This window comes from Eulemur rufifrons, chromosome 19 (assembly GCF_041146395.1).
Source record: "Eulemur rufifrons isolate Redbay chromosome 19, OSU_ERuf_1, whole genome shotgun sequence".
Classification (NCBI taxonomy): Eukaryota; Metazoa; Chordata; class Mammalia; order Primates; family Lemuridae; genus Eulemur; species Eulemur rufifrons.
The window spans coordinates 111,983,543-112,055,631 of record NC_091001.1 but is presented as its reverse complement, the minus strand read 5'-3'; positions in this window follow the sequence as shown (position 1 = coordinate 112,055,631).

The window sequence follows — 72,089 nt, the reverse complement described above, 5'->3', positions numbered from 1 at the left end:
GATGTCTTCCAGTATTTCCTATTGTCATATCATATGTGACACTTATAGAGAAGAGTGATTGTTTTCAGTCTCATTCATATGAAAAGAAAGCTAACCAAATGAGTAAAAATCAAAGGTAATTAGTTTTTACCTAAATTGTGGGTTTTCAGAGCAATTAATAAAACTGAAAGTTAAAAGCTACTTGCTAAGCAAATAAAAGATCAAAGAATGTATTTTCTTTATTGAATGCCACTCCTATGTAAACCAACCCACACAAATCATTTTCTGGTTTGAAATATAGCAAGTGTTTAAGAGGAACATTCAACAGCAGCATTAACATAGGCAATTCAGGAATTGCCTTGATTTCTAACCCAAACATACAATGTCCACTCCTAATTCCAGCCCTAATTCCCACAGAGCAGGAGGCACAGCAGCCCCACACAGGGATGCTGGGTTCAGGATAGAAAGGATTTGAGGCCACACTCTGCTCCTCACTGGGCCTGTGAGCTTGCACACTCATGTCACCTGGCACACTCACGTCAGCTTGCACACTCACATCCCACTGTAGCCAGTTGGCCATCCCCACACCTGGTACCAATGTGCTCCCAGTCCCTGCTGAGGGCAGGAAGCATTCCCATGACATTGTATGCAAAGTAGCCAGCAAACTGCCTTTCACCTAGCCTAAGCCCAATTAATGCCATTTATTATTTTAATCTTATTGTACTCACTGTTGTAGCTTAAATATAACTTCCAAATTATTTGTGAGGTCTTTTTATATATCAGTGATAGCCACGATGGCTTTTTAAGAACTTGTGTGTCCATTCTGTGGCACCATGAATGTGTGTGTCTCTATGCATGTAGCTCTGGGAACAGGACGGGGAGAGACTTCTCTTACTTGGGCTTTGGTTTTACCTGTAAAATGGAGGCTTCCCTCGGCCTTTCTTAATGAGTAAAAGCAGCTCTGCTAAGAAGAAATCCTTACAGCACAGGCCTGGTGCACCCAAGAGGAATATCCCTGGAAGCTCCTAAAGGACTTTGTGGAAATATTTTTACCTGTAAAAATTCATGCAGTTTGGAACTCCAGGTTGACTTTCTACAGAGGCCTCGCTGTCTGACCGTACACGCATGTTCACTGTATTCTTAACCACTGAGAACATTTTGCTATGTGTTACCTGAATTGATCTCACAGAATTCTTGCAAGAAAAATAAAGCATATATAGTTATGCCGTTGGGCGGATAAGGACACGGAGGCATGAGAATGCAGAGCGTGTTACACGGAGAGCAGAGAATGAAGTACCAAACCTGCAGCCAGTCATTCCTACAGCAGTGACTGTGGCCACCACATCAGCCTCTCTTTCACAATAACTGCATAGGCCGCTAGTTTTTTTTTTTTTTTTTTTTTAATAAGTAGCAAAAATTCCACAATAGGTAGAGACCTGATTTGCATGCCTGGTTTCCTGGAGTTCCGTTGGGTCTCCAGGATCCCACTGAACATTGATCCGAGTATCAGACGGGTGGTCCTGTGTTGGGACATCAGAGGCCAGGAGGAAGAGTAAAGGGGTGTTGGAACTGCCTGCCCAGCAAGGGTGTGGGAAAATATATCTCTCCAGAAAGGAGCACAGGTTTTCCCTGGAATCTTCCCAGAGGGAGAGTTTGGCACATTTTCTTTGACTATACACGGACATACAGTCACATAACGCTTGCTCACTTCCGAATTAGACACTGCGCTAGGCAGTGGGGTGCAATGGGAGACTCCTCATCGAACAGTCTTGTGCTTCAGGCATCCTCACTTTTCGGTGAGTCCGTCTCCAAACTCTTCACAGGGTCTTTAGAGACAGAATGAGCGCATGACATCAGCCACCCAGCTCCAGCCTGACTGGGGAGGCCACTGTAGATGTGACTCCTACTTGGAATGTGGACGGGGAACTGCGCAAATCCATCAAGACAGAACTATTTTCGATAATGCCCAAGAAGGCTTTCTTTTTCTGGAAGGAAACAAACAAAAAAATAAGCACACAAACCTTAATGAGAACCTCCCCACAAAATAAGCACACAAACCTTAATATGTACCTAAAGAAAAAGATATCAAATAACATTTCTAACAACATATAGATGAATTAAGAGATCAGAAATGAAGACCATATGGATGAGAATTTGCTTAAAATACACATGGGCTTAGGGAAAAAAGAGAGAAAATCTCTGGCAATAAATGTGCCTTGGGATTGTGCCAAATTTGAAAACATTTAAATAAATAATTTGAGTGTAGAAAAAGTAAAGAAGGATTTCTCTCATTCTCCTGGATAAGTGAGAGAGGAGAAATGTGTCCTGTGGATCTCAAAGGCCCACTGTGAACACACAGGCGTGCGGGCGAGGCCTCCGCAGAGGATGCTCCGGCCTGCAGTTGGCCGGGCTGGCTTTGCAGTTGAAACCCTTAGCTTAGGGCAGTCTTGCAGGATAGTGCACACTGCTCCACTACATATTTATGAACTGATGCATCTTCTGCTTTATTTCGGCTTGAACTTCACCCGTAGCCAAGCGACTGAGGAAGAAACATCATACGTGTGTGGAAAATAGCCTACATTTAATTCTGCAAAAAGGATTTGAGAAAGGTTCCTAGAATGTGGACTCATGGCCACATCCTTTTGGTTCCTTTAATTTCTGTATTCTCCTTTAAATTCTGTATTCTGTTATGCCTGAATATAGGAACACACATTCCTTTCATTGGCTTTAACCAGGGCCATGGCATTGTTCAAATAAATATAATTCTCCAAAACATTTTGGTCCTGGGCTCATGGATCTATTTCAAATAAAATATACACACTAGTACATCTCTTTATGTTGAATATGCCTAGACATTCAGATTAGAATAAATTTTCAACCAACCATTTCTTTGTAGTAATTGTCAATGATGAACATGATTTTGGGTTTAAAAGAAATAAACCGTGTTCTCACCCTCCAGGGAGTGCTGCTCTCTCACTTTGTGAGCCCCAGCCCACACCCTCAGCATCCTTCGCAGCACACAGCCCTGAGGTGTCCAGGTTTGGACACTCGTTTCTGAAACCAGAGGAAATTTGTCCTGTTGCATGGCACTCCGCTCCTGGTTCACTGTCCTGATCCTTGCTCAGCAGAGCTGCGCTGAGCCCCTAGTCTAGAACATGGCATGCACCAGGCAGGTCTGGAGTTTACAGAGAAGGGGCAACACCTTGCCCCAGGAACACGCACCACACCACGTAGCAGGGCTCTCAGAGTGGCACAAACAACATGTGGAAACAGACACACGAGGTGTGACTCTGCTCTGTACACTGCCTGTAGCACCCCACTTGAGGGCAAATGGAAACCAAAGTAGAGTAAATGGAAAAAAGCAATATGGGTATGTTCCTCCACTTCTGATTTTCTTGAGCACCTGTCTGTAAGGCACATGGCCTGTCTCCCTTAGAAAGGTAAATTGTTGCTCGCAGTGAAAGTTGCAATGTGCTCCTTTGGTGGCTGCGCTTCCAAAGGGCTCCCCAGTCTTTGCAGAACAAACTCCACAACCTGGTCCTCAAGTCCTGCACGGGCTATAGCCGCATGCTCTCTGCAGCCTATTTACGAGTCAGCCAAATGCGTTTGGTCGGAGCTCTCCAGACACCCTGTGCTTTTCCACCTCTGCACCTTTTAGCACACACATTTTCTTTTCACGCGGATTGTTCTGCCTCCTCTTCATCCTCTGTCTGAAGCCCACCAGACTGGAGTCCTGGGCAGCGTAACTCCCAGCCACTCCAATTTCCATTGATGACCTTGGTGAATAATTGAATCTTACTGACCCTCAATTTTCTTCACCTGTAAAATAGGAATAGCAATGTTCATGTCTGAGGGTTACTGTGTGAGGTTAAATAAGATACCAGGTCAAATGTCTGCCACACGCACGGTAGGTGCTACCTTTTTGCCATCCTATCTATACCTAGGTATTTTTTTTTTAAACTTAATGAGTAGGCCCTTAAGATCCAAGATCACTCCTTTTGTGCCACAGTGATCTTAAAATGATGAATCGTTTGATATTTTTCCATTACTTTTTCTTTTTTAAAAAAACTTAGAAAATACAAACTTGGTTCAGTTCATTTGTTGATTTTCCAACTTACCAGAAGTGTCATTCTGCTATGTACTACATGTAAATGTTAAAATTTTGTTTCTCAGATTTTATGGGAAAATGTTTTCATATAAGGAGGGTGACTTAGTCTGCTCAGGCTGCTATAACAAAATACCACTGACTGGGGGACTTACGCAAAAGAAATTTGTTTCTCAAGTTCTGGAGGCTGGTAGTCTGAGATCAAGGTGCCAGCTGACTTGGTTTCTGGGGAGGGGTCCCCTCCTGGCTGATGGAGAACCATCTTCCCACCATGTCCTCACACAGCTTTGCTCAGTGCCTGTGTAAGTGGAAGCTGGAGTCGGGGAGAGCTTTCTGGGGTCTCCCTAATTCTTTCGAGAAGGGCCCCACTAGGGGCCCCACTCGAAAGTAGTTAGGACCACACTAACCTTAATTACTTCTGCAGAGCTCCCTTCTCCAAATGCAGCCACACGGGGCTTAGGACCTCAACATGTGAATTTTGGGGGGACACAATGTTCAGTCCATAACAGAGAGTGATGGTCATTGTCTGCAAAGAGCCTCACATGCTCTTAATTTGAGTGTGGGCGGTGTTCAAGGAACACTTTCTTCACCTCTTGAGTTGATGGATAAAAAGAATGTCCATAGGATCTCAGTTTCTGTTTCTTACACTTTGTAAGCATCACATTTTTGTTTTTTTTTTAAGTAAATCCAAAACTATGGTTTTGACCAATGGTAAAGATTTTGCTAAAGCGAACGAAGATTTGGAAACACATCTGATGTCAATGTGCTGAGCAGAATCTGTCTACATGCCCCATGCCCCGGAGTCAGCAGAATAAGCATATTTTTTGTAACTTATCTATATTTAATTTAAAAAAGACAAAACCATAGGCCTTAAAAATATATAAATGTATAAGCAATTAAAAAGGAAATTGTTGAGTCATGTGATGAAGCTGTGCAAATATTTATATCACAGCAAAATATTATTTCCCTTCTCCTCTGTGTGTCTCTCCTTCTCTCTATGTCTGTCTGTCTCTCTCTCCACACACATACACACACACACACACACACGTATAGTATGTGCAGAAACATATCAAAATCAGCAGACAGTCCTTTTACTTGATTCTCAACAAACACATAAACCATCCAAACCAACGATCGTGTTCAACTCTAGGGCCAGTGCCTGCCACCCCCTCAAATGTAAATACAAGTACAGGGCAGAAATTTCACAAGTGCTCCCTGTGTCACAGCACTCTAGCTCTTCAGGGGTGCTTCCCTCCCGCCCCCTTCCCACGCCCTGGCCCCACTGCATGTGAGCTTTTACCTGTAATATTTTTACATGTTTTCCACTAGTGGATCTTGATGCATTTAAGCTTGTGCATTGTACAGATTCCAGATTCCAAATGAATAACTCTTTCATTTAGTTAATAGCTGCAGCAGAGCCATAAAACTCTAATAGTTTATGACTTTCAGGACATAACCTGCAACCACAGACAATATAAATTATATGGCATTGCACTTTACGGCCATAGGAAGCACATGAAAGATCTCGGGACTAGTGGGGCGTCCAGGGAGTCGGGGGTGGGGCATGGGATGAACTGTTTATTTTTTCACCTGGTGGCTGAAAAACACCTTCCTCCTATGGCCTGGCGAGCCATAATTCTGCGCCAAGGCATCCACCCACTCTGCTAAAGGCAGTCGTGACCACAAAAAAAGCTATTCTTAAAGAATTGAGGGGAATGTTTTCATTTATCTTCAACTTAGGTTGCCACTTCCAACACAAATGGAAAGCGAACTCCATGTCTTTTGTAAGCGTCAACAGTTATTTTCGAGGGGACCTGTGTCATTGGAGACAGGGCAGTGGGGAGTGCACAGCACTGCCCTGTGGCGAGATCTCGGGTGCTTTTGTGTTGCTAGATTATCTATTAAGAAGAGAGTGGATGATGTTATTCTTCCTGGATGACTCATTTGGTTTCTAAATTCTGCTTCGTGTCTATGCTTCAGGTTAGGCCTCTGAATGAAGAGCAGAGGGTGAACCCTGATTCTGTAAAATGACTGTCCAAATAAAAAAAAAATGAAGATAATAGAGCCTCACAGATTGTTAAGGGCCAGAGGGAGACAGCGAGGCAGCCCAGCTTTTGAAATGAGGAAAGGCCACTCACTTCTTCACTGCACCTGCTGCCCGAGGAGTGCTGTGCTGCTGAAGAGGCCTGTGGTCCGATCTGCATATCAAATAGCTGATTTGTAGATGAGGTCATTCATTTTGCCTTCTGTATGTTTGCTGTGCTGGGGAGGGGCTGTTGCCTAGCAGTAAGCCCCAGGGTCCCCGCAGGCTCCCTGAGTCAGCAGCCCCCCTCACCCACGCTGAATTCAAAACCAGGATGGACTTTCATGAATAAATCTCTGAAATATCTAATGCATTGGTAAGTTCAAAGCACGGGTGACATATGACCAGTGAGGTTTTTCTTTAATGACTGGGGTTCATCAGCTTAGGTATTGGGTAAGAGAAAGGGTAAGCTAGTTAACATTTCTCATCTCCTCACCAACACATGGACGGATAATGCTTTAGTGCATATATGTAGCATGAGCTTTGGTCATGCTTAGGAATAGCTTATTGTTTTATCACCTGGTGAAAGGGGAAATTAAAATATGGTGATCTCTGTTGAAATATGTAAATATGTTAGAATCAGATTTGAATAATTGATTCCATCTTTCAAGGAAGTTATTTTATTCTACAATTCTGCTAATCTGCTGGCTCTTACTGTCTCTGTAAAAATATGTGCGTGTGCATATTGGTGTGTACACACACACACACATTTCAACCACCAGCTTTTTCCAATAGGAACCTGCAAGGGAATAACATAGCAAATGAAAGTGGCCAATGCCTTTATAATTCAGTCTTTATAATTCAGTGTCTGTTCTCAAAAGAGCACAAAATCATTTTACCTGGCCGGATTCTTTAAACTGTATTTTTTCCATTTTTTTTTTTTTTTGAACAGTGGAAAAATTTCCAGAGCAGAATGCTCTCCTAAAAATTAAGAATTAATAACCAGGAAGAAAATTTAGTTCAGATGCATTTAAGATGAAGCCCATATGTCAGAGGTATGCTTCTTATTATAGACCCTTTCTTAGGGCAAACGTCTTCCTTTGTTATACTTCCCTGGTTCATTATAGCTTTTCAAACTCCAACTGCTGCTGCTGGCTGTAGAAATAGCTTTTCAGATCTGGAACACCCCATCAAGGTTACGGAAAAGTTGCCAACATTGTTGTGAATAACCATAATAATCCAAGGATGGTAAGAGGGGAAAAGGGCTAGCATGCATGGTTCAAGGAGGCAAAATATTAAAAGTGTGGGTTTTTTTCATAAGATACTGTAACTCCATGAATTATCTTAGGCATCTTCCTGGATAACAAAAATCTACAAGATAGAGAACGCTAATATTTGCACAATTAGAAAATCATTTCAATTAAATTTGGTCAGTAAGGATGCTTCTCTGATTGCTGGAGGAAAAACTAAGGGCAATCAGAAGTAAATCTTCACATAGTAAAACCAGCTAAACACAGCTTTCTGTGCTTTTTAAGATGGGCAATTCTATTGAGTGATATTGGTATCTAATTTTCTGATATCTTGCAAGACTGACATAAAAGTATAAAATAATGACCTACATTTGCATAAGAGCTTAGAGTTTATTATCCCTTTAAAGGACTTCATTTCAAGTGAGCCTCCATGGAGAAAGTGAGGCCCAGGGAAGCTGTGACTTACTCAAGGTCAAATAGTAAACACAGCGCCAAGACGGGACTCGGGCACTGTCACTCTTGGACGCGCTGCCATAGCAAACGGTCACTTTTCCCCAGAACCATGGACACACGTTTATGGGAGACCTGTAGACTGAACACATAATGTAATATTCTTTAAGGATAATGATATATAGAAAATAAGGAATGTACAAATAGAAAGCAATCTGTATTTTTTCAAAGTGGCATTTTAAAAAAATAACACTATACTGTACAAAAAAAAATTAAATGCTCAATGTCTTGAAACCAGGTCTGGAAATATAGTCAGTGGCCGTACATGTCTTAGAAGTCAGGAAACCTCCCCTTCTTCAATAAGACTGGGCGGGAAAGCACCAGGATATACCAGCCTCATTAACTACAGATGCATCTTGCATATGCAAAATCAAATAATAGAAACGTAGCAGGACAAGGTACCAAAAAACACAGGAGGAGTCAAATGTGCATCAAGGTATAGCCCGACCGTTGACCCTTCTTACCCACCAAAAGCCCTGTGAAATTGAGGCTCTTGGACACAGGTTAATGAGATGTAGGCGGCCTCTTCAAGACGATGCTCGGAGAATGTATTCAATTCATACAGCAGTGAAGAGGTTAACTTCAGTCATCTCCTAGGGAACCAGCAGTGACAGCCCACATAAGAATCCTGGGGACATTACCCGATCTGCTGGTTAATAAAGTAAATTTTGATTGCTACCGACGGTTCTTTTTTTTTTTTAAGCCAATATTTTGTCACTGTATTCGAGCTTAATGCCAACTAGCATGTTACAAATGCAAGAATATTCTCCATACTAGGGAGAATTTATTTTAAAAAAAGTACTTGCAAAAATGCTCTAACAGTGTGTATATTTACAATGGACTAGATTTAAATATTTCTGATGTGAACATAAGCACGAGGAAAATAATCTAAGGTGTGTCTGCATTGTGAAAGGAATTCATAAGGCTGTGCCCACTTTCTTCTTCACTAATGAGAAAAGGTTAATCTCTGCAAATTACTCAGAACTTGATTTTAAGGTATCGGATATTTTGTGATGTATTTGCTAGTATTTTTTTTTTTTCTTATACCGAAATCTTGGTTTTTAAAACAAACCGAAGCAGAATTGTAAATACATCCCATTCACAGACACACACAAAAAAGATTCATTCAAAGTTCCTCAGGCTTTTTCCTTCTCTTTCAAAATTGCTTTCCTATGTGCTGCAGTGTTGACAAGTGGTAATAAGAAAACAAGTGCATCTGAGCTTAATGAGCAATTCATCTGCACGCAGAGATTCAGGGAGGGTACAAGTAAATCCACTGCAAAGCTGTTGAGGTTGGAGGTGGAAAAATCTTATTTATCATGCCGCATAATAAAGAACCAATCTCCTGTTCATAAACTCGCTGAGACCAGCATGACAGCTATTTTGCATTCTTGAGCTCTAAGACTCACTCTCCAGACGGTAGTTCTGTTCTATGACCCAGGCCGCCGCCGTCAACTAGCCTGATGTAGATTTTGTTTGTTTCTTCACTATCTGATCATTGTCCCCGATATACCTGATCCTGATTTAAATACAAAACCAAACAAACAAAAAAGATAATTATTTCACTGATAAAGTGCAGGGCGTCTGTAGGTGTGGATATAAAATTCAGTGAATACGGCATCATAAATAGTACCACAATTTCACCATGGCAGAAGCAATGCTGATTGGTGGGAGTGTCTGAGGTGAGTCCTTTGAGGAGCTTTCTGGAAAAATGGCCGGTGTTTAGGGTTTGCCCTGAGAGGCACAGGAGGCTGTTATCCTACAAAAGAGCTTTGTTAAGCCAGATCTGTAATTCCAAGAGCAGTGCCTAATTCATACCGGCAGCAGGCTGGGTGTCTGCTATTTTTGCATTTCTGAGGTATCCCTTCATGCTGTAGATACCAGGGGAAATTCAAAGGTTTGCTTTCTCCCCTCCCCCTAGTAACCTCCCAGTACTTTGTCATCCTCACTCTAGTTTGAGATTAGAAAAATCAACAATGTGATTCCCAAATCTAATGAATAGGCAACTCTAAGGAATGCATGGGATTTTTTTTTTTTTTTTTTTTTTTGCACCAAGTATATATTCTAGCAGTAAATTCTGTGCTGTAGCCCACATCAATGGTGCATAACCCTGTGCTTTTCTTAATAGGATTTGTGCTTGTCGGCTTTCCACACGCCCTGCCATGGCAGATAAAGCGCGAGGCAGAGTTCCCGCGGTAACCATGGCCACTCCACTTCCCACTGTTGGCAAATTTCTCCTAAGCATGCAATAGGCAGTGTGAGGGAGGAATATGTCAGCTTATACATAAACATGACAGGCTCCTATCTGCAAGGACAAGGTATTCAGCATCAGATTGCATTCAGATTTTCTGATTGTTTGGCCAGATATTCTATTAAGTCCTCCAAGTGAAACATCTGCAACTGGAAAACAAGAAAATCTTAATTCTTTCCAGACTCCAGCCCATTTCCAGTCAAATGTCACCCAGACTCCATCGAAGAGGACCGAGGACTGGGGAAGCGGAATTCCTTACGCATCTGTTCAAATGGAAAAGGTTATTTCACCGCCTTCAGGATGACTCTCCAGCCGCAGGCAGAGCTCAGGGCTCTGCCCTGAATGCAGGGAGTTGCTAGGAGATAAGCCCACCATTTCAGACAGCGTTGGCTGGAGTTATCTCTAATTGACAGCTCCTTACCCTAAGGGTCTAATTCTAACCTTGAGACCAAGACTATAATGAGAGGGCAGCTCCCCGTCACCCCTGTTCCTGGCTAAGGCAAGGAGATTACTGGGGCCTGTTTTCTGGGGTTTTGTTTTGCCTCCTTAGGAGGGAGGCACCGCCCGGAGACACAGCGGCCGCTGTGTGCGGCTCCAGCTTGCATCACTGAGCCCTTGTCTGATTCCTGCCACCTGAATAAACTTTCTCTTTCAGTTAAGATGCTCTTACTCTGAAATAATCAGGCTATGCACGGAGGAGAAGCCTTCACTGAACTTTGAAATGATTTGGAATGTGAGCAGGGAAGGTGGATTTCTTTAAAAAAAAAAAAAAAAAAAGGGCGGGGGATGAGGGGTAGGGTGGGAGGAGAGAAAGGAAAGGAAAAGAAAGAAAACACTCTATCTCCATGTTCAAATGCTCACTCCTCCACCCTTGTCATTAATAGCTTTCACGAAAATCTGTGCTGCTTATAAGATATTATTTAGGACTTGAAGTCAAACAATAAAGCAACAAGCAACAAAAAGGAGAGATTAGCAGGCCTGGACAAGGAGCTGTTTTCATGTGACTGATCCTGCAAGTGTGTTGACTTATTTTTCTGAACAAAACAACATAGATCAGGGCAATTTATACAAAGCCTGGAGCTAATACACCGAATGGGGTGATGGATTCTTTGCATTTCTGAGGCATCTACAAAGGAGCACGGTGCCAGAGGAAAGCAGATTCGCGTGTAGGAAGGATGGAGTCCGTCCACAAGGACCAGGAAATGTCATTCCAGTGTGAGGTTTTACCAGTGCTCTCTCTGGACCTCGCCCACCCCGCTACACATCAATGGCCAATTAAAAAAAAAAAAAAAATACTGATTTTGCATTTCGAATCTGGATGTCATGATTTCAGTTATGACAAATCCTGACCTCAGCATTTCCTCCAACAACAAAAAAAGTGTTTGTTGGGATGGTTTTCTGCTTAAAAAACATATTTTAAACAAGGAACATACAATTTTATTAGAGATTGTAATAAATTGGAACAATAAAATGCTTCTTTTTCACATGGGAAGGATTGTTTAGGGTTCATTTTCATTCTGAGTGGGGTCTAGAATACTTAAAATAGAGAAACACCTGCACGGCCAAGGAACGAGAGATTAGAGATTCTATTTATCCTTCGTGACTATGAACAGACGAAAGTCATGTATTTTCAACTCAGTAGAGGGAGGGGGGTGGATGTACAAGAAAAAAATCAAAGCTTATTCTTGAACAAAATATTATGCTATTTTCCCTCCATTTTATAAATATTTTTCATTAAAATTCTACAAAACAGGTCTATTTGTAAAGGGAGATATTTTAAAATGCAATTCAGGGGATACAACACATATACACACACATCTTTACAGAGTTTTAATGAAATTTTTAGTCAGTTTATAAATAAAAATATGCTTAAACAAGAAAGTGGACATAACCAAGGGGGAAAAAAAGAAAAAAATTAATTATCACTAGTCAGTTAAATGGTAAGACTTTCTCCCTGAGTATCATTTTTTTCTAAATTTTGGCTTTTACTCAGATATAATTTCAATTTACAGAAGAGTTGCAAAAAAGTACAAAAATCTCATATCATTTCCTTACATTCACCAATTATTTACGTTTTGTCTGTCTGATTTCTCAACTTTTCTGTGTGTATTTTTATTTATAGTTTTTTTCCTTGAAACATTTTAGCAGTGAGTTGGAGACAACATGACTCTTCACTTTTAAACACTTCCGTGTGTTTTTCCTAAGAACGAGTGTTCTCTTACATAATCCCTATGTAATTATTCAAATCATGAAAGTTAACATCGATGCAAAACTACCATCTAATTCACAATCTGTAATAAACTTTTGTGAATTATCCCACCAATGTCCTTTATTACAATGTTTTCACAATCCTGGATAAATTCCAGGATCACGTATTGCATTTACTTACCTAGAGGAAATTTATAATCACTTCACCAAGAAAGCTTTAGAAAGTTTATGGTCCAATACTGTAGGAGGATATCAGTCTTTGGTTCTTTTCGATATTGGATGTTTGGAGAAAAGAAGTGCCTCATGAAGAGTCAGGGCCCTGGTCCTGGGGTTTCATTATGTACGAGCTAAGTCTAGACCTCCTCTAAACAAAAATGGGCCCTTTGTTTTCACATATCACCTAAAGCAAAAACCGGTAATGTCAATTTTAAGTAAATCTTTTGTAAAACGTCTTGATCTTATAAAAAATGAAAAGACGCTATTCATTATGCAATATCTGTAGAAATCAGTGTGTGTGTCTCCTAGAGATTCTCTCAGTGTTAGGGACTCTTCCATCACAGGTTGAGAGATGGTGAGGTAGAGAGAGAGCAAAGAAACTATAAAAGGATTAAATCATCAGCTTAGGATGCAAAGAAATGAAACTATGCAGAGAAAAACAAGAAAAAATTACTTTAAAATATTAAGTTTTTGCTATCATTATTATTATGTCTATTACTTTACAAAAAAGAATCTTCTTGCAGCTATAAATACTCTCTTGTTCCTGAAGGCACGTGGAATGGTTTGGGGCCCCCCTTCTGCCCCAGTCTTCTGGGGAAGGGGACTGCCATCCTTCTCCATGCGGTCCTAGCTGCTGTGTACACACGTGTCCACGTGGTGCCTGAATGTGGAGGGTGTACACTCTTCCCTTATAGCTGTACCCAGGATCTCAACGTTTAGATTTCTAGCCTTCTAATTCTGCAGAAATAAATCCAGCTTAAAAGGCCATCCACTGATTGATAGGAAGTCTCTGAAATAATTCTCTCTGTGTCTCTCACTGGTATATGATGGGGCACTCAGTGCTCTGGCATTGTGAATCGGGGCATGCATGCACACACCCAACTTCTCCATTACTGTAGCATGAGCTCTCCCCTCTGTACTGGTCCTAGCGGCCGGCGGATGGCACCTTTTGCCCCACGCATGTGTTTCCCAGCCCACAGGATTTCGTGTGCCCGTGTGGCTGTTATTTCCTCATGCACAGCCATTCATTTACAAGCCAGTTTTAAATACATTTTGATTTAAATGAAAATGAAATTTTCTTTTGCTTTAAAAGAATATGTTTATTTTGAAATTTACTTCACATTTGGTTTCAAAGTAAACAAGGGACCCTAGGTTCCAGCCTCTCAGATGAGGCAGGACGTGGGCAGGAGATTTCTACTCAGAGAGTGGCATCTTCTAGAAAAGAAGGCCCGCAGGATCTCAGCAGGACCGGTCCCAAACTGTGAGCAGCTGCTCAGTAGTTGAGGGCTTGTTGGGATTCAACTGAACAGTGTTTTTAGAAGCGGTTACTGACCCCTGACCCTTCCTGCAGACGGGGTTGATGGGATTAGTGGAGCCAGTGTTCGGTTTACTCCAGCTACGACAAACCAGCAAGAGATAACACGCTTTCTAATTATCAAAACACGTTTGGATGCTGGACTGAGTCCCCAGATGGGACAGCGAGCGTTCAGAAATCACACCGGGTAACAGAGAGTGGTTACACGTAATATTATTATTTTAGGAGTGAAAACAGATATAAGTCAAGGCCCATGCCCTTCACATTCAACTTAGTTACCTGGACCTTGGCTCTTCTCCCTGTTTTGACGCTCGTGCGTAACTGACAGATTATACTCTAACATTCTAACCGATTTAAATAGCACCTAGTAAGCCCGGTTCCTTTTCTGCTTCTCATATAGGAAAGGAAAAGTGTCCAGAGCTTGCACAGAAAAGAGATTGGCAAAATTAGACTCTAGTGGTGAAGGCATGAGAAGAAAATACAACTCAAATACGCATCCAAACAGAAGGCACTCCCAAACACGGAGCTATGTTATTAAAAAGGACCAGAGAGCAAATTTGTACTGTCTGGCAGGCTAGTTGCTTTAAGTTCAGAGCAGACCTGGCACCCACTGGGGCCAACTATATCTTATCTTCTAAACGTACGCCTTCATCAAGCAAGCCATCCTCTCAACCATACCTGTGACCCCCACCATGTTTCACATGGCAGTGTGTGTGCACCGACACACGGGAACAGCTACACGCCAGCCAGCACACCCTGCCCTCGCTGGCCTTCCTCGGACCTCCTTCTCAAACCTCTACCAATGGCGTAAAGGAACTCACCACACCATGATGTACGAAGGAATAGAAATACTCAATAAATACTCATCCCTATTTGTCATCTATACTGGTACCCTTTTGACTTCTTTTTATTGTGCTTTTATCATTGAACAATTAGTTAGGCTGATCTAACATGGGTACATGCATATTCCTGAGTCTACCCCAGAGGCTGAATTCATAGCGGGTAAGCAGACATGTCAGATATTCCTACAGTTTTTTCTTTTTTCTTTTTTTCTTCTCTCTTTCTTTTAAGGCAGCTCATCCCTCCTCAAAAGTGCACCCCATTAGTTTTGTTTTGCAGCAAAGGCATTTGGACCCCTGCCGAAAGGCAAATGTGCTATTTAATCCATTAGCACTTTAGCTCAAAATAAATAGTGCTAAAAAATGAGTGTTGCTCAGAGGCTATTTTTGAAATCTTAAGCCAAAAAGGACTAATTTGGAATTTCCTGTTTAGTGCCAGAATAGCAGGGCAGAGGCTGTGAAGGTGGGCCGGGGGTGGGGCGGGGATGGGCCGGGGGTGGGCGGGGGTCAGCTTTCTTTCATCCCTCTAAGAGCTGGAAGCAGAGAGCTGCAGGGCCGTTGAGGAGGACACACGGGAAAGCTGGATGGGATGCTTGCTGATTTTCTGGATGGGAACTTTCATTAGCAAAAAGAAAAAAAAGGAAAAAAAGCCCATTTTCTATGTTTTGCCTGGAGTTGGAGAGAAACAATAACCCTGACCTTAAGGAATTCAGAAGACACCTAGCTATTAAACAGCGTATTCCGGGCTACACGCTACACTCTAATTACGCATAAACTGTTATGGGATCGCGGACGAGGGGAATTAATTCTCCCTAGTGGAGTTAGGGGTGACTTCACAGAAGAAGTGGCATTTGCACCACAACTTGAAAAGTGAGTGGGACTTTGCCAAGCAGTTACATGGGAAATATCCCTTCTGGCGGCTGGAATAACTTAAGGCCCTGGGTGGTGTGAAATTTCATGTCGTCCTCCTAGGATGACAGTCAACCTGTGTGTGCTGCTCGGGCCCAGCCATCCGGGAGGAAGGGACGGAAGCCTGCCTGGAAGCGGAGGGAGGGAAGGACCCGCGGATCCAGAGCACGGGCTGAGGCGGTCCGGGCTCCCACTCCAGGGTGGGGAACGAGCACGGGCCTTGTCTTGGCACCCCAGGTACAGAGTGAGCAGATGTGAGGCTCCCAACGCAAAATAAACATATAGGAAACTTCAGACAGAGAGGAGTAACAACAAAAAGAGGAAAGGCATTACTATTATAGATAAAATCTGTGCAGTGGGAATGGGAGGCCGCCTCCCTTTGGGTTGTGAAGAAATGCCACTCTGAGGACGCTGGGCTTGAGGGACAGCTTTCCAATTGTCCTCTGGGCCTGGGGGCCTGGGGCGCTCAGTGCAAGGAAGTCAGGACTGAAGTCAGGGTCGCCGGTGCCCGCACTGACTGGCAGCACGCACCCTCGGACAGGCCGCCCCGGGGAGAGCTCGGCGGCACCGCTGCCGCTCTCCTGCCCAGAAGGGAACGTTCCGAGTCATCGTGGGGAAACTTTGGACACAGGCAAATTGGGAGAGATTCTAAAAAATAATTGGCCTGTCCTCTTCAACTGGTGACATCTGAGTAAGTTCTACTGGTTGCATAGTAGAATAGTATCACTAATTTTCTGATTTTGATATTTATGTAGTATTTATAAAAATAATTCTTAATTTTTGAAAATGTACAGTGAATTGTTAGGGGTGAAAAGAACTGCTTGTCTGCAACTTTAATATGGCTCAGAAACAAATAGGTGAATGGTTGTGTGAGTGTGTACACGTGAGGGAGACAGAGAGAGACTAAAGCCAAAGCAACGGTGGTAACGTGCTAACGTTTGCTTAATCTGAGTAAAAATTATCCAGGAATTCTTTGTATCATTCTTCACACTTTCTTTTTAAAAGTCTGAAATATGTCAAAATAAATTGCAAAAGAAGCACAGAAGATTGAAATCACAGATGTGAGACACTGATCAGAACTGAAGAATGGGATTTGGTCAGAAAATCAGGGAGAATGTGAGTGGGGAAGAAGAAAGACAAAGATGTATTTGTGGGGAGGAGGAGCTGGGTGAAGGAGGAAGATGAGGAAGGACAAGGAGAGGTGAAGGAGCGTGTGATCTGGTTGGACAAGAGCTGCTGGAGCTCAGCCTTCTCATCCCACGGTTGACTTTGAAGCTGTGCAGGGAAGTCCTAAAGACCTCTCCCCCTGCCTGCAGGGCTCTGCAGGAGAGAGCGAGGTTGCTCCAGGCAGTTTCGTCTGAATCCCAGCCCCTGCAGCTCCAGGAAGGCGGAAGTGCTTCCACTCAGTGGGCTGCCCTGCCCTGGCCAGGCGCCTCCAGGTGGCCTTGCTGGCCAGTGGTTCCCAGAAGCCGCGGCGCCTTCACACTCACCACGTCACTCACTTGTCCCTCTCTCCCTCTTTCGCCTGCAGATGTGCCCAGTTCAGTTTTCTGTGCAGAAGCTGCCCCTGCCTCCTACTGTTGTCAGTGTGCAACTGATGCCAGCTCCAGGGATGCAGTTTCCGTGGCCCTGGCCGCCATCCAGGGTCTCACAGCTAGCGCTCTGCCTTGCCAACCCCCTCAGACATTGTTCTGGCGCAACCGAGGACAGCCAGCCACGTGATAACTGTGGCTGGTGGCGGCCTCAGAAACCATTCGGGAGAAGTTTACCATTTCCTGCAGAATTTAACCGCATTGACGTCAAGGTGTTCTATTCCATTCTCCAGGGTTGTGCTGATGCTCCATATTTCTTTGTCTAACAGTGCATCATTTCACAGTGTAAGTTTAAGACAGCAAGTTCTGGCAACAGCTTGAAGTTCCATCTGGCTAATGGAGAACTCGCTCTCCGGGTACATATGGGCACCTAACCCCAGTCTTCTTTAGGATGACAGCTGGGGCATGACGCTGTGCTCAGCCTGCTGAGCAGTGTACGATCTGATTCATCCTCTTCCGACCTGAGAAGCTGAATTCCCTATTGAGAGCGACTGTGAAATGCTCCGCTGTGAAGGCAGCTACACCCACAACAGTGAACGGTTGCCAATTCGGGGCTATTTAAATTGGGAGTCAAAGGTCTTCTGGATCTTTCCCATCAAAGATTAAATTCCTCATTCCAGGAAAAGAGAAAGTGAAGCTCCTATTATCAGGAAACTATAGGAGGAACCATAAACCACCGACACCGATGATCTTTTCCAATTAGGCTTACGTAACTTATGGTGGGAAACACTTAGCTGATGGCTTAAATAGTTTTATTTCCCCTCTATTATATAGAGAAGCAATCCTCTGGTGCTGATTCAACTAAGTCTGATTGCTTTGGCCGGGTCAGTTTATTATTCTTCTGGCTTAAGAACTACCAGTTTCCTAATGCTTATAACAATCCAATCTAATTTTGTCAGCCTGAAGTCCTAGACCTTCTCTCCACAGATGTCCTTCCTTCCCATGGACTCTCATTTCCACACTGCTCAAGCGCAGACACTACTTCAACTTATCTCCTTGCTAATTCTGGTTTATTTGTTTACGTTTTTTTTCCCCAGGCCTCCCCAGATATGTGGTCTTACTTTTAATTCCAATGACTGTTTAGTCAGCAAATTGAGAAGTGTCACCGAATTGAAAATAACAGTTACTGCTCTCTGCTAGCGAAATAATGATGGAAAAATGTATTTAAACCTCTGTGACCCCCAGTTTTATTTCTTATAAAAATAGGATATTCATCCCATAAGGTACTTTTTATTATTAGGTTAAATATTCAGTGGACTCAGGACACGAGTCGTCTAGCACAGAACCCTGGAAGGAAGAGCGCGGGGAGGTGGGCTCAGCCCTCTGCGCTGCATGCAGTAGCGGCCTTTTCATTCTCTAAATACCAAAAAGCATTTGTCTGTGTCCAACGATTCAGCAACTCAACTCTGTATCGTGTTCTATCTTCTCCAGTTGTCTCACGGAAATTCACCTTACGTTCCGTTTGGGCAGAGTACCCCCTTGCTCTCTCATGCTCCGCTCTAACGCAGACTACTTACGTGATAAAGACAGACGGACTTCCCAGGTCCGGGGTTCGAAGCAGTGGCTCCGTGAGCCAGTGAATTACATAATTTATCTTACTAATAGAAAAGGGCATACTACTCTCCATTTCTGATAAATATGTAAATGAGCCAATTTACAGTCGCTAATAGAGTGTTCCCCACACAGCAGGTCTCCAATAAATGTTCCTGACTTACTGACAGGGAGAGATCACGGAATTCTTGGATTTCAACCCAAGTGACGAATAGAAATAATTTCCATGTTGTATTAGGCCCCTATTTCTTCGAGTGTTTTTCCTATGACCATCCACAGTCAGTAACGCTCAGGCTCTCGGCTGCAGGAGGTGCTACTGATTCTACGCCCTACCCCAACTGCCAACACCCGACACCAGTGAGCACATATTTTTTGTCCTAAAAATATGGAAACCAAAATCTAATTTATACTATGTATTTATTTATTGTTGTATATATTTCAATTATACAACAGGATGTTTTAAGATATGCGTATATATACACAGACACACAGTAAAATGACTACTAAAGTCAAGTAAATTAATGCATCTGTCACCTGACATGGTTACCTTGTGTGTGTGTGTGTGTGTGTGTGTGTGTGTTCTTGCATGTGGTAAGAACACCTAAAATCTACTCTCTTGGCAGATTTTCAGTGTACAACACATTATAATTACAATATAATTAACCGTAGTCCTCGTGTTGCACATTAGATCTCTAGACTTGTTCATCCTGTGAAACTGCAGGTTTGTACCTTTGACCTCCGTCTTCTCTCCCCCCATGCCCTGGCAACCACCACTCTACTCTGTTGCTATTTATTTGTGTTTTGCCTTGTTTTGTTAGATTACACATATAAGTAAGATCCCATAGCATTTTTCTTTCTGAGTTGGGATTACTTCACTGAGCGTAACGTCCACTGGCTTTATCCAGGTTGTCATCAGCAGCAGGAGCTCCACTTTTTTTTAAGGTTGAATAATATTCCACTGTGTGTCTACACCACAATCTCTTTATGCATTCGCCTGTTGATGGACATGCAGGCTGTTTCCATATCTTCGCTATTGCAATTAATGCTGCAATCATTAATATATATTTATTGAAGCTCATATTTCCTCCTGTGACCCTTTTCCATAGATGAATCTGCTTGGAGCCATATCCTTCCATCCAGTTGAGCCTGCGTGAATATTGGATACTCTCCTGCATTTCTGCAATTCTATCCAGTTATGCAATCTGTTATGTGCATACTTACTCTTAACAACTCATTCATTCAGCATATATGAGCGCTTACTGTGTGCAGACATTGCACCAAATGCATGGGATGCAGAAGCTCTTGGGGAAGACACACAGAAACAGCAGTGAGGCCACAGAGGGAAATGCCGGGTCTGGACGGGGCTCAGTGAGGAATGATCTCGATGGGGACATTTGTTTAGTTTCTCTTTAAGAGCTTTAAAAAAAATATGAATCATTCTCAATCTTTTCAAATATTTTTTAAACTCCTATATAACAGCAACTGTATTTTTGTCCTCTTTTTCTGCAAATTTTACTGACACAATTTACCTACAACAGAATTCACAATTTCTATATGTACTGTTTGATGAGTTTTGACAAAAGTAAACCATTATTTATGTGGTTAGTGCCCTTTGTTTCTCCTCTAAGAAATTTTGCCTGCCTTAAGATTGTGAGGATTTTCTCTTGTTTTTTTTCTCAGAAGATTTATAATTTAGGTTGTCACATTTATATCCATGAGCTGTTTGGAGTGGAGGTAAGGGTAGAAGTTATTTTCTCCACCTGTTCCAGGAACATGTGTTGACAAGATTATCCTTTACCTCATTAAATCACTTTGGCAATTGCCCAGAAATTCTAATTTTAATATCAAATATGAAAATACACAGACTTTTTAAAATGCTGCTCTTTGAACATGATAAATTCAATAACATTTTCAGTCACTTTTAATTTTATTATTTACAGTTACATACGTTAGAAATGTAGTTTGCCTAGAAGTGTGAAACATTAATCACTCTACAATGTTTGACATTTTTTATTCAATTATTATTTTTCATAATTTACAGGTAGGGAAGTAAGAGAAGCACACTCTCCTCTTGGCTTGTTCAAAATGTTGACAAATATCTTAGTTTTGCTTCCTTCCCGAGCAGGGCCGGATGCAAGGACTTTGGGGTAGGCCGATATGTCCAGGTGATCTCAGGAAGCACAGGTGAGACGCTGGGGAAAATGGACACGCCCAAGTGCATGCCTGGTGTGTGGACATGGGGCACAGTCCCTGGGGGAAGCTCTGTGGAGCACCAGGGTTGCCCTGCAGGACCCCACTGTGCACAGTCCCAGTCGGTGGGGGCTTGAGGTGGGAAATTGTCAAGGTGCTGGACGTTGCCTTGACGCAGAGATGGCCGAGGGCCCGTGGGTGGTGATGCAGTGTGTGCCCGCCATGCCCTTCAGGGCATGATGTGAGAGCTGTGTTATCTGAGCACAGCTTGTTTATACACTGGGGCTGTGGGTCTGATGGAATCCTGGAGCAGAAGGAGAAGGGACTTACCTGTAATTTGCAAAGGGGCCTGTCTGTTCTCCTGGCCCTCAAGGAGCGGCCCAGCGGGAAGGGACTCATCCCACCCTGCCAGTCCCAGCAGGCCGGCGTAGGTTGCAGAGGGGTGTCTCATATATTCTCCCGGGGAGTGGGCCTGAGAGGAAAAGACCAGAAGCTTGACTAGGAGAGAGCTCTGGCACAGCATCATAAAGCCACGGGGACGCAGGTAAACAGGAAATGTGTGCAAGGTCAGTGGGGTGAGAAACCCACAGAGATAAGAGCAAGAAGTGCTAGTGAGTCAGGAGAACCCTCCTGTGCTGTTACCAGACATCTTCCCGCCGAGCTTCTCAGGACACCTGCGAGTCCGTCGCTAGCGTCCATTCCTCCGACTTAAGCTCTGGAGTCTTCGGAGGGGCACCAAACTCCAACAGCAGACATTGCTACTTAAATATCCACTACTTTCTCCGTTCCCTGGCACAGAAACATAGCTGCAGCATCCTGAATAAACACAAATGCTGCAATTCTGAAAGAGGAAAGTTCCAGGAGAAAAATCTGCATGTAGATGTGTGGAGAAAGGAGGACACAGCAGGTGGGGAGGGAGAGAAGCCACACAGCCAACCTCTGACTCCGATGTCCCGGGTTCCACTCACCCCCAGGGTCCCCATTTTAAGTTCCACTACTGCCGTCAGGGACAACCCACCAGCGTTGTCCATGTCCCGCCTCTGAGACTGACCCTGCTGGAGCCCCCTCTGCCTGGAGTTCTGCGATCAGGGAAGGCACTCGGGGAAAATGGATGACCCCAGATGGAGCAATGCATGGGACAGACTAAGGAGCTGCAGGCACGAGTCCACAGTCAATGCGGAAGCGCTGACCCAGGAGCGAGACAGAGGTGGCTTCAGGAGGTGACCAAGCTCGTGAGTTTGATACCTAAGATAGTTCCACTGAAGAGACAAGGACGGAGACATAAAGATGATAAAAGAGAGTGCTGGGTGTCTTGTGTGCACGGCCCGGTCCACAACCTTCACCCAGTATCTGACAAGAGCAGGCGCACGACGAATGTTTCTGGAACGAGGCACTGAGCCGTGGACAGTGTAGTAATTTGAGACCAAGTTTCTCATGGAGAACACGAGGCAGAGCACTTGGAGAGCATGGTGGTGACGGTGCAAATCTTCAAACAGCATCACGATTAGCTAATGGGTAAAAAATGCAATTACTCTCCTTGGTTCTCTTACACACAGTTAGCGTCTACTGCTGTTTTCCAGAGGGATACACACTGAGAGATGAGAGAAAGAAAACCTGTCGCCAAGCCTGGGTGTCCTCCTGGGGCTTCCCTGCTCCTCACCGAGCCCCACACCTTCCATCTCAACATCTCCCCAGTGCCCTGTCCCCGTCCTCCTGTCCTCCCCTGCTGCTGGCAGGACCCTCAGTCTTATATTTGGATGTGAATGTGCTCCTGTTGGCCTCCCACCTCCCCAGAGCTGAGTAAGGAAACTGCCAGTCATTTCCCAATACGTGTCCTCAACTTTTCCTCTAGTAATAGAAGAAAGGCACAAAGACACTGGGAAGACCACATTCCCCGGATGCCCTCGCAGCTGGGTGTGACAGCTGAGCTCATGCTGGGGACCAAGAGGGAGGAGGAAAGCTGGTGGCCGCTCCCAAACCCTCCCTAATCAGAAGGTCGTGTGCACTGTGGCCTCTTTCTTCTCCAGACCTCCCCCTTTCCTCCAGACTGGCGAGGGGATTCCAGGAATTGCAACCAGAAATTGATTGGTTGATTGCGGGGGGGGGGGGGGGGATACCCATCACCTCCAACATTTATCTTTTCTTCGTGTTGGAACAGAGCCAGGGATTTAATGACCCTAGTGAGTGCCAGCTTCAGCTGTTCCCCTTGCAGGCTTTTTTCATGAGGAGGCACAGAGGCCTGAAATGGCCCAACGCAGAAGGGCAGAGTGTGTTTGAGAGAGCGAGGGTTGGACGGTCAGGACTGAAAATCTGTGGCTGGGGTGGGCTCAGCCAGTCCAGGGAGGGTCGGAGGCAGTTACTAGAGAGACTGTGAGAAGTTGGGTTTTTAATACGTTGATGTTGGAGAACAATGAAGGGTCTTAAAATCTAGGTAATGCCAGTAGATTTATAACAACACGTTGTAAACAGATTGTGTTTGCAGAAGACTACATTCTTGACAACTCACAAACAGAAGCCTACCTCTATTTTTACTGTTGGATCAAATTCCTAGAGGGAGCCCCGGAACAGTGGGGTACAATACAACGGATTTTTCCTGATTCCTAATGTCGCTGTTTTTTGGAATGCGCAGCACAAAGCACCACAGGTTAAGATTCACAAAATTAGGATCTACCTGCCATGCATCCGTAAGTAGCCATAATCTGGAAGAAGTCATTGAGCACATCTGAACCTTTATGAATCTGGGGAAATGATATGGTGGGACCCTCTTTCATGAGGTTGTCACAGGAGACTGATGAATTCACACACGAGTGAAATCTGTGTACGCTCATGCTCTATTAATATTTCTTATTATTTTAGAGATAAAAGCAAATAACCAAAATATTCAAAGGTTTTCTATGTGACTAAGGAAAACTTGTCATTGCAGATATCAAACACACACAGAAGGTGTGTGTCAGTCTCAGGAAAGATATTAAATGAGGCCTCTGCATGCATGCATGGCTGGAAAGTGCTGTGACTGCTGGCTGTCTGATCGTGAGTTAGAGATGTAATTCCGCAAATCTTTTCTGCTTTCTTCCAAGAAATCTAATAAAGCCAGTTCTAGGAAAAGCCTATATGGTTAGGGTCTACTAGAGAAGAATATATATTCAGAATTTTGCCTCCAGGTCCAAATAAATAGATTTCCTTATTATTGCTCCGATCTGATCTCCAATGTATCAAACATGGATAAAATAATAAAAGTAAATGACATAAAGTAGAGAACAGTAGAGCTAAAACACAAAATTTTTGAAGGAAATAGTCTAGACGATCTGAAATACCTTGGTGAAATTTCCTCAAATAATAATAATAAAAGTGGTAGGATGTTTACATAGTTCAGCATCCACTGTGCTTCTCACCCTCCCCTGGGCTGTATTTACCCTCCTGCATATGTATGGACACAAAATTGCCTACAGTGGGATCACAGCTTGGGGGACAGCTTTGCAGAGGTCTCAGGTGGGTAAGAATGGTTCTGAGCTAAAGGACATTTTCTTCCAGGTGAAATTCACATTTGCAATGGGGTCTGACCAGCTGGGCAAGTAAAATGAAAACTGAAACCAAAACAAAACAAAACCCTTTTCTTCCATTTCTATTACTCACTCCTCATTCAGCAGCACTCTCTGAATGCCTGCTGCCTACAAAGCCTGGCTTGGAAATGAACCAGATTGAAATCTATGTTTCCCATTTCTTCGCATCTGAGTGTCAGGATGAGCACTGAAATTAATATGAAGTACAGAACATTGACGCTCATTAAAGGCATCACTCCATTCAGGAAAGAAACTACATGGAAACAATTTTGAGGGGGGTGACAGAGAGTCTACAAGGGCAAAATAGAAAGGCAGCTATTAAGATGTACCATAAAGAAAAGGCAAGGTTTGTCTTTTGAAGGTTTAGAAATGAGCAAATAAAATAGCTTCAGGAGAGACAGCAGAGGGGGCGGGGCGTATGCTGGTTATTAGTAAAGTGGGGTTAAAGGGCTGGGGTGTAGGGCAGGTGAAGGGACATGCTGGAAACTGGAAAGTTCGGCTGGACAGGTGCATGTGTGCATTGTACTGTGGGCGACATACAATCAGAAATGTTTGTAAACAGAGAGGTGCCATTAACAGAGGTGTTTTCAAAAAAAGAAAAAGGCAGGAGACAGGACGTGCATGCTGAGTAGGTACCTCCTCGCTCCAATGCTAGTGGAGACCCTCATCTTCTGGAAGCTACTCCTGCAGCAAAGAACCAGCACAGGGATGGTAAATCTCAATTTCAAAGTCACATACTGATAATTGGGAGAGTCGGAATTGGAACTTAGATCTTTCTGACACCAATGTTTTGGGCTTTTCTTGACATTACATCACAAATCATATAGAGTAATCTAATACTATTTAAAATGTTGACAGTAAATATGATTCCTAATACGCATCCAAGAGAATAATAACAGAGAGATAGAAAGATAGACTCGCTGTAAGATTTTTAATAAATCTTAATTATATAACATAATGACAAAAATAGTAATTAATATGTATAGCAGGTCCTCAAATAATGTCATTTCATTCAACATCATCTCTTTGTGACACGGATGAGAAAAAAAAAGATTCCTGGCCAGAGGCACTGTCTGTGTGGAGTGTGCATGTCCCCGTGTCTGTGCGGGTCAGCTCCAGGTCCCGCGGTTTCCTGCCACGGCCCAGAAACGCGCATGTCTGCTTGTGCGGTGTGTCCACGTGGTGGCAGTCGGCGTGGGTGTGCTGTGAACCTGCCACGGCCGGTTCCTGCCCCGAGCTGCAGGGACAGGCTCTGGCCATCCACCCACTGAACTGGAACAACTGGGTGAATAACTACCTTACTTATTTTTATTAATCTTTCTTAAATGTGTGTATCGCTCACATTTATTTCAATATTTAATATTAGCCATGTTTTGAGTCTTTATTTAGAAATTTGGTGATTTTTTTGTGACCAGAAGTAGGCTGTCGAGAGCTAACTTTTTTGATATCAATGAATTTGCTTACAGTAACATGTTTCCTTATACATTGTTTCACTTAAAGTTGCAGTTCCCAAAAACTTATTGACGATATTAAGTGAAGAACTTAGCGTATTAGTTAGTTGTTACCAGCCAGGTTTCACTGCTGTCACTCCTTTGTATGAGCTGTTTTCACAACAGTGACATTGACCACAGCCCTGTCCCTGTTGTCCAGAGGAGGCTGAGGCCTGCAGCTTCAGTGCTGATGAGGGTGACCATCGCACGGTGCGTGACAAAGACAGATTTACTTCTGCTCCACACCTGGACTCCGTTAATTCCAAACACCAGGCTCAGATACCTGATAACGTTCTCAGAGATGGACAAACTAGCACCCAACTGATAAGCCAGTGAAGGACTAAGGTGGAGGTTTAAAAAGTATCCATCAGAGCTAATTCCCTCCTAGCAATTCCATTTTTAAAGTTCATGTCATCAAATGATATCCACGGCTTTTCTTCAGAAAATTCAGCTTGTTCCTCCTGTTTCCATGTCTTCATCCCTCCCCACCCCCCCCCCCCCCCGCACAGACGCACCACAGAGACTCTCAAGATGCTGTAAGCAGCTGAAATCAACGCTTCGGTCCTCAGTCCTGGCTCTTCAACCTCCTTCTGCTTTGTGCTCATACTTTTCTTGAGGTCAAGGCTGTGTGCTGGGAACACAGGACTGAGAAAGGGCACAGTTTTCATTCTTAAGACACACGCCCATCCCTCTGGTGGGCAGATGGACTGGTGAACAGCCGAGTCTCACCTCAGTGGGTCTAGCAGTGCTGTACGTGGACATCAGAAGGTTCACGGAAGGGGTGAAGCCAGAGCTGGGCTTTAAGTCATGAAAAAGGTGATCTTACAGTTGCTACTGGTGGGGAAGACATCATTCCGGGCAGAAGACAAAGTCAGGGAGAGGCGCACTGATGCAAACATAAGGCACATAGGATTGAAAACCCGTTACCACTTGGTATTGTTGAAGAATCGAATGAAAGTGTACCCAGAGCTGAGGCTGGAGTGACTAGGTGACAGAGGCCAATCATGAAGGTGACAGAGGCATTGCATGGTAGGCTGCGCAGCTTTGTCCTGTCTCGCTGGCCCTGGTAACCCTCCATCTAAGAGACAGACGCTTGCTGGTGATTCTGGTGATTGGTATTTTACTTACTGTTTGGTAACATGGTAACACATATTTCAATAAGGGATTCACAAGACTAATTAAAAGATTAATCAGTCCTCTGGCCAACATGAGGAGTCAAAGTACTACCACGCTGAGCTATAAGCCACTTTATGGTTTTATTCCTCAGGGGCTAATTAATAACTTGTGGAAACAAGGAACAAAGAAGCAATCGTGTGTCCCATTGGTGACTATCACATTCTCTGTCTGGAGCACACTCGACAGTTGTCCCATCTTTTTGCTGACTGGGAGTCATGGATATTTGAGCTGTATAAAGGCAGGTGCCGAAGAGCTCGGGGTTATTCCCTATTCGTCAGGGAAGTAGCGGTGGCTGCTGTGACAAACTGACCTGCAAGTCATGTGTGCCGAGCTCACATTCTAGTGTCTGGTCCACTGTGGCCAGTGCAGGCACGCAGGGGGCCGGGCACCTTGCTGGTCCCTTCCTGATCTGTGCTGTAGACTCCATGCTGTCAAGCCCTTACACAGCCACAGACTGTCCCCACGGGCACTCTGCCCACTTCCCCACCTGCCAGTTCTGGAGGAGAAGAGGATGAAGGCTGGCTGATGTTGACTGGATGCGGCGTTTTGTTGACTTGGTTGTTCAGTGCCTATTCTGGTGGCTCTAGGTGTGAACCACCTCTCTAGTTCTTGCTCATTGCTATGTCTATTAACATGCTTCAGCTCAGATGGCCTTGCCTATGATCCCGCATCTGTTCTTCAAATGAGGAATGGATTAAAGTTGGCCCTTGAACAACGCAGGGGTAAGAGCCATGGACCTCCCTCTCAGCAATCAAAAATCCACGTATAACTTTTGACTCCCCCCAAATTTAACAACTAATAGCCCACTGTTGCATGGAAGCATTACTGATAATGTAAACAGTCAATTAATACATACTTTATAGATGTATTTTATACTGTATGCTTATAATAAGGTAGGCTAGAGAAAAGAAAATGTCATGCAGAAAATCATAAGAAAGAAATAGATTTACTATTTATTAAATAAACTCAATCATCATAAAGGTCTTCAACTTATCATCTTCACGTTGAGTAGGCTGAGGAGGAGGAGGAGAAAGAGGTTGGTCTTGCTGTCTCAGGGGCGGCAGAGAAGGGAGAGGTAGGGGAGGTGGGAGGGGAGGCAGGAGAGGCAGGCATACTCGGTATCACTATATGGAAATGCATCGTAACATTTTGCCTTTTCATTTCCCTGAAAATGTTTCTATGAGGTACCATTCCTTCTTCCACTGTCTGCTTTAGGTTCAGTGTCCATATCATGGAAGGGTCTATGTTGTAAAAGACAAAAACAGTTTTGAGTTATCAGAACCCTCCTGCCATTTTGCCTAATGTCATTTGTTTCCAAGGGCTGCTGCTTCTATGTCCTCTCCCTCTTCCTCTGGCACTGGTCCAGGAGCACTCATTCCCAACAAGTCGTCTTCTCTTAACTCCTCTAGTGTGGTCTCTTTCAGCTCTTGAATCTAAAAATCTGCACAAAAGTGTTCATATCAGGACTCCATAAATGCAAAGATCTGGAAACACTCTCGAAGTGTATTGAAAGAAAATAGATGAACAAATTATATGTTACAACACTCAAAATGGTTTGATAACAGTGTCACACAGTGATATGGATGAACCTTAGGAATACAATTTTAAGTGAATAAAGTAAATCCTACAAGATGACAGACAGCACTTCTTTTTAAACTTAAAAACAACTAAGATAAAATATACAAAAATATTTATGTAATAAAGCTACGTAAGAAGACACATGAAAGAATGACGACTGTGGGAGGCACTGAGTGTTACCTCCCATGGGGTCATCGTGGTAAAGGGATGGGGAAACTGAACAGTGACATGTAGGTTGTGTGTAAGGCTCTGGCTTTTATTTGTTATGGCCAGTTCATGTGTATTTATTAAAATATACTAAATAAATAATTTGCTAAATAAATGATTGTGATTTGTATGTAGACTAATGTGTTTTTTATGAACCTAAATGATTAATCTATAATCTAATTATCTGCACATCAAGTCCAGAAACTGGAAAAAAAAAAGAAGGAAGAAAGGGAAGGATAGTGGGAGGGATGGAGGGAAGACAATTTTTTCAGTAAACCAAGCAAAAAAATCAATTTTCCTAAAAGTGATGAAATTAGTCTTATCTCATGCTTTTCAGCAGCAATGGTCAATGCCAGAAATCTGCCAAGGGAATAATTTCTATAATTTCTTAGGCAAAGAAAAAGTAAGCCAAGAATATTGCCTGCCCAGTCAAAATTTTTCTACTGCACAAAGGAAACAGGAAGGCATTCTCAAACACGAAGGGACCCAAGGAATGCAAGCCCCATATGTTCTTTCTGGAAAAATTCTATTTAACAAAATAACTAAACCCTTGATAAATAAACAGATGCAATAGTAAAAATAATCTGTGCTATATTCTATGCCAGGAAACAACAGATACTTGTAATGAAATTCTGAGGGCAAGAACCTGACCCAAAACTCTCATACATACCTAAGATGTCATTCAGGTAGAAAAACAACACGTGGAAGAGAACTGTTTGCTCTTATAGAAGGTGAAACCCAGCCAAACAAAAAACCAACAGTGAACTTGTCTTCAACAAAGGTGCCAAGAATGTGTAGTGGGGAAAGGACAGTCTCTTAAATAAATGGTCCTGAGAAAACTGGATGTCCATATGCAGAAGAATGGAACTAGGCCCTTATCTCTTGCCATATGCAAAAATCAAATCAAAATTGATTAAAGACTTAAACCTAAGACCTGAAACTATGAAAATACTAATTGAAAACACTGGGGAAACTTTAGGTCATTGGTCTGGGCAAGGACTTCTTGAGTAATACCCTCAAAGCACGGGCAACCAAAGCAAAATTGGACAAATGGGATCACATCAAGCTATTAATACAGAGCTTCTGAACAGCAAAGGAAACAATCAACCAAGTGAAGAGACAACCCACAGAAGGGGAGAAAGTATTTACAAACTACTCATTAAGGGATTAATAACTAGAATATATATGGAGGTCCAAGAACTCAACAGGAAAAAAATCAAATAATCTGATTCAAAAATGGGCAAAGGATCTGAATAGACATTTCTCGAAAGAAGACATACAAATAGCCGACAGATATATGGAAAAATGCTCAACATCATTAGTCATCAGAGACATGCAAATCAAAACTGCACTGAGATATCATCTCACCCCAGTTAAAACGGCTTTCATCAAAAAGACAGGCAATAACGAACGCTGGAGAGGGTGTGGAGAAAGTCGAACCCTCCTACACTTCTAGTGATAAGGTAAATTTAGTGCGACCACTATGAAGAACAGTACAGAGATTCTTCAAAAAACTAAAAATAGAACTCCCATGTGACCCAGCAATCCCACTGCTGGGTATATATACAAAGGAAGGGAATTCAGTATATCGAAAGGATATTTGCACTCCCATGCTTATTGCAGCACTATTCACAATAGCCAAGATTTGTAATCAACCTAAGTGTCCATCAGTGGATGAATGGATAAAGAAATTGTGGTACATATACACAATGAAATATTATGTAGCCATAAAAAGGAATGAAATCCTGCCATTTGCAACAACACGGATGGAACTGGAGAACATTACATTAAGTGAAATAAGCCAAGCACAGAAAGACAAATCTCACATGTTCTCACTCATATGTGGGACCTAATTATTAAAAACAATCAATGTCATGGAGACAGAGAGTAGAATGATGGTTACCAGAGCCTGGGAAGGACAGCAGGGAGGGAGGGGAAAAGTGGGGATGGTTAAAGGGAGGAAAAATATAGTTAGGTAGAATGAGCAACATTTGATAGCACAACAAAGTGACTACAATCAAAAATAAGTCAGGGTATACTTTAAAAGAGTGGAATTGGAATATTCTTAACACAAAGAAATGATAAATGTGTGAGGTGATGGATACCCCAATTATCCTGATTTGATTAATTGGCATTGTATGCCTGTATCAAAACATCACATGTACCCTATAAATATATACAAGTATTATGTAACCATAAAATTAAAAATTTTAAAAAGAGAAAACAGTTGGATAAAGTCATTTTGGAAAAAAAAAATACAGTGATTATGAATAAATTTAAGTACAGAAATTTAGCTGTGCAACAACTATGGCTACAAAACTGAATGTAACTTTGATAAAATACAAACCAAGAGTTGAGGAGGGAGACATTGTAGAGCATCACTTTATTCATTTCGTATATTACACAGTAAACCAATACTGTGTAAAATTAGATGAAGATTTAAAGTAAAATATAATGTCAGCAACCTCTGATTGTTTTACACAATCCCTTTTACTACATTTAAAGTTTTTAATTTAGAAACAAATGTCTGGAAGAGATGGAAATTTGTTGTGTTTTCAGTTTTTTAATTCTGTAAGAATAAAATAAAACTAATTTTAATATTTTTTGTTAAAATAGCACATCATGATTCCGTTTGAATAAAATTGTTTTATTCTATATAAATGTTTATGCACCTTTGTCTCTCTGCATATCTGATCTCACAGCCATATAAATGTTCAGATGCGAACGGGAGTTGTGAACTCACTGTACTTAACTGAATTTACCTACAGATGTAAATTGTTTGCCCCACACACGGTTCTCCTATTGTTTTAACTTAAATTCCAGGGTATATAGGTGGGGTTACGCTTCTTCATAGTCACCTTGCCCCTTCTTGCCTGGCACTTAGTTACTTCAATATTTTCTTCACCTCTCTGGTCCCTGAAGTAACATGATTTGCAACCACTTCATGAAACAGTGTATAAAGAATGGTCTCATAATATTAATAACAAGATGTGTGGTATTTCTACTTTTCCTTTTTATATTTGCTTCTGTAAGTGGTGGAAATTTGTGTACCATGTTGGTATAATTTATTTTAAAACTGTAAATTCGGTGTAAAAATATTTAAGGCATGCAATCAATTAGAGAGAACTGCTTGTAACATTTTTATTTACATGGTAGCTCTTATGAAAAATGACTGATAATTATGTGCGGTTTGATAACAGTTTTGGTGCCATGTTATCTTAAGCAGATTCTATAACCAATATGTCAGATGTCAATATTTATAAATAAGCACAGTAATACGTGCACCTAATTATGTCTCAGAAACATTAGGAAAAATGCAATGATACATGTGAAGTGCTCTGAGCAACTTGGGAGAAAAAAATGATATATAGACTCAAGATGGTATTAGAAAGGATGATCATTTGCTACAGGATTTGTTTCACCAACGGATCTCAGCCCCAATTAGACCCACCGTCTGGCAGCTGTTCAATAAATTCCGAGAAATGTGAAGATCAATCCAGATCAGGACACAGGAGCAGATTCTACAAATCAAAGCAAACCTTTCCCATAAGAATGTGCCTCAAAATAATATTAATATTATTAAGAATCCTCTAACACTCCTTTAGCTGTCACCTCTGTGCTAGAATTCCAACTTCACAGTGGCGGGGAGGTCTTTCGGTCTGACGTGCTACACAGATTTTACCTCCCTTGTTTGTACCTTCCGGCTCCATCCCTGTCCCTACTTTTGTTATAGGTAAGGAAACTATTCTCTCCTAAATAAGCCATGAACTTCCCACCCGTGCTTCTGTGTTTGCTATTCCCTGAGCTGGAACTGTCTGTCTTTTCCGTTTTCTCCACACCTGCTACTTTTATACCTGTCCTCCAATGCCTGCCGCAGCGTCACCTCAAAGGACCCTGTCCTGACTCCCTTGCGATAACTAAGCACACCCTCTCCTGTGTTCACCAGCAGATTGCAGAGACCCCTCCTACAGTCCACAGCACTGTAAACCTCTGGGCTGGGTTTAGGCCATAATCTCTGCTTTTTGTCAAATCTATTAAGTCTTGCTATCATTGACAGTGAACATGGATCTTGTACGTGTGTTGGGTGGAAAGGAATTGAGTTACAGGGACATAATAACCGTCTTTAGAATAGAATGTAATAAACTTTGGGTTGTTGGTCTGTGAATTACAGTCACAACCATCCTAGTTTGGGGGGGGGGATGCTATTGCCCCACTTGGCTGAAGATGCTTCCTTCTCCCTCATCCTACATTGTTAGGGGGCTTTTGCATCCCTGGGCTATCGCTGTGTAAAGGAGGAGTGATTTAGCTAAGAGAATACATTTCAGCGGAACACTGAGCTCTGATTTTTACTTTATATTTGCTTCAGCTATGAACTGCTCTGTAATAACCTCAAAGTCTCTCAAACATAGACTGTGTGTAACTGAAATTGTCTTTTGATCGTTGTAAAGGCCTAAAGTTATATTGCTATAAAAGCAAGCCCCGGCATTGGACTTCTCTGATACTCTTTTGAAACTGATAATATTATCAGTATCAGAACTATGTGGCTTGAGCCTGTGGCCTGAATGCTAATACGGAATGAGAGAAATTGCAGAGGGTGGGGGAAGGTGTCTAGGAACAGGTGAGAGGTATTTGAAGCAGGAGGACAGTATAATCCCAAAATATGGCAAAATCCCATGAGACTGTGGGTGTTCTGTGTTTGGAGACAGACCATAATCCTGGTAGTACAAAGGCCTCTCCCAGCATGCCCCAGAGAGCGCGGAGCACAGGTTCCTGCCTGGGAAACAAGAACTGAAATCATAGTGATAAACGCCGTGGTCCCTTCTGTCTTCTTTGCCTGTGCCGGGCACTATCCCCGGCTGGCTCACACATTCTCTCCAATCCAGGAACGCCAGTGTTTTTGTCCACTGTGAATGGTAAAACTCTGAAGAGTTAAAGACAATTATAGCTGCTCTTCCCACAGAGGAGAAAATAGATAACTCCGTGAGATGATGGATATGTTAATTTGCTTCACTACAGTAAGCACTTTACTATGCATATGTATCTTACAACATATTTTATACCTTAAAAATACACAATAAAATTTATTTTAAAAAAAGATGAGTGTGCATGGCATATGATAGGTTAGGTACACAGTAAACATTGATGCTATGAACATTGAATACATTTTATAGTGCTACTTGAAAAGAAATAATTTGACCAAAGTCTAAGATTTACCAGTAAAAGAGTGGGTGGTTAACCTACTTTGCTACCAAGTTATGAGAAATGGCCAGAGCTTCTGCATCGATAGAGAGCCAAGTGGAAAACAAAGATGTAATCTCTTATCTTAGAGATTGGCTGCCCATCGTCATTTTGAAGGGCATTTTTGGTTACTATTTGTGTAATAATATCTACGCAGGCCATGTTCAAGAATATCAAAGGACCCCAGAGTTCCAGTCTTTCTGACCAACAGGGTTCAGGCACCAGAAGCCAAAAAAACCAACACATATTATTCCATGGAACACAAACTCCTAGGTTTTTCACAAGGTTGGAAGGTCACAGCAAGGCTGGAGAGGGATATCTCCTGGTTTTTTTAGCCCAGATCAGCTGTGACTAATCTTGCTCCGTATTCTCAGCACCCTGGATTCAGTCGAATTCAGCCAAGTACTATTGGGAGCCCTCTCCCTGCCGATTGCCTCCCTCCAGAGCTTGACCGTCCTTGCCTCCTTGTAGTGCAACTTTGTGATTCATCTAGAATTTAATTTTTGCGCCTGCTTTGCTACAATTATAACAGCGATGACAACAATAACAATAATAGATCATGACGTAACTCCTACAAACTGCATTCACACACATTATCTCATTTGATTCCTAAAATATGCTGAGAAGGAAATAGGCCAATTATAAATATCTCTGTTTTATAGGTGAGGAAATGAAATCAAAGTTAAGTAAATTTGTTAAAGTTGCACAATTAGTAACTGAAAAATTGGCTTTTTTGAATCTATTATGTTTGCAAATCCCTGCACCCACGATCTCTTTTGGAACATACACCCTTGCCTTGTAATCCTTGAATCACATCATCATGATTTGTTTTCTGCATAGTACCTATTATTTTCCAGAAACAGATTTTTTTAAGTTTTTTATTGTCTCCCTACTACCTAGAATATGAGGTCTATGTTGTTAGAGATGGTGGTAATAGACGATACGTATTTGTTGCATAAGTGCACAACTAATCACCGTGATCTGTATTTCATGTAGGCTTCCTCCAATGTTGTTACACCTGCAATTCTTACCTCGTAGGAGTGACGTCCCCTCCCTTTTAGACTCTGACAAGCCTCCCAGCTGGCTCCTCGGTCTTGTCTCTCACTGCTCCTCTATTACATAGTGGAAGTGACGCTTTGCCCGTGGACTACCGTGAGGATCCAGTGTGGTGATGCTGATGGAAGGGCCCCGGCACTAAGTGCAACGTAGACTTATAGAGGAGAAAGTGGTGGTGTCTGAAGGAAATATTTATACACACCAATGCCCATGCACACACAAACACACTCTTTAACAGATAGGCCAGTGTGGCTAGAGCCATGCAGAAGTATTCAGCAAGTCTAATAAAATATAAATATTTAATGGAAAGTCATTTCTATGCTCCCCCAGTGAGTCTAACTTTCTGGAGTTCTTTTACTGCATATTAGCCTGCTCCAGAGCATCTGTCATTTTATCCTATTCTCTTACGCTCTGACCTCTAATTGTTTCATGCACTCTTCGTCTTTATAAGGTCTGGTTCCGTACGTGATCTCTCTGTGTGCCCCATCCTGCCCTTCATAGGGACAATCACAAGAAAATTGCCAACAGCTGCTTTCTAACAGTCCTCTGGGCATCAGAGACATGAACAAATGCACAAATGATAGTGTGTTTGCAAACGTGAGCTCGATGCTCTATGCCTTGAATCTGGGCTTAATCTGTGACTCGCTATGGCCAGTGAAACATTAGAAAATGTGATACAGACCTTTGGATCCCTGGGAGCACCTTGGGAAGAAGCTCAGCCTAGTTTATGGATGAGAAACCACGTGGACGAGACCTGTTCCTGTTCTCACTCTCCAGACCAAGCAGCCTACAAACACTATCCATGTGGAGGGAGTCAGACTGGACCATCCAGCCCAGCCCCAGCCTCAGCTGCCTAGAGAGATCAGGAAGGATGGCCCAGCTGACCACAGCAGTGCGCACAATAATAGTTTGCTATTCTGGCCATTGAGCTTCCAGGAGGTTTGTTAGCAAAAACTAAGTGGTAGAAACATCAAGCAGCTATTACCAAGAAATGTAGGAGACCTTGAAAAGTTGGGGCACCGTCAGTTCATTGTATTGTGAAAAGAAAATATTACTTCTACAGATTGACATGAAAAATTGGTTGCAAGCAGATTTTAATAAAATAAAAATGTTCATACTACTTTCATTTTTGTAGTGCTAAAATATCTAATTATTTTAGGAACCATGAAGGTTTTCATATTTAAATAGTATTGAGAAGTCTAGGGTGATTTTAGTTTTACTAAAACAATAAGAACCACTACTAGTACTACAACCACTACATTAATCAGTAACAATAGCACATGTGTCTTTAAGGTTGCATATTTATAAAACAGTATCATATATATTATTTTATTTATAACTTCATAGCATATTAATGAAGTAGGCAGGATATTACTTGGCCCTTGTACAATATCAGGAGGCAGGTATTGTTTGTTTTATAATATGTGAGTGAGGCACTGAAAAAAAACCCAGTATTTAGAAATCCTAACGTTGTTTTACACATCATGAGAAGACCTGCAGTATGGAATTAGAATTTAGTGATTCAACACCTAGATTTGGCCGTAACATGTTGTCTGATATTGGGATATTGGATGAGTCTTTCACCCTTCTCATCCTCAACTACTTCATCAGAAATATAATAAAATATTAAGAAAATACTGCTAATGTTATCTTATTATCATACTGATTTTTCAGCTATTGAGAACTGCTGCTGAATAGGACCCTATCTCCAAGAATTATTCTTGAGTGGACTCCACTACTGGCTCTAGATCGCCATTCTCTGGATGTGATTTCTTCACTTCTTAGTCCTGAGAACCAAGTATTAATAAATTATGCATCAATTACTTTGCAAGAAAAGTAACTTGTGTGTGGGAAATCACTGTGGCTAAACTCAACCATAAAACATAGAAATACTGTTGGGGATGAAATGTAAAATTCTGCTCATTGAAGAAATGAAAAATGGACAGCCCAAGTGCATGGTGGTTTGATAATAATATAGATCAGTAAATCCGTTTTTGTGAATGCTTCATCAGGAACTTTCAAGGTCCATATTGCACATACAAACCTCATGCACTATAAATGTTTTTCTCTCCAAGGGTGATTAACACCAATGTAACCTTGTGAAAGAACATTTGTGGGGCTGGACGTGAGTTTCTATAGGTCCAAGTGGAACATTGCATCCCGTGGTGTCTGGGACCCCAGCGTCAGAGGAGCAGGACAAAGAAATATCTGAAGGCAAAAGCCAATGTTAGAACATCAGGGAAACACCCCCCACACACGAGGGTATGCAGGGAAGACTCAGATCAGCTTTTAAGGAACACGAGTAAGGAGCTGATTAGGTAAAGCAAGACACAAACATTTGAGAGTCAAGGAATTGGGTCTTGGTTGTGTCCATCAGCTTTTACGCCATGTCTGACCTCTATTCAGTCTCAGGAGCTGCTTGGAGGGCCAGAGGCAGGATACTGGACACAGTTTCGGTCAGCGCCGCGGATCACACAGGTAGTCCACACTAAACCATTGCTGCTCACAGTTCTGCACATTTGCAACTAATGCAATACAAGGGGAAGCTGAAAACTAAACAGTATTATTGATAGTGACAGAAAGCTTTTAGCCGGGCTCCCCTATGCAATGATGGATATTGTTTATCATATTTTACTTGTTGCTTTTAAACTTTCCTTGTCAGAATGAATCATGGCTAAGGGGAAGGGGACCAGATTAGAGACAATGTGATTTGTCTAATCACAATTGCCCCTCATCAGGAGGCATGAGCAAAAGTAAGCAGAAGCAACTGGCAGGTCTGTCTGAGGTTGAAAATAATTCCCATTGCCAAAACCTGTCATGGGTGCACCTGGATCCATTAAAAAAAAAAACAAAAACATGCAATCTGTGATAAGGATGATTTCCTTCCTGCACCAAGGGAGTAGTGTTTCAGGTTTGACTCTTGCTAGCTGCTAGATTGATAATGAAGATTAATTTACTTATCTCTTAGTTACATAAATTAGTGTACAGAAAAGATGTCTTGCAGCTGCCCAGAACCTGTCTTGAAAGACGCCTTATTTAGTATTCCCTTATGAGCACTAAAGCGTGTGGAAATACTCACAGCATGGTTAGCACATACCTGCGTTTCTCAGTATGTCTTTACTCTGGAAGAATGCTAGTGCCCTGGACAGACCAGAAACATGCATGGGAACCGTTCAACAGTGATTTAAATGATTGTGGGTTTTTTCTTTTTTTTTTCTTTTGGTTTGTTTTGGTTGTGGCTAGATCAGATCTGGCACAACCCAGTTAAACTGTGACAATGATAGATTCAATTGGTTTATTATTCTTGAGAGAAATACAATAACTTAAGAGAACCTTGAGTAGCAAATATTGATATTTTGATAAACACTGAACTTACTAATTATGAAGCTGAATGCAAGACTAACTCTTTAAAACAAGCAATACAAAACAAAACATAGTGATTTGGCTCTCCAAAATTAACAGAATTACTTATTTACTTTTAAAGGTAATCATTGCATAGTGTTAGTGGCAAATGGGGAATGGTCCAAGTGGTAGAACCTCTCTGTGACATGCGTTTAAAAATTCATAGACCATATTGCTATTTAGGCTACTTCTGTCAAATTTTTTTTTGATAATATAAGACATTTAACCACAGTCCTGACACACAATCTCCCTGAGGTTCGTTTGAACGATGGTGGACCTCATCCTGCCAAGGAAGGGGTGGATGGCAAATGAGTCCTCCAAGTCCCTGAGGGCATGATTGCCACTGTCTAGTCAGGGTCATACCTCTAGGACTCTGGGCTTAGGTAACATTTCTAAGCCTCAGTTAGCTCAACATGGGCATAAAAGCACACGTTTAAATCATAGAGTGTTGTGGAAGGTAAGTGAAGTCATGCATATACAATACTTAGGCAGTGCCTGGTGTGTTGTGAATTCTTAGCATAAGCTCTTATTATTGCTATTGTCATGCATGAGTAGATGGCATATAATATGGATTGTAAGTACTTTTTACTGAGAAGCAAAGGAAAACAGGAGGTGGAAAGATATGAATCTGAGCTATGGGTAGGAATTGGAGCAGAGCTGTGATTAGACACAGAAGTGAAGGATATTTGGAAAAATATTAACAGTTGGTGACGGAGGGGTCACTCGGGAGAGTCAAAAAATGAGTGGAGAATGGAAGAAAGAGAATAAATGGCACATGCAGAGAACGGTGAGCCGGCTTGGCCACAGCGTAGGCTGTGAGGACAGCAGAGGACAGGTGAGTGTAAGGTGGAGTTGGGTCTAGACGTCAGGTGCAAAGAAAGGCCACACTCAGGGCTCGTTTCCACATTTCTGCTTCAGTGACAGGAGGGTGTTGAGGCTTATTGGAAGGGGTGGGTGATTCTTTGCTCTGGGCATGACCAAATAGACGGCCTCCTACCAGAGTGATCTTCCAGGCCTCTTCCCGCTCCTCACGTATTGCTCCCGGTGAAGGAGAAGTGAGCTCATCTTAACTGGTTGGCTGGTCACAGGTTTTGGTCCTCTCTTTGCAACTGGAGAGAATCACCCTATGAAAGATTCAAGCACTGAAGAACTTAGACTCTTTTTTCTCTGTTTCCTTCTGAGATAGTGGGAGACGGCATGCCTCCATATGTGTGTCTGCTCTGCAGATCCAAACCTTCCCTCTGAGTTTGCTCATCCGGCAGTTCCAAGATCTGATTTTGACTCTGCAGAAGGGCGTCAGGCAGGGAGTGCTAACAAGCCCATTTGGCGACATGTTAACCGAATTTTCCCACCTAGATTTTATCTGTAATAAATCCTTCCAACTGTCTATCTTTTATTTGGGCGCAAACAGAGCTATGAATTGGGAATGGTAAACCCCAACGATGCGGCCGTATAAAATCCAGGGAAGAATGAGAACAATGGGGCATGTCACTCATGTATGCTGAACCATCCAATAGACTTCACATTGGTTGTCTGCTTTTACTTTCACAATAGACCTATTTATTCGTGGGAGAATCTGAGACTCTGAGTGCAACTAAGTCATAGAGTTTATAAGCATTAAAACAAGGCCCGAGTCCAGAGGCTTCTGAACTAAAAGCCTGTGCTTTTTCTGATACACTCCACAGTTGATGTTCAATTAGGAATATTAAATTTAATGTTTCTTTTTGTGCTAATTGTGTGTGTGTGTGTGTGTATTTTAAATTGCCAGTTATGTTTAAATCTACTCAACATGAGGAAATGGGATGATAGTATCTATCTATTTCTTTTCTTGAAAAGTATAGAGCTGTTCATGTACTTGAACTTCTATACATATTCATTGTTTTAGTATATTAACAGATTAAGGATGATTGCTTTACATATATTTTAGGGATTTGATGAGATCATGCTGTAAGAACCCCAGAATTAGTAAGTGTCAGAAATAAATGTGAAGAATGAATTCAAAATTCCAGAATTGAATTTGTGCCAGGAACATGAAGGGGCTTAGACAGATCACTCAAGATTTCTGCAACCTCAACTTCCTAAAACCCACCCATCCTGGGAAGATGTGCAGCAGATAAAAACTCTGTCAAACATAGTAAGTGTTGCGTTAGGGAAGGAGGCATTACTACGTTTAATAACAATGCTGGTTCCTTGCAAGTCTACCATGCAATGCTGTTTTGAAAATTACTTTTACCACAAGTTAATGTTTTTCTTTCTTCATTTATCTCTTACTCTGAGGCACTGCCATATTGGAGACAAGTACAATAAATATGAATCATCTGTGCATAAATTAATCACTGTTATGTATTGGTAAAATTTATTGACTAATTATGTGCTAAGTTAAAAATGTCCTCTTCCTCTTTAAGATTGTTATCCTGGGTTTGCAGACTGTTCTGTGTGTTTTCTAAATAAACTCAATTAGCCTAGCTGTACAATTTAGTCTTATATTAATCTTATGCAACAGATTCTCCAGTGCCCTATTTACACTCCTCCCTTATGTCCACATCCACTTCTGGCTGGTATGTGTATAGGTACATACATATTTGCTATGTCAGTGCCCTCAAAATACCATTCCAGGCACTATCTCAGTAGTTCTAAAATACTCCTTCTTCATCACTCTCTCTGAATATATCTTTCTTCCTTTTTTTTGAATTAGTGAGTGTAAAGTCTCTTGTTACATGTGGTTTAATACCATTGTTGTATCTGTTTATTTCTGTCTTCCAATATACTTCTTTTTTCTTCATATTATTATATTCATGGTATCATCACTAAATAAAATAAGGAGTACAGAGCTAGTTACGTGTGTTGTTGAATTAATTGCCCCAGTAACCATGCTAAGGCTTAAGAACTTAGCCTGTCTGAGCAGAGTGGCCAATTTGAGGTTGTTTTGGCTTAGCAGAAAGGCTTATTTTAAGTTTAGCTGGTAAGGAGTGAGAGGCACCTATACTCACTAGTTAGTGTACAGTGATTATACAGTGATTATACTCACTGTATAATCACAACTAGAAAAACAGCAACAAAATGTTGTGCTCCTTTTCAGCAGAGAGTAAAAAGTAAAATGCAGAAAATATTCCTAAGTTTAGAGAATGTACTTTGCTTCCAGCCTGGGTCATTTCTGTTCCAACACTTCTTTCCCCATTGTGGTAAAAGGACTATGTGAAAGAGAGGGGCATCAGGCGGTTGCTCCTAAACTCTGATTTCTCACCCTTCCTCTTGACTGCCCATGAATTGGTTACCACCACTGATAAATTTGGCCTTAAAGGACACTTAAAGAGGTCCAACCTTTTTTCTTCCATATATCTTAAACTCTCACACAAACACAACTTTAAGTAAATTCTCTTTTATGTCTCCTAATCCCTCCCTTCCTCCTTGTGTTCCTCCTTCCTTCCTTCTATTCTTCTCTGGAACAGCGAATGTCGGATATCATCTTATGGTCATTCTTATTACTACTACTGGCTCTTGGGCCACTTAGTGGAGAATCTCACACACTTGGAAAAAGTTTCAGTATAAGATAAAAAATAAGTAAGTCCACATTTAGCAATAATCCACTTAGATCTCAAATGTAACATGACCACTCAATCAATTTTGAATCAGTTTTTCTCTCTAAAATATTGAACTATGTAAGTTCATAATGCTAAAATGAATTTTGTAGGTAATTTAACTGTGTTAAGTATGTTCCTTCATCAAATGTTACATTGATGAAGAAACTGCTATTCTGATATATTATATATCACTGATTATATTGTAAAATAAACTTTAAAACCAATTACTCCATATAGGAAATCCTACCAAGTGAGAAAAATCCAATTAATTTTCTAGGGTGAATTACCCTAAACTAGAGTTTTGTGTAGGAAAATTTGTAACATAATGATTGAAGTAACATTGCTGGTAAATGAGGAAAGCACAATCTATTCAATAAATTGTAATAAGAAAAATCATTATTCAAGAAGGAAAACAACTAAAACTTTTTTCCACCCTATAATCAAAAATAAATTCTAAATGAATTAAAAGCAAAATTTAAACTTTTAGGGAAAGTACAAGAGCACTATATTTATAATATTTAGGCAGGGAAAATTTTCTTGAGTAATAAACACATGGGCAAAATCTTAAAAAAGAATATTAAGAAAAATTAATACATTAATTATGAGAATCTGCACATCAAAAAAAAAAAAAGAAAGAAAAGAAAAGAAAACACAAGCTACACCTGTGTGTAGATATTTGCAAGGCCCAATCAAAGGACAAAATATATCTCCTATAATCAACCTAAAGAAATAAAAACCTATGAATTACCTGACAAAGAATTCAAAACAATTGTTTTAAAGAAGACCAGTGAGTTACAAGACAATTAATTAAATATAGACACATATAGACAATTAATTAAAATAAGAAAAATGATGTATGAACAAAATGAGAATATCAACAAAGAGATAGAAACTACAAAAAAAAAAAAGCTAACAGAAATTCTGGGGCTGAAGAATGCAATAACTAACTGAAAATTCTCTAGGGGAATCCAACAGCAGGCTTGATCAAGCAGAAGAAAGAATCAAAAAAACTTGAAGACAAGTAATTTAACAATTATCCAGTCACAGGAGCAAAAAGGAAAAAGAATGAATAAAAATGAAGGCATCTAAAGGGATTTATGAGAGATCATAAAGCAAACAAATATATGCATTATGGAAATCCCAGAAGGAGAAGAGAGAAAGGGGTAGAATTCTTATTTAAAGAAATAATGGCAGAAAACATTCCAAAACTGGAAAGAGATATGATTTTCTGGGTACATGAAGCTCAAAGATCCCAAAAAGTTTCAAACTAAAGAGGACTTCACCAAGATACATACTAATAATAATGATAATAATAAAAATGTCAAACATCAAAGACAAAGAGAATTTTGAAAGCAACAAGAGAAAATCAATTCATGACATACAAGGAAACCCCTTTAAGATTATTAGCAGATTTCCAAGTAGAAACTTAGCAGCCCAGGAGAGAGTGGGATGTTAAATTCAAAGTGCTGAAACACAAAAAAACTATCAGACAAGAATACCTTACCCAGAATAGCTGTTGGTCATAAAGAAGATATAAAAACAGCCCCAGACAAACCACACCTGAGGAAGTTCATTACCACTCAACCTGCCTTACTAGAAATTCTAAAGGAAGTTCTTCAAGTTGAAGCACAAGGACAATAAACAGCAACATCAAAGCATATGGAAGTATAAAATTCACTGTTCATAGTAATATACTGACAAATAAGGAATACTGTATACAATAGTGATGGTGTATAAATCACTTTTAATTCAAGTATAAAAGTTAAAAAATAAAAGTAATGTGCTGCTATAAACATTCTAGTGCAGATGTCTTTTTTATAGAATGTCTTTTTTTCCTTTGGGTAGATGTCCAGTAATGGGATTGCCGGATCAAATGGTAGTTCTAGTTTTAGCTCTTTGAGGTATCTCCATATTACTTTCCCTAGAGGCTGTAGTAGTTACAGTCCCACCAGCAGTGTATGAGTGTTCCTATTTCTCCACATCCATGCCAACATTTACTGTTTTGGGACTTTTTGATAAAAGCCATTATCACTGGAGTTAAGTGATATCTCATTGTGTTTATAGCAGCACAATTCACAATTACAAAGATGTGGAAACAACCCAAGTGCCCATCAATACATGAGTGGATTAATAAAATGTGGTATATGTATACCATGGAGTACTACTCAGCCACAAAAAGCAGTGGTGATCTAGCATCTCCTATATTATCCTGGATAGAGCTGGAACCCATTCTACTAAGTGAAGTATCACAAGAATGGAAAAACAACAAGCTCCACATGTACTTACCATCAAACTGGTATTAATTGATCAACACTTAAGTGCACATATAGCAGTAACATTCACTGAATGTTGGGCAGGTGGGAAGAGGAAGGAGAAGATGGGTATATTCACACCTAATGGATGCAGTGCACACCATTTGGACGATGGACATGCTTGTAGCTCTGACTTGGGTGGGGCAAAGGCAATATATGTAACCTAAACATTTGTATCCCCATAATATGCTGAAATAAAAAAAAATAAAAAATAAAAGTATTAACAATAGCTATAATTATGAAAATATGTTAAAGAATACACAATATAAAATATGGAAATTGTGATATTGATAATAAAAAGTGTGTATCGGAAGAATTAAAAGTATAGAGTTCTTGTATGTGATTGAAATTAAGTTGTTATCAGCTTAAAATAGACTATCATAAGACATTTTAGGTAAGCTTGATGGTAATCACAAAGAAAATACCTCTAGAAGATACACAAAGAGAAAGAGAAATCAAAGCATATACCTACAAAAAATTTAACAAAACACAAAATAACGCATCAAGACAGAAAAAAGGGGAGACAAAAGAATGAGACAGAAAACAATTAATAAAATGGCAATAATAAATAATTCCCTGCCAATAATCACTTTAAATATAAATGGATTAACCTTCCCAATCCAAACACAGTGGCTGAATAGAAAAATAAATCTAAGCAAACTAGGAACAGAGGGGAACTTATTCAACTTGCACTGAGTGTCTTCAGAAATGTTAAAGCTACATCATACTTAATGGTGAGAAACAGGATAATTTTCCCCTAAGTTAGTGAAAATGGAAGAATATCCCTAAGGAGTGAAATGACATATTTAAATTTAAATTTTAAATAATCCTTTTATTTTTTTAGGAAGCCAGGGGGATCTCAGAATGTAATGCAGAATTTTACAAAACAACCTAAATGTACTACAAATTTGTGAAACAACTTCCCTGAATGGAATAGGAGAAAAGGTGCTGTCCTAATTAACTTTGCAAACAAGTTGAGTCGGTGAAACTGCAGGCCTGTACCCTAGTTGACAAAGTTATTTCCTATAGCATACAGATTATTCAATCACATGCTATACATGCATACTGGAATTGAATAGTTAAATAAATAGATGATATGAGGGTAGCCAGGTTTCTCCCTACCAGGGGTAGAGCATTATTTACAGTAAGCAAGGGGAGGTATCGATGATGATCCATGGGGTCATAGACTGGAGTTGGAAACATCAGTAAGAGCTCATTTTTATCTTAGTGTGCATACAGACTGTTCTATATAGAAATACCTACAGAAATATGCATATAAACTGGTGATTGTGCTCATATATGCAGTCAGCCCTCTATATCTATGGGTTCTACATCTGAGTATTCAACTAACCCCAGATTGAAAATACAGTACTCTGGGGATGCAGAACCCGCAGATACAGAAGGCTGACTTCGTATCTGTGGGTTCCTCAAGCCACCTGTGGGACTCGAGTATCTGTGGATATTGGTATCTGAAAAGGGTCTGTCTTGGAACCAATCCCCCTCGAATACCGAGGGACAGGACGGCTCTATTTCCTTGCTCTGCCATTTGAGATGGCCTAGAAGCAGTGGCATCCTAAGTACACCTGGAACCTAGATCTTGGTTTCTAATACCGTTCCTCAATAAAAGACGCCAGGAGTCCTTGGAGAAATGATTGATTCTAAGACTGTGGAGGAAAACAGATGAGATTCTGAAGCATCTTGTACTGTCAGTAAATAAAAAGTCCACACACATGCATACACACATAATAAGTAGGAGTATATCAAAGTAACACAAAAGCCAACAGAAGATATCACTATGGCTAAAGTTGGAATAATCTGAACAACAAAAATAAAGTAGTATTTAATTATAACTCAAAATAAAATATTAAAATCCATTAATTTAAACTGTTAGAAATAAACACATAAATGGGAAGGCAGGGACGAATCTTCCATGGGGAAGAATTCCAAATAATTTATATAGATGCTATTCCCTAAAGGAGGTGGAGCATAATTCCCATTTCTTCACTGTGAGTTATTTCCTTCTAAAGGGAAGGGAAGGATCACTTCACAGGGGAGAAACCTGACATGCACCCTGCAACCAGGTGAGCAAGAACAACACCATCAATGAAAAGCAATGTTAATAGCTTGTACCCTCAGTGTGACTGGATGAAAACGGCACTTCACCTCTGTGGTTTTCCATGCAAAAAACTTAATCACAGTCTAACAAGAAAAGCATCAGGCAAATTCCAAGTGAGGGACATTCTAAAAAATACCTATCCAATATACCTCGAAACTGTCAAGGTTATTAAAAACAAGGAAATTCTGAGAAACTGTCACAGATAAGAGGAGCCAAAGGAGATAGAATGACAAAATGCTAACATGGGATCCTGTATAGGATCTTGGAATTTGAAAACAAGGATATTAAGTAAAAACTAAGGGAAGCTGAATAAGTATGGACTATGGTAAATAATTATGTATCAATTTTGTACAATTTTAATTGTAACAAGTGTATCATGCTTGATCTTGATAATAGGGAAACTGGTACAGGGTATATGGAAACTGTATTATTACTGCAATTTTTCTGTAAACCTGAAACTATTATGAAAAATGAAGTTTATTTGAAAAGGAGGAGAAGTACTGAATATAGCTGAGATAGGAAATTTACACAACTGTTACCCTAGTAGCTGACTAAGTACCCTGCTCACCTAAGTGATATTTTAATAAAAAACATTTTCCCATGGAATATTCATAATATCAATTGACATCTTTCCTGAGAACTTTAACAGATGTTTCTTACTGGGAAGCATCTGAGGCTTTCTGGAGCTTGCAGAAATTCTCATGTGTATTGATGGCAAAGGAAATTAAAATGAACAGAGTATAAAGTAACAGAAGTGTCAGGATGGATTTGACCAGACTCCAACTTTTGGAAGACATTCCAGACATTCCAATTGACAGCTTGCTCTACTGTATAAGGTTTGCTCGTAATCTCTCCTTATTCTGAAAAGTTACAGGACAGTAGCAGGTATAAACAAAAGCAATCTGACCTGCTACTAAAGAGAAGTCCTCAATCCATTTCTTCAACACGCTTGTTTCTTAGATCATAGCTCCTTCCTTCCTTCCTTCCTCCCTCCCTTCCTTTTTTCCTTCCTTCCTTCCTCCCTCCCTCCCTTCCTTTCTTCCTTTTCAATTAAAATCACTAATTTCTGCACCACACAGAATCAAGTAGCATGAGTCAAATGACTGCCACCAACTCAGACCTATGAATGCCAAGAGGAAGACACCCAATTAGACAACAGAAGAGCAGAAATGAGTTTAAATTCCAGAATTTCTAGACACTACACTTTTCCAGTCTAGTGTAAGCCTGGGCCCAGAATGGTATCAAAAATACAAAGTCTCCATGGTATCACTGAGAATTTCCCATTATAGCTCTACACATATAGAAAAATCACTTAACTTGATTACAAACATTAGTTCTAAAATTTGGAAAATTCCCAAGTGAAGAACAGGTTTTAAAAATACATTCTGAAAATGAAGCTTTTAATACTAAATTAATCTGAATAATTCACATTTGTATAGCATTCACCTTTTATACTCATATTCACAGAATTTTCATATATTACCTCATGTGATCCTTACCTCTAGGCCAAGGGGATGTGGCCATTTTGGGCATGACTCTACCTACATCATGTGTTGAGTCCCTGAGTTCCTGAAATTCCTCGCCTGGCTGGTCCAGTGCATCCGTGAGGTTCTGGAGGTGTGCAGGTTGCAGGGCACTGACTCAAGGGCCAGGACATCCCATAAGGGTGCGGAAGGGTGCCCAGGTGAGGGAGGGACCCAGGGCTGGGAGGAGAAGAGGGTGGGCAGTGCACCTGCGGCCTCTATTTGTACTCTCAGGGGAAGCGATATTTCCAGAAGAGTCAGCTATCAATTAGAGTAATAGATAAAAGCAGAGTCCAGGTTGAGGCTCAGAAAACTTTGCTGCTGATTGAGCATGTGTTCCAGAAGCCAGAGGGGAGGTCTACACAGTGGCTGAGGTAGGTAGTGGAGCCAGTGTGGTGGGTAACTGGTGTGGGCGGGCTCTCTGGATCTGCAGATGGTGCCCCACCTGGACATCTTGCATTGACGGTGGGGACAGATTGACAGTGTAAGATATGATTAGACTAGTTAGAACTCTGCTACCTGCTGGTATCCTGCATTTTGCAGTTGGTTTTGCTCTTTGTTGAAAGAATAATATGCAGTATTAATGTCAATGAATTAATAGGAATTTTATAATCATATACATTTATATTTTAACTCTGCCACTTAATTAGGTGAGTGACTTTATATAAGAGACTTATCCTCTGGGAGCCTCAGCTTTATCAAATATCTTATAGGAATAATACAAAATAATACAATGTGATAGGCATTAGAATTACATAAGCCAGCAATCTAGTCTGGGTTCTTTCAAAGGCTTCCTGACTTGGGAAAGTTATTTAAATTCTATGGGCCTCAGTTTCCACATTTTTTTTTTTTTTTTTTTGAGACAGGGTCTCACTGTGTTTTCCCCGGCCAGGGTGTAGTGGCAACATCATAGCTCACTGCAACCTCAAACTCCTGGACTCAAGAGATCCTCCTGCCTCAGCCTCCCAAATAGGTGGGACTACAGGTGCTCTCCACTATGCCCGGCCAATTTTTCTATTTTTTATAGAGACAGGGTCTCAGTCTTGCTCAGGCTAGTCTCAAATCCTGACCTCAAATGATCCTCCCTGGCTCAGCCTCCCAAAGTACTAGGATTACAGATGTGAGCCACTGCACTCGGCCCACATTTATATAATGAGAGGCTAATAGGAATATTACCGATTTGATAGTATCACTGTAGGAGTTAAATATGAGTATGTGTGGTAAATGAATTACCCGCACAGGCACTCGATAAATGTTATTGATCCAACCCTGACTCCACATCATGGATCTCAGACAAAGTCTGTCTCTCTTTTATATTCCACTAATACACATCCAATCTTCTCCATGTTGTTCTGATTTTGTGCAATTCATGGCACCCCCAAAATAAAATGTCTCCTTCCCTATGGCTTCCGATTGCTAAAATTTCACGTATACTATTTTGCATCTTGACTTTTGACAATTAGATTCTCTACATGATTGTAATGGGTTCACATATTCTTTTGACATGCATGTATTTATGAATCCATCAGCCAATAATTAAACTTTTTATTACTCGTGTTTTCAGTGAAACATATGACTTTTCTTTAAAAAAAAGTTGATGATCTTTCCCTTGACTTTTTATTGTTTTTATTTAAATCCCTTCTTCTTTCATAATAGTTAAAGGAAATAATACTATTGCTTCTGTAATTTCACTATGAATTATTTAACTGAGGAATTACCATCAGAAGCACTGTAGAAATTTGTTCATAAACCCCACAAAGAGGTGAGTCAGCTACCATCAGACCCACACTGTCATTAATTTTAATGACTCGAGGGAGTGAACAACAGGCATGAGAAGAGCATGTCTACATTTTCCGACAATCGTGGAAGGCACGAGGGATTTTTACTCACACCCCTAATCCATATCAGAGGCTCAATCAATATCAGCGGACCCTTCATCATCATTAATTGATTCAAAGAAAAGTCTCTGCTTCCAGTTTGTGTAACAAAACAACCACATTATGGAAGGGGTTTTAGCAGTGTTATAACTTCTTGGTTTATGGAAATTGAGAAATATAACCAAAAAATTGGTGTTTGAAGCCCCACTCTCACTTAAAAGCATTACCCTGAGGATTATTTTCCTCATTGGTTGTTGTTTATCATTTTAGAATCAATGGATAAAATTAGAACCGGTAGGCACACAGCTTTGCACACAGGGACGGGGAAGAGTCATGTGCAAAGTGCGTGGGACTGCTTAGCTAGCTCTGCCATTAGGAGACATTCGCAACTGTCACAGGTTGTCACACAGCCAGCTGTCTTAGTTTCTTCATCTGTAGAAATGGGGGTAATGCTACTACATTCGTAAGGATTCTCCAGATACACAGAGCCAAAAGGACAGATATGTATGTGTATGAGAGATTCATTTTAGGAATTAGCTCACATGATTATGGAGGCTGAGAAATCCCATGATGTTCTGTCTGCAAGCAAACTGGAGAGCCAGGACAGCTGATGCTGTAATTGAGTTCCATCTGAAGACTTGAGAATCAAGGGCAGAGGTCCCCGGCCAGGAGTAAATGGATGTCTCAGCTCAAGCAGACAGAGAAAATTCACCTTCCTCTGCCTTTTTTTTCTATCCAAGCCCTCAGTGGATTGTTCAATGCCCACTCACATTGAGAGGGTCACCTGCTTCACTCGCTTCACCAATGATGATGCTAATTTCTCCTGGAAACACCCTTCCGGACAAAACCAGAAATGTTTTACCAGCTATCTGGGCATCGCTTTGCTCAGTCAACTTGAAAAAATTAACACAAATACCTATCCTTACTTATCCTACAGAATTGTTGATATGATAAAATAAACCCTAAATAAATAAGTGCTTTTCAAAATGCAAAGTGTTGTGCAATACAAGGCAGGAGGCTGATTTAGAGGGGCGCGGAGGATGATGGAGAAGAACCCAAGTCAGGAGTTCAACAATACAGTGCATTCCAACTCCAGCTCTGGAATAGATTGACTGTACGGTCTTAGCACGCCACTTCCCCGGACAGAGAGCCAGGAAGTTAGCTGGGCAATAAATGTGCTGTGATTTGATGCATTAACTTATTTTACCAACACTGCAAAGCCATAATGACAAATGTTGCGATTGAAATCTTCAAAACACAACTTTTAACTATTCTGTATTGGCTGCAGGTTTAGTTGATGGTATATATATGTTATGTGTGCAAGTTTTATTTATTTAACTTTGTAGAACTTTGAAAGGCATTTTGGTTTCAAAAAGTTTCCTGCAGAATACTTACTGTTGGCTAGTAAGGAAGTCATCAATACCATTGCAATTCTTCTTTGCATTTTCTTGAAATAAAATTCTATTATTGGCAAAGGTATAAAAAACAGAAGGGTAATTGAAAATCCTCATTATCAAGCTTACAAAGGTATTGAGAGAAATTATGGAATTTAAGATCAAATGGGACTTCTGAAACATACATAATTATTGTGTGAACACATATAGCTGGAATATTTATTAAGAAAATTTAGAAAGATACATTGATTTAAAAATAAACCAAATTAAAATATACACATGTGTGCATTATTTGTATATTTCTTCTTTGAGTTTCCTTTGGGGATAAGTTAAGTTTATTGAATTTTTAACATTTTATTTGGTCATAAATCCTCATATATCTTCTGTACTTCCTTACACGTAGGCATGTCTAATGAATCAACATATAATAGTTGTTATGACAAGTAATCCCCAAATTTCAGAAACTCAACAACAAAAAAAGCTTTATTCATTTCTCACGTTACAGTGCAATGTGAGTTGGGAAGTGAGGCTACTCCACATGGTCACCCAGGGATCCAGGGTTGCTTCCACCACTCCTGGGCATCAGAGCTACCCACAGGATCAACAGCATTTGGCCTGCAGATGAAGACAGAGAGAGAGTGGGGAGCATAGTACGGGAAGTTTTAGGGCCCAGTCTGAAAATTACTGACATCTAGAGTGACTATATAATTTATCATCCAAATTGGGACACTTTTGAGAACTAAAAGATGCCTTGTTAATGCCTGGAAAACAGGCATAAATAAGGAATGTTCTGGGCAAATTGAAAGGTATGTATAGCAATTCTATCTGCCTCTTTTGGTCATAACGTGGTCTCAGGACCCCAGTGAATGGGAATATAACAGAAAATGTAATCCAATGGCGAGATGAGGAGGAAAAGAGAATGGGGTTTGGCAAACAAAACCATGTCTCTGAGTCACGTGTACTGGTGTAGTGTCTCCCAGTCTTTCCGCACCCAAGTCCCAGGGAGAAATGAGGCCCCACAGAGGAAGAGAGGACAGTAGTGTTTACTGGGTGTCTGGGATGGGCCAGATAATTTTGCATGGTTATTTAATTCTCACAAATTTTGGGGTTGTTCTTCTTAACATCATCATCAGCAGCAGCAACAACCACCCACTTTTAAGAATGAAAATACTAAAACTACAAAAGATTAGGTATCGTGCCGTGACCCAGCCGGTAAATGGAAGAGCCGAGACTCAAAACCAGATCCACCTAAACACAACACAAGCCCTTCCATTGGCCTGGCATGACTCAAAGAAATGCACAGAGCATGAAATGGCATTTACTCCTTGTTCACTTGTGAAGTATTTCATAAACAGATACCCTTGTGCCTTTAATTATTAATTTTTCCACTGTTTCAGATAGAGTGGCAGATCCTGAAGATGACTAGCAAGTTACTATTTTTAAAATTATTGTTGCTGCCCTCGTAGAGCTCATAGACTGGGGCAGAGTCCATAGTCACATAGAGGACATAAAATCTCACTGTGACAGCCCACTGGGGAGACGAAATCACACTGTAAGAGGGTTGACAAGACGTGGCTTCTCTATATAGACTTGTGATTTTTCTTTTTCTTCCAGTTTTGTGTTTCCATCACATAAACAATATGTATTTGCAGAGCTTGGAGGCAAAGGTGAGGTCTTGAATTGCGGACACTAGTGAGTCGGCCTGGGATTGTTGCATGTTTTTCAGGACCAGCAGGGTCTGACTGCTGAGCAGATGAAACACAGAATATTGACTCGCTCCATGTCTGAGGCACTGCGGCTCCTAGTCCGGACCTTTGGGGTCGCACTGCAGATCTGGTCACTATTTCCCAGGCACACACTCCTGGCTAAGTGTCTGCCGAGCCCGACAGGGAGGAGAAAGCACGCCAGCCAACCAGCCACACAAACAAAACAAAAGGGAAAAAACACCCTTTCTATAGGACTATGTGATCTGCAAACAAATAAACGCCTGAAATTGTGAGGGTTAATTTTTCATTAACAGAATTAGCATTGAGCAATGCTACTTAGATAAACTATGCCTTGGTCTAGGAGATGTTTTATGCAGTGCAATGGATGGAGCACCAGAATACTAATCAGAACAATTTCTATTTCTGGATTACATTTTCTACTTTACAACGTAGTGACTGTAGCTAATGCAATGCACTATGTACTTGAAAATTGCTAAAAAGCATAGATTTTAAGTGTTTCCATCACAAAAAAATGGTAAGTGTATGAGGTAATGCATATATCCATTAGCTTGGTTTAGCCATTCCACCATGTGTACATGTACAGAAACATCATGTTGTGCATGGTAAATATATATATTTTTGTCAATTAAAAAACAAATAGTAAAAATATAAGCATATTAGATAGTGTGCTGAGGATGTCAACCTGCTGGCAGAAGTATAAATTGGGAAAATTGTCCTGGAAAAAATTTAGTATGATATGCTCAAAGCCTTAAATATTAATCTTTTTGACTTGTAGATATAATTATAGTTATTACGGAAAAAAATTAAAAGTCCAGTTAGAGGATAAGAGTAAAAAAAAATTAATCTTTAGTCAAAGGGTGTACTACTACACAGTCTCTGAACATTATGTTCATTAACAATTTGTAAATTAAGAATTGTTCACTATATAATGCTATGTGAAAAAAATATGGCACAAAAGTTGTACATTCAGCGCGACCTAAATGACGATAAGATATATGTTAATATGGGTCGAAAGAGAAAGTGAGAGAGAGGGAAAAAAATACTAGATATAACTATACCAAAATGTTAACAGTTGGGTTTTTTCCAAATTATGAAGTTTAAATTTTTTCTTTATGGTTTACAGTGTTCAAAATCTCTATTATATATTTTCTAATAAAATGAGCTTATATTTTTTAATGAGGTAAAGGTAAGAATATAATTATTTTAATACTTAGAAGATGCAAATGTTTTTGTAAACCTTAATAGTGTTTACCAGTGTTTCGTGGTTTTACTCCATCAGTCCCCATCCTTCCATCCTGACTTTAATAGGCCGCAGCTCTGGCTCTGATCACAGCCCTGCACAGAAGCTGCACAGCAGCGTCAGACGTTCAGGAATCACAATTAATATCTGTGTCAATAAACGTGAACGATTAGGTGGCTTCTTTTATTTTATTACCTTCTGCTCAGAATCTGGCTTATTTCTCACCGGGGATTACTGTGGCTAAAGGACCTAGATCTTGTTTTCCCAGAATTTGTGTGGACATTCCCTGAACTTGACCTGTTCAGGGAACAGGCCCTGAGCCTGAGGTGAGAGCCCAGGGTGGTGGGAAGCCCCTCTGCGGGGCGCAGCCGCCCCACCCGCGCCTGCGGGGCTTTGTTCAGGGTTGGGGGGCGGAGGACAGCCCGGAGAGGGCGAGTGTGGACAGGGCTGTCCTCCCCAGCCCGCTGATCCAATTCCCAGGGAAGCGGGATGCTCTCTCCTTCCCCCTTGCTGCTGACCAGCATTGCTCCTGGCAAGACACCTCTTCCAAGATTCCATTTGTGTTTTTGACCCCAACAAATCATACGAACTGCTCATATTTTCAACAGCTGCAGTGATGGCAAATGACTTCATCTTCTGCCCTTCCTACGTTTACCCACCCACACGCACACACATCCATCCCAGCAATTTAAATACCATTGAATAGCGTTTGGTGGGGAAGTGGAAATAAATGTTGGTCAGAGGATACAAAATTTTAGTTAGACAAGAGGAACACTTCCAAGAGTTCACTGAATAACTTGGTGACTATAGTTAATAACAGTGTGCTGTGTATTTGAAAATTGCTAAGAGTAGATTTTGTGTTCTGACCACAAAAAATGACAAATGTGTGAGGTACTGAATATGTTAATTAGTTTGATTTAACAATTCTGCAATGTATACATGTATGAAAACATCGTTAATGCCATAAATATATACGATTTTTGTCAATTAAAAATTAATAAATAAAATACAATAATATTATTTCAGAAACAAAGTACCATACATGTGTACACATGCCTTCGTGCATAGAGCATGTCTAATTTAAATAAATAACATTACTTTGAGGTTAATGGCAGAAAGAGAGGAAGAAAGCCAATCCACAGACATACAGAAAATCCTTACCATAGCCTTAAGATTTCTTTGTAGTAGTAAAAATCCAAGGATAAAAAGAGGATAAAAAATTCTGTCTGGCTGAGGGATTCTGTCTCATTTTCAATATGCTTAATGGACCATTCAAGTATAGTCTGAAAGATGTCATTGCAACTGAACACGTGACCAGGGAAAGGGCCTTGGCTTTTTTTTGCCATTGCTATTAGAGCCGAAATCTACCACGGCTACGGCATTATCATTGGCTTTCTCAACCATGGAGCATTCCTGATCCACTGCCACTCTAAGTCTCATTAAATACACATAGCATAAGCCCTCTACCCTCTGTAACAAGAAAATGCCTGAAAAAATAGGAAGCAGTATCAGAAATTCCTCTAATTTGTGATGCTATTACTTTAATGCATTCAGCAGAGAGAACAATCAATAAATTGGAGTGTATCAAAGGTAGCAACGTGTAAATAGAGCAGATTCCATATTTGAGATCTGCTAGCAAAGTGTAGAGTTCTGTATGAATGTCTGTGAACCACATTCTTCTGTTCAAGGTTCCCTTTGTGTGTGGTTTCTGTGTCACATTTAAAAATACCAAGGCTTGTGGACAATGTATGTCAGCTTCATATCTGTATTGATTTTTTATTCTTTCCGAATTGAATGTGAATATAAATAAAACCTTGACCTTCATATTAAAAGCTCCACCAAAAGCTTCCTTTGTTTGCAAAGGCTATCACTAGGTTCCTCTATAAGAAGCTCCAGTGTGAGGGGAACATTTAAAAAGCCTAAGATTTTCTGTTAGAAATTCAGAAAAACCTTTCATTTTTTCTTTCTTTAAATATAAACTCTATATAACTTCTGTCAAAAGCAAAGAAAAGCCCAGTGGGTACCTGAGCGACGGCAATATTTCCCCAGCCGAGATTATGAATGTGCATTCATAAGCATGATGCCCCGTGACAGGTGGCGGAGGGAACGGTCAGATGGAAAATCAGAACCTCATTCTGACCACGTCAATGGCAATGCCAGAATCATGACATTGATTTTTAAAATTATTTTTATTTTATTTTATTTTTGGCATAAGAATATCAAATTGTATGTTAACTTGGGAATTAAATCATCATGGAGATTGAAAGAGAGAAAGAGACAGAGGGAGAAGGAGGGAGAGGGGGAAGGGGAGAGAGAGATTGAAAACTGAGGTCAGAAAAGCAGAGGGCAGTGGGACTATTTAAACTGGTATTTTACAGAATCTAGCATGAATCCAAATGCAGTTTCTATACAAACTGTGTGCTCAATTGACCAGATCTAAAGAAAATTAGGGATGGATGATGAAAATATTTTCCTTGTTTTGGCAAAACTTTTAGTTTTTTTTAAGTTTTCAGGAAAATCTGTTTTACATTTAAAACTAAAAACAAACAAACAAACAAAACCCTGATAGGTACTATATGCTATAATCTAGTGGTAACTAAAATGATAGACTAATGGCCAACAAACATATGAAACAATGCTCAACATCTCTAATTATCAGGGAAATACAAACCAAAACCACAATGAGATATCAGTTAACTCCAGTGAGAATGGCTTTTATCAAAAAGTTCCAAAACAACAAATGTTGGCATGGATGCAGAGAGATAGAAACACTTATACACTGCTGGTGGGACTGCAAACTAGTACAACCTCTATGGAAAGTAATATGGAGATACCTCCAAGACCTAAAACTAGAACTACCATTTGATCCAGCAATCCCATTACTGGGCATCTACCCAAAGGAACAAAAGACATTCTGTAAAAAAGACATCTGCACTCGAAGGTTTATAGCAGCACAATTCACAATTATAAAGATGTGGAAACAACGCAAGTGCCCATCAATACATGAGTGGATTAATAAAATGTAGCATATGTATACCATGGAGTTCTATTCAGCCACAAAACAATGGTGATCTAGCACCTCTTGTATTATCCCGGATGGAACTGGAGACCATTCGTCTAAGTGAAGTGTCCCAAGAATGGAAAAACAAACACCACATGTACTTACCATCAAATTGGAATTAATCAATAAACACCTATATGCACTTATGGAAATAACATTCATCAGAAATCAGGCAGGTGAGAGGGGAGAGGGGAGATTGGGTAAATTCTCACCTGATGGGTTCAGTGCACGCTGTCCGGGGGATGGGCACAGTACACACAGTACAAAGGCAATTTATGTAACCAAAACATTTGTACCCTCGTAATATTCTGAAATAAAAAAAAAGAAAAAGAAAATGGTATCTTAAGCTAGGGAGGCTCTGTTAAATTCTGGCTCTGTTTATCGCTATGCAAATACTTGTAAGCACCTTAATGGTGCTTCTGGTTTCTGGCCGGGAAAATGGGCCAATGATAGTTCACATTAAATGACTGAGTACAGGGAAAGTGTTGAGAATAGTATGTGGTCCAAAGTCAGTGCTCAGTAAATATTAGTTCTTATTATTACTGTTTACTTATTAAGGAAAGTTCCAAAGTTCAGTGCAACTTCATGGATCACTGGGAGTATGGAGGGCAATCGGGATGGGTGAGAATTCTGTTATAGAAGACTGTGATTATGTATCATGTACACACACACACACATATACACACACACACATATGTATCTATATACCTGCACACACACAAACATACTTAAAATAGTCAAGGACACTTCATAACCTGGTTTGACAAACAAGACATTACCAAGTAAAGCTAATTTAAGAAACATTTGAAGACAATGGATGTAAGTGAATGTTCCAAAAATATATCGTAATGATTTTTTTAAGCCGTGAATGATTTCTTTAATCTTCAATTTGGTCATAAATTTGCTTGTGCAATTAATGAGAATGTTTTGAAAAGCTAGACTAAACATTGTCCAGGTTCCAAATGATTGGATACTGTGTAAATTAGTGTATTTTTTTTTTTCCTGCTTTAGGTGCTGGTTAAAGGAGGCTAAATTCTAGCTGGAGGTGACAGGCAGTAGATAAGAGTTAATACTAGGAAGAGGAGAAAAGTCCCAGGAGCATTGGCAATTGTGTGTAGGGCTAAAAAATTGTTTAAAAAGAGAATCTGGAGTGTAGATACTGGATTTCCAAAGCAGATTATACCCTTCCCCTTCCTGCTTCGCTCCCTCTCTCTGTCTCTGCTTCCCTTTCGTCTTTTCTCCTCCACTCCCTCTCCTCTCTCCAAAGTATAAATTCCTTGCTAAGTGTTTTGGAAGCACTGCAAGGAACTGGGGCTTCACAGAAGAGGTGACATGAACTGGGCCTGTAATATATATATGTCTTTAATTTAAGGTAAATCCTACTGTAATAGCCAGTTTTTAGAGGGCCACTAAGAAAGAAAATATCCCTCCAGTTAAATTTTACCACACTGCCAATTTTCAAACCCATTCCAAATCTGGAGCTTTAGAATGTAAACAAATAAATTCTGTAAAATGTTAAAATTCGTGAATTTTTGTAATAGAGTATCATCACCTGCCAGAGAATGGAAGAAAGGATATTTCAGTGCCTCATCCTTTTTGTTGCTACCAGAACAAAAACAAACTTTTATTCTGTAAGTCCAGCACAAATTTAAGAAGTATCTGAAAACGTGTGACTTTGGACTTCCACTTCTGGCTAATATAGAATACCTTGGATCAGATTTTCTCTCTCATACAAAATAACCAAAAAAATGGGTATTAGTTATAAGACACCATTTTTCAGGACACAGTGCATCAGGTAGCAAAGGACAGCGGTCCCCGAGAGATGAAAACAAAGGAGGTGTCCCCCAGGGTTACCCTGCTCCCTGCCTTGAGAGAGTTTCTGGGTCACGGTGCAGGGAAGGGGAGCCCAGAAAGAGCACAGGAGGTTCCCCAAATCAAGGGTGCAGAGTGAGAGTCTGGGGAGACGTTGGCAGTTCAGATTCGAGGGTCAAGGTGTGTGTGGGATATAGCTACATAGAAGGAGAACCCGGAAGGTCAATAGAAGGTGCCCTCAAGTAATCAGCTGAATACAGTTCAGCACATGCATGTGAGGAAATTGCTTGTGGCAAAGCACGAAGCACCAAAACCATGAAGGTGACAGTTTTCAGTGGCCACAGGGAGCCAGGAGCAGTGCCTGTTCCCATCAGCCGTGGAGGAAATTCTCAAGATTCGTGGCACATGGGTTCAAGTACACAGAGGGTAAGAGGGTCTTGGTTCAACAGTGGGGGATAAATGCTCCCGTCAGGGCACTGCTCTGTTCCCGTATAGCAGACCATAGAAGCAAACTCATCCTAAAATTTATATTAAAGGGAAAAGGAATCAAAATTTTGAAAGATGAGCACTAAGTTGGTGGTCTATACCAGATTCTAGAGCTAGAGTAATCACAGCAGTGTGCTACTGAACACAGAATGACACATAGATCAATGGAATAGAATAGGTAGTACAGAAATTTTTCCAAATACATACGATTTGTTTTTGACAAAGTTGCAAAGCCAACTCAATGAAGAATAGATAGGTTCAACAAAAAGTACTGGTAATTGGACAACACATGCAAAAAGTAAGAGTAAAGCAAACCATTTCTATGCCTACATCCCTCCATAAATAAAAATTTACTCAAAATAGATCATAGTCTTAAATCTAAAACCTGGTGGAGCAGAGTGGCTCACACTTGTAATCCCAGCACTTTGCGAGGCCAAGGTGGGAGGATCACCTGAGACCAGTTGTTTGAGACCAGTCTGGACAGTATAGCTAGACTGCATCTCTACAAAAAATTTAAAAAGTTAGCTGGGAATGGTGACACAGGCTTCTAGGCCCAGCTACTAGGGAGGCTGAGGCAGGAGGATCACTTGAGCTCAGGAGTTTGAGGTTGCAGTGAGTTATGATCACTCTACTGCACTCCAGCCTGGGAAGCACAGTGAGATTCTCTCTATAAATAAATAAATAAATAAAAATAAAACCTGAAAGTACAAAACTTCTTCAAGAACTTCTTTGGTTAGACAAAGATTTCTTAGATATAAAATAAAAAGCATAATATCTAAAGGAATACATTAAAAACTTCTGCTCTTTGAAAGATACTATTAAGAGAATAAAAAGGCAGATCACAAACTGGGAGAAAATATTGCAAAACACACATCTGATAAAGGTCATTTATCTGTAATTTATGAAGAACTCTCAAAAATCAACAATAAAATTTTTTTAAATTCAAAATAGTCAAACATTTTTGTACAGACACCTCATCAAAGAAGGTATACTGGTGACATTTAAAGATGCTCAATATCATTAGTCACTAGAAAAATGCAAATTAAAGATTCAAGACATGTCATGACATTTATTCTCACTCTGATAAATTCAGTATCTCACATGCTTCTCATACTTCCCAGCCTGCAGAACCACAGGTCTAAATAAACTTCTTTTTTTATGTATAAATTATGCATCCTCAGGTACTCTGTCATAGTCGCACAAAACAGAGTAAGAAAATTCACCATCTCCATTATTTGAGTTTTTGTTGTCATGTCTTACATACACATGCATACCAAACCCTACAATGCAATGTTATAATTTTTGATTTAAGTAGTCATGTCTTTTTACACAACTTTATTGAAGTACAGTTATATTTAAAGCATGAAATTTGATGAATGCTGCCACATGCATGCAAAGCTATGAGTCCACCAGTGCAGTCAAGATACGGAACATTTCCATCAGACCCCAGACACTCCTTTGCCTCTTTGCAATCCACACGTTCTTCCAAGCCCGTCTTCAGGAAAACACTGCATTTATGTTCTCTCACTATAGATAGTCTGCATTTTTTGAATATCAAGTAAATGGAGTCATACAGTATGTATTCTTTTTAGTTTTGCTTATTTTACTTAGAATAACAATTTTAAGATTTATTCTTGTCCTTGGGTGTATCGTTAGTTAACTTTTTTCCTGAGTAGCATTCTATGTGATATTTGTGTGTATTCACAACCACTTGTTTATGCTTTTGCCTGGCGTGGATGGTTGGCCTATCCATTGTTTGGCTACTGCAAACAAAGCTACTTGTACATCTGTTTACAGTCCTTGTAGTGGCATATATTTTCAATTTTGTGGGGAGAATGGCTAAGTTATTATGTTTACCTTTTAAAAAACTGGCATATTCTTTTCCTAATTAGCAGTAGAAGTTTTCAGGCCATAATTTTTGTTATTGAAAGGTCAGTTTTCAGCAGAACTGAAATATAATACACAAATTAAACATTATTATTCCTTTGCAGATAACCTTTATTTCAAGCCAGCTTATTTTCGTGATTTCTTCTTGGCCCAGATATCCTATGATATCAGTAAAATTTGAGTAGATGTGCATTTTATTTTACTTATCTGTTTTGGAACATGTTGATTTTCTTAATCTTCAGATTGCTGTCTTTCACCAATTTTTAAAATAATCAGCAATTTTCTCATTAGTATTTCCTTTATCTCTGTCTACATATTATATCGTCTCCCTCTGGCATTCTGACTAGATGTGATTTGGGTTTTCCCCTTTCAATCTTATCTCAGTCTTTTTTTTTTTTTTTTTTACTTTTACTCTCAATTTGGCATTTTAAGTTAGTTCTTTTGATCTATAGCTTCTTCAGATCTACCTTCCCACTTACTAATTCTATTTTCTGCTGGATCTAATCTTATGTTTAATCTTTCCATTGCATATCTAATGCTTATTACTGCATATTATATTTTTAGATTTCTATTTGTTTTTTTTTTTTCTGAAAGCTGTTGAGTAATTCTTGATAGTTTCTTATGCTTTTATCCATTTTCCCAAACATTATCTTATTTTTTAACCAATTATATATACTTATTCTATATTCCATATATGATAACTCAGGTATCTATTGTTTTGGTGGCTCTAATTGTGTTATTTATCCTTTCTAATAATCCTCTCTTTCTGCATATATTTAGAGATTCTTGATTCCAAGTTCACCTTCTTTGGAATTTTAGCTGAGCTACGCTAAGTGTGTTTCTTTGAAGAGAGTTTGTGTTTGCTCTGTCAGGTGACCTGGGGTTCCCTGTCTTACTTTATTTCACATCTCCTGCTAGTGACCATGACGCACAAAGCCACAGGTCAGCAGGGATGAGGAGAAACCTCCGGGGCAAATGTCAGATCTCACAGTTGCTAACTGCCTAGAGTAAAGCTTCGTGTCATTCTGTATGCCCATCCCCAGTGTTTTTACTTTTCAGCTGGCATAGTCATGTGTAAAATAGAAGTAGAAATATTTGTATCCAATAGTGTTTTTGGCCATGTATTCCATTATGTTGCTAGAAATAAAATCCTCACTTATTAAGTCAATAAAATATTGGGCCGGCACCTCTCATGTGTCCCCCTGGACTACAATAAGATATGAGTAAGAGCAGTTTAGTGCTCCATGCCCCCTGGTAACTCCTTCTAGCCCGGGTGAAGCATATCTAAATTATTTATTTCCATTAGAGCCATCTAATAAGACAGGTGAAAGTTCACAGGCCAGGCATTTAACCAAGAAGTCTTAGTGGAAATCTCTACTGGAAGAGACCAGTAGAGGGCTGGAGGCTCACAAAACAGCCTGTTGTAGAGAACTTCATGGTCAGGTGGTCTGTGTCTTGGCACTGCCCACCTTTCGTCTGGCTCTGTGACCTTGGAGATGCCATTCCTTCTCTGGTTCCCAGCTTCTCTCCTATTAAAACTATTGAACAAGCTTGTCTTTAAGGTCCCTTCCCTCTCTGATATTTCATGGTATTGAAAGAAAATGAGTCTTGTATAATAGTCTTGTGTGACATTCACACTACTTTGATTTGTTATTTATCATGTAAACCTTCCCTCCGTGCAGTTGGGAAAACCACATTCTACCGTGTGGGGGTATTGCTGGAGCAGTCCTTTGCCCTGTTCTACTAAGAAACTCAAAAAGAGTGAGAAAGCAGCGGTAATATAATTTTTAATTGATAAACTCTGAAAAGAATGCCCCATAAACAAAAATGGTAACCACTCTAGCAGCCTCCGTGGCCTACAGCTGGGGGAGGCCCGCCGGGAAGGATTGTGAAAGGTGCCACCAACATGCAGCCCAGGTGTAGGGCTGGGTATTAGGAACATGAGAACTAATACGAGGTGTTCTCTTGGGAACAGGGAATAGAGAGACTGGTCGTACACCTCGCACTTGAACTCCAAGAGCAAGTCTGATCTCTATCTAATTTAAGGAGCATATCCTTTTTTCTCATGAAACTTGAGTAGAAACAATATGTTAAAAGGGCTTCCCACAGCATGATTGAACCTTCTTTTCTTCCTGTCTTCTTTCGCCATGTGTGCCTACGATGAGGTTCCTTCTCTTGAAAAATTCCCAGTTCGGTGAAAGATGACAGCCCCCCAAATCAAGTTTTCCTGTTGTATAGTGTGCCTGAAAATCATCCCAGGTCATTGAACATCCACTTGATGCGACGGTGGAGACGGAAACGTACTTTCAGGGTGTAATGGCACCGGAGCTGACCGTTAAAATGTGCAGGAGTCGGGTGCACCAGAGCAGCAGAATTTGCCCCTAGGGAGAAAAGACAATCGTACGGTGCCAGCGGGTGAGAAAGTGCACGATGCGCAGCCTGTGTCTGTGGGTATAGCTGAAGACAGAGCACATGAGGAGATGAGATGAGACTTGAGATTCCAGAAGCAGGCAGGGACTATACTGTGCACATCAATTAGGGTCTTGGGGTTATCAGCCAGAGACACTAAGTCTTGGCGACTTTTGGAAAAATGAAATTGTTTAGAAGAATATGCGGTAAATAAACCAAAGAACCAAATGAAAAAGCAAACAACCACAGATCAGGTGGTTCCAGTAATCCAAATTAAAGGAATCAATAGAAAATGGATGCTTCCTACTCTTTTTTTTATTTTATTTTATTTTTTCAAGCTACAAATGTGTCATTTTTATTTACCTTTCTAGCAGAACAGAGACCAAATTCGGGGCAGATAGTAGCAGAACAAATTACAAAACCAATCTCAGAGTGATGGTAACCCTACAACTCCCAGCCTCTATTAGCAGATACTTATTTTACTTTCATTGGGCTTTTCGTTATCATTAATGGGATGACATTTTCTATTCTTAAATGATTGACTCAATATTCAAGGGTCTGCCTGCGAGTTCTGACTGGCTAGTTTGCCTTTCCCATCCAAATACTAACCTGGCCCGACCCTGCTTAGCTTCTGAGATCAGATGAGATCGGGCGTGTTCAGGACAGTATGATTCTCATACCACTTCTGGACCGAGTGTTCTAAGTATTTGAGAAAACTTGCAGAGAAGAGCAGGACTATCCAAAGTGGGATGCTCCTCAGAAAGGATCCCCAAGTTGGTACACTGGGGGTTCTGGATGAAACAGTGAAATGGCTATTTGCATCTATCTATCTTTAAAATAAGAAAGACAATACGTTTTGCAGATAATTACTGTAGGATTAATTTGACATCCTCATTCTTCCACATATCACATGCTACATGGGAGGTAACTGGAGGTGTGAGGAGACCTTTCAGATGCAGGGCATTCTAGCGGCACACTCATTAATTTGGTTAAACTCAGAAGATTTAGATTTACAGATGTTCCTCACTTTACAACTGGGCCACATTCCAATAAATCCACTGTATGTTAAAATACTCTAAGTTGGAAATGCATTTAATACACCTAACCTACTGCACATCGTATCTTAGCACAGCCCACATTAAACATGCCCAGAACACGTACATTAGCCTAAAGTTGGGCAAAATCATGTAACACAAAGCCTATTTTATAATAAAGTATTGAGTACCTCATGTGATCTATTGAATACTGCACTAAAAGAGAAAACAGAATGGTTCTGCACCACCATGATGTCGAAAAATCGTAAGTCAAATCATGGCAATTTGGGCACCATCTGTACTCACATTTTTTTACTTATTTGTTTATGAATCTCCAGATTATGTTGTCCAATTTCATCTGAATTTTCTCACAAGGATAATTATTTTGAAAATTACTGCAGAAAAACAGTAGATTTAGAATTATACTAATGCTGCAAACACAAGGGAAACAGGATGAAAATGGCGGAGCTGAAGCTGTGGCTCCTCTTGCAGACTCAGAGCCATGCTGCAAAGGAAGCCAGTGGCTCCGAGAAGCTTGTTCCCAGCAGGTGCCCACCCGGCACCAAGCACACTCCATCCCTGAGAAAGGGAGATGACATTTTAATGATGAGTGCAGAAATAACTTTTTAAAAATCATGGCTATTTATATGTAGCAATTATAACAGGTGTTCAGAAATATTTCTATGACTATGATTTCATTGCCAAAACCAATATAACTCACCTGTTTAAACAAAACAACAATCCCTCCCCCAAAAAGCTCATTTGTGCATTTTTTAAAATCTCAAAAACAGGATTTTTAATTTTTTATAAGAAACTCAAATATAGAGTTTCGGTGGGATTATAATCCATCTGTTAATAATATAAAAATGTAATGTCTTCCAGTTAGTTTGGAGAACAACTGATTGACGTTACAGAAGATGAAAAATTGCAGAAAAATTTTAACACAAATTTTGTTAATTGGCATGTGAAAGTGAATGCTGAGCATCATAATTTAATAAGCACAAAAGCAGATTCTTCCTGCATCATCACTGTGAGGCATCTTTTCCAGCCATTAAAAAGCAGCATAATAAACTCACCTTAGATTCACACATTTTAAATGTCGTAATGAGAAGGTATTGAACCAAGTTTTCAAATCTAATAAACCATATTTAATCACATTTCTTATATAAAAGTGTTGTACTATTAAATAATTTTACATTATCATTTATCTTTACCTCATATTATTAATTTCTATTTTGTGTACTTTTTAGCATATATGTGGATATTAGGAAATTATCACTAAAAATAAAGTGAAAAAAGATATTTCTTGTATCAATGTTCAAAAAATATTTTTTAGAAAAAGATGTGGGGAAAAAAAAATCCTAGAGACCCTTATCTAGGGAATAGTTTACCAGGTGTCAGCAAATAACAGCCAAAGGTCAAATCTGCCACCATGATGGTTTAAGTCTAGTCTGTGGCTGCTTTCCAACACCACATTGAATAGTGGAGACAGTCTTATATCCTGGGAAGTCAAAATTACCTTTGATCCTTGACTTTGTGGTACTTTACGTAAAAAGTTTTCCAACCCCCTGGTTTAAATAGTTCACAATAAATGTAATTAATATATTTTTCCTGTACTTCTTAGAGTGTATTGGAGGAATATAAGAGTTTTATCTCTAGAGTAGCAGCTCAGAAGTGTGCCCCTACATCCTCAGAACACATATCTGGGAATTAAAAGGCAATTGGAGGGTTTCCTCTTGGAATTTCCTTTCCCGATACATTTTCCAACCCAGTATGGTACTTCTCCAGGAAATTGCATGTGGCTGCCATTTATCAGACAGGCCTAACATTTCTGACGTTTACTTGAACAGAGCTTGTACATTTAACAATTTTTTAAAAAGAGTAATTTCCATCGAGTATGTAAACCTACTTCAAATACTACCACACGCGAGCATCTCTGCAGGGGCTGACCAGTCTCAGTAACGCAAACAGCAGCACCGCGGCCCGATATGGAGACCTTCCCCGGAGACAGAAGTCTCAACCTGCTGTCCCGACAGAGTAAAGGACGATGAGAACGTTCATGGGCATTTGGAGACATCACATTAACATGTGGTTAGATTTATCTGGAGATTTTTGGGTAGACTGATAATTGATTTCTGTACAGAACACGTACAGACCTCAGGAAAATGCAGTAAGGAAAATTCTGCCGAACCTGGTTCAAATTGTGTAAGTAAATTCCTCACTCCGGTGTGCGGCATGCCCACCCTCGCCCCGTCAGGTAAGGTCTACCCTCCTCACCTGCGCTCATCTGCGCTAGTCCCCCGTGTCTTCAAATGTGACTCCGGTGAGAGGCTGCCTCCTGGGACTCCTGTCCAACCTGTGCTGAAATCCAGCCAACCGAATTCAGTCCACTCATCTGTGCCCTGTCCACGTGACAGTCACACATTCCAGGCCATTCCCCAGGAAGAAGTGGTCACCTACTGCAGGACTGTTCTTGCAAATCTAAATCTTTTTATGCACTGTAACCTTCCTAGAGACCAAACATATAATGATCTAACACAAAGGCCATTGTTCTGTTTGGTTTTCATAAATCAGTTTATATTTCACAAACAAACTTTTTTCTAAATAAGGCTAGAAAGACTTTATTTTAGGTTCAGATTTTCAGTGTGAGAAGGAAGAAGGAGAAAACTAGAAATTTAGTCTGTACTCTGCACTCAGCGTTATATTCTTTGTTGGGGTACATATTTGCCATCCACGATCTCGTTTCCAGCTTACTCTAAGTCTCCTTTTGACTTGGGAGACTCAGACAGCGAGAGGGAAAGGATTTGCCTAAAATCACCAACTGAAAATGACAGCTGTGGAACCCACCCCCGGCCTGTGCCTTCTAAAACCCGATCTCTCTGTTAGCGTCCTTTCTATGCAGATGCGTTTCAACACATTCAGTTTCATTTAATTTACAGTGGAAAACGGATTTATTTTCCTTGATATTTTACCCCAGTATTTTATCCCAATAATTCAGAGATGAGTTTCCAGGAACTATCAACTTCTTATTTGTTCCTCATTTTTTTTCTTCTTTCTCCTCTCTCTTCCTTCTCTCCGTTAAATTGCAGATTTAAGTATTTTTGACGTGTCTACGTTGCATGTAAGGATTCTCCCATTTCCCAAGCCCTGCAGGTGTGAACTCACACCTCCACAGGCCTCACAGACTCCCACTGCCACCTGTGGCTATACCTGTGTGTGGCCACCTGTGGCTACCCCACCCCCTTGGGATCTGGGATTCAATGCTGTCTCCGTGAGAAGGAATCTGAACTCTGCCAAAGCTCTAACTTCAGCATCCGGCCTCTTACCGAGGTCTGCTTCAGACCATGCACATGTCTGGGAGAAGCATCCCCGTCCTGATCCTGGTAACTGGCCTGTCCCTCTGAGGCTCTCTGAGCCTGTGTTTCTCCAGGACCGCAGGGCCTCCTGCCTCCTGTGCCCTCCCTGATGCCCACAGCTTCCCATCCACTGCAGCCTGGGTCTTCTCTTCTGCCTTTTCTCTAAATTCCTGAAGGTCTGGTTCATCCTCCTGTGCAAGGACCAAGATTCTGAACAAGTGCTGGCTTCATACCATACTCTCTGCATAATGTTCTTCATTCTAAAGGGAGAGCGCATGTATGACGTCTGCTACAGCTGAGTTCAGCAGGCGTCCTCCAGTCGCCTGTGAACTCACACATACCCATACCCTGCGATAGGAATGAATCATGCATGTCTAATTCCAAATCTGGCTTCCCATTTAACATGCCTTTGATGCACATGACCTGCATGTGCCTGGCTTTTTCTAAGACGGAACATTGTGGAAACCCATAAAATTACAAAACATGGTTCTTTACCTTAGTGGCCTTTTAGTTGAATCTTGGAGATGTTATAGATGGAATCGTGGCCCCTAAGAATTCATACCTATTCTTATGTTGAAGTCCTAACCCCCGTATCTTAGTATGTTAACTTATTTGGAAATCAGCCATTACTGATGTAATTTGTTCAAATGAGGTCATTGGGAAGGAGCCCAGTCCAGTATTACTGTGTCTTTATACATGGGGTGGATTTGAATCCATAGGCAGATACACATAGGGTGAACGCCGTGCACGGATGAAGTCAGAGATCAAAGGGATGGCCAGAAATCCTCGAGAAGGCAGGAGAGAGGTGCAGAACCGACCATCCCTCTCAGCCCTGAGAAGGAACTAAGGTTGCCAATACCCTGATCTCAGTCTTCTGGCTCCAGAACTGTGAGATGACAAGTATCCACTGTTGTAAGCCACCAGGTTTGTCACACCTGGTTGTGGCAGCCCTAGGAAGCTGACACAGGGAGTGAGATGCTCACTTAGGAGACAGGTGAAAAATCTCGAAAACCTAGTGAGTAAATAGGAGCAACGTGGCACCGCAGCAGCCCGGAGCACAGCGTGACGTGGAGGGACCCAGATCTAGATTGAAACACGAGTCATCCGATTAACAGCTACCTGCCCGTCCAGATGCTGCTTACCCTTGCTGAGCCTCAGGTATTTTAGGCAGCAAAAAGGTGTTATTTTAGTAGCTTCGTCAAAGGTCGTCACCCACACCGGGAGGAGCACAAGCTTCCGTCACCCACCAAATCACACGTGTTAAATACCCAATACAGTAGTAGGGAGATCAGATGCCTTGGAGAGCAGAGACAGCAGGAATGAATGAATGACAGAAAGTGCTCTCCTGAAGCGGCCGTAAGATTTCTAATTTAGGCTTAAAAAGATATTTCTAACAGTGTGCAGTTTTAAATGTTTTAGAAAGAAAATATTAATAAAGTAATACTAATACATTATAAGCCCCTTCTGAGTTTCTAAATCACTTATTTGTGGTATGAATGCCACAATTATTTACTTCCATATGTCTGCTCTTCCGACCGCATTAATCACAAGCATCTTTCCCTTGAATCCTCTGTGGTGAGGAGAAGATACGTAAAGAGCAACAGTGTGATCTACATTTATGTTGAAAATAAATTTAATCTTAATTATCCACATGATTGTGGCCCAGAGATATTATTTGATATCTTACGGCTTTGTCCCCAGGGGTTATTAGAAAAATCAGCAACGGTTATGAATTATCCGCAGATCTGGTTTTTCTTCTACTTCTCTGTCTTTCTCACTCCCTTAGAAGCCAGCCTCGAGTCCAGGTGGGCTCCCCACTAGCTTCCAGTCAGCCAGAGCCGGCTGAATACGCCAGACTGCTTCACGCTTCTGTCTTTCGTTGCATTTTTTCCCTGGGTCTAGAATCTATGTGTCTCTGTATCTTGTCTACCTGCTAAACTCCTGCTTTATCCCTCCAAGTCAACACCTCCTGTCACAACCCCAGTTGAGCTCTGCCTCTTTCGTCTGTTCTCCTCCTTTTGTTCTTCCACAGCACTGTGTTCTCGTAATGTCATCGTGTTTTCTCACTGAGTACGGGGTGATTATGAAGCCACCAATGCCTCCTGCCGTACGGCAAGCAACTTGAGGGGCCATGAAGTCGCCCCTAAATTCCCAGACGCCATAGCAATATCTGGCACTTTGATAAATGTCAAAAATATATCTTCAGGACAAGGAGAGTAGAGACTTTATTAACCAGATTGTTTAAAATCCGCTATTGTCTTGCAAAGAGAGCTGGCACGTTTATTGACTTAATACGGGTGAGGTGCTGCTCCAGTTGCTTTATGACTGTGAACATCTTATGCTCACAGTCACTGTAAGAGGTAGATAATACCGCTAGCAACCCCGATTTACAGACGGGAAAACTGAGGCACGGAGAGGACAAAGACCTTGCTCAAGGTCATCCATCCGGGGAACGGGAGACCACAGCTCTGTCTGCAGCTAGCAAGGATGATCTTAACCACCAGGCTACGGAGCTTCTCAAAGATTAGGAGTCGGACTCAGGAAATAAGTCTCGTCCTAATGAAAAGTGAACCACCGACGAAACAAGACACACTGCCACCTCCTGCCTTTGTTCCCTCTTCTGCCTCAACTGTTCTCTCTTTGTACATGCCCGGTCCCATCGAGCCTGACCAGCTTCACTCCAGCAGGAAGTCAGCTGTGGTTTTACCCATTAATTAACGTTTGCTTTTCTCAGTGCCTGAAGGACATTGCTGGACCTCTCCTCCATCGCCTTTTGCCTGGTGTCACAGTGCTGTCATCCAGAGAAAGTTCAATTTCTTGAGGACAGAGCCTGTTAGTTGTAAGTTCGGTAAGTATGAACTACAGCATTTGCCTTGCCTCTGGTGGGTGTTTGACAAATATTTGTTGAAAACGTAAGTAAATGATCACACTAACAAGAAGGCACTGAAAATACTTTAGGGTAAAAACAATTGCAGTGATTTAGAGTATTTAGCAAAGAAACACAGTGCAAAGCCATTATAGCATGGACTAAAAAATGCAAGTTAGTTTATGTACTAAAGGGCAAATTATATTCCACAAAAGGTAACCACATAGAACAAATCCACAAGGCAATGGAGTGAGTCTAATACTCTTCCAAATACCAGAATCACAAAGGTCATGCCGTATATTTGAGATGAATCCAATCTGTTATACTGCCAAACAAGCTGTAAGGCAAAAACATTTACTCTTCACTTCGCAATTTCCACCTGTAAATAAAACAAATGACTCTAGTCTTGTTGTTGTGTTGTATGATTTACTTGTATGTGTGTAGGTTTGTAAGGTGAGAAAAGTGTATGTGTGTATATACACTATATGTATGTATGAATGTCCTGCTGTATGTATGTTTAAAAGATTTAAGAGGCATGTCACTATGATGTAAAGAACCACCCTAAACTAAAATTGTCTAAACATCTAAACCTTCCTTTCCAATCCGCTTTTCTAGAGGGGTGCCGTGATTTGCCAACTCTGTCTCTGTGCACACTGTGTCAGATGAGGTGTTTGTTCCTGCACATGCTCAGGGAAGCATGAGCATGTCAATTTGTCCATCTTTAATTTCTTTCTTTTTGCAGAGAATGTGAGAAAACAGACAT